A 72,089-nucleotide genomic window follows, 5' to 3' on the forward strand; every position below is an offset into this window, starting at 1 on the left:
AAATCAGCAACATCACGAGAGCTACTTTGTATGCTTGTGCTAGTCACCACAATGATCACAAAAATACATGGCATACACCCCTGTAAAGATGGCATGGCAAAGCCCAAAATGGGCCGGCGCGCGGGCAGATGCGGCGATGTGGGCGCGCGGCTCGGCGAACCAGTGGGCGACACGTGGTGGCGGTGGAGGATCGGAAACGTCCGGCTGGTGAATTTCGTCCGGCGGCGGAGAGGGGAAAAGGAGCTAGGGTTTGGACCCGAAAAAGCAGGAGGGGGAGGCCTATTTGTACATAAAAGGAGCTAGGAGACTCCAAATGGAGTGCGGTTTTTGGCCATGCAATCATGATCGAATGACCGAGAGGATGGAGGGGGTTTAGGTGGGTTTTGGGCCACTTTGAAAAGGGTGTTGGGCTGCAACACACACGAGGCCTTTATGGTTCCTCGGTTAACCGTTGGAGTATCAAACGAAGTCCAAATGGCACGAAACTTGACAGGCGGTCTACCGGTGGTATACCAAGGCCGCTTGGCAAGTCTCGGTCCAATCCGAGAATGTTTAACACCCGCACACGAAAAGAGGTAAAAGGGGACACCGGAGGACATAGGAGTGCCGGAATGCAAAATAGACAACGGGGAAAATGCTCGGATGCATGAGATGAACACGTATGCAAATGCGATGCACATAATGACATGATATGAGATGCATGACATGGACAAAAGCAAAAAGAAGACAAAACCCAACAACGAGGAATATCATAACTTAGTGCCGAAAATGGCAAGAGTTGGAATACAAATATGACAAGGTACATACGGGGCATTACAACACTCCACCACTACAAAATGATCTCGTCCCGAGATCTTGGGCTAGAAAAACTCCGGATATTCAGAACGGAGGTGGTCCTCGCGTTCCCAGGTGGCTTCACGGTCGGAATGATGTGACCACTTCACTTTCAGGAATTTGATAGACTTGTTGCGAGTCTTGCGCTCAGTTTCTTCAAGAATAGCAACATGATGCTCATGATAAGACAAGTCTTCTTGGAGATCAATCTCTTCAAAGTTGATGGTGCGGTCAGGAGTCTTGAAACACTTGCGAAGCTGAGACACGTGAAACACGTCGTGCACGTTTGCAAAGTTGGACGGATGCTCAAGTTGATAGGCGAGATCGCCTCTTTTGCCAATGATCTTGAAAGGACCCACGTATCTAGGGGCAAGTTTCCCTTTGATACCGAAGCAACGAGGACCTTTCATTGGAGAGACGCGGAGGTAGACATGGTCTCCGATCTCGAAAGCCAAGTCACGATGTTTGCTATCATAGTAACTCTTCCGGCGCGATTGTGCGGCTTTGAGATTTTGACGAATGACTTTGCACATTTCTTTAGCCTCTGTGATCAAGTCATTGCCAAGAAGTTGGCGTTCACCAGTCTTTGACCAGTTAAGAGGAGTACGACACTTTCTGCCATAGAGAATCTCGAATGGGGCCTTGCCCGAACTCGCTTGGAAGCTGTTGTTGTAGGAGAACTCGGCATATGGAAGACAATCTTCCCACTTTATACCGAAGGAAATGACACATGCCCTGAGCATATCTTCAAGAATTTGATTGACTCGCTTGACTTGGCCACTAGTTTGAGGATGAAAGGCTGTGCTGAAGCGAATGTTAGTGCCCATGGCCTTCTGAAAAGAATCCCAGAACTTAGAGGTAAAGATGCTTCCATGATCTAAAGATATCAATTGCGGAATGCCGTGCAAAGAGACAATCCTGGAGGTATATAGCTCTGCCAACTGAGCTGCTGTGATAGATTCTTTGATAGGAAGAAAATGAGCCACTTTAGTGAGCTTGTCGATGACAATGAAGATAACATCATTGCCACGCTTGGACTTGGGAAATCCAGTCACGAAGTCCATCTCAATATGGTCAAACTTCCATTCTGGAATGGCAAGAGGTTGGGGGAGACTAGCTGGTCGTTGGTGTTCTGCTTTCACTCTTCTGCAGACATCACATTCATTCACGAACTGAGCAATCTCGCGCTTCATTCGAGTCCACCAATACGACTGCTTGAGGTCATGGTACATCTTTGTACTTCCAGGATGAATAGACAGGAGTGAATTGTGAGCCTCGTTCATAATGACTTTATGAAGGCCACCCTTAGGAACAACAATGCGATCCTCGAAGAATAGAGTATCCTTGTCATCAATACGATAGCACTTGTACTTGGGTTGGTTCTTGGCAATCCCAATCTTCACCTTCTTCACCATAGCATCAAGAAGTTGAGCCTCACGAATCTGATCTTCCAAAGTAGGAGAGACTTGGAGGTTGGCAAGGAATCCTTGAGGAACAAATTGGAGATTAAGTTTGCAGAAAGCTTCACAAAGCTCTGGTTGGTAGGGCTTGAGAATCAAACTATTGCAGTAAGCCTTCCTGCTCAAAGCGTCAGCAATGACATTGGCCTTGCCTGGGGTATATTCAATACTCGGATTATACTCTTGAATCATTTCGACCCAACGAGTCTGCCTGAGGTTGAGGTTGGGCTGAGTGAAGATGTACTTGAGGCTCTTATGATCAGTGAAGATGTCCACTTTCCTTCCCAACAAGAGATGTCTCCATGTTAAAAGAGCATGGACAACTGCCGCCAACTCGAGGTCATGAGTGGGGTAGTTCTTTTCGTTGGGCTTCAAATGGCGAGAGGTATAGGCGACAACTTTCTTCTCTTGCATTAACATAGCACGGAGACCTTGAAGGGAAGCATCACAGAAAACTTCGAATGGTTTGGATTCATCAGGAGGAGTCAGAACTGGAGTTGTGACTAACTTCTCTTTGAGGGTGTTGAAAGCGATGTCACATTGAGGCATCCAGACATACTTCACATGCTTCTAGAGGAGGTTGGAAAGAGGCTTCACGATCTTAGAGAAATTCTCAACGAACCTTCGACAATAGCTTGCGAGCCCAAGGAAGCTGCGGAGTTGCTTCACATTCTGAGGCGGTTCCCAATTCACAATTGCAGACACCTTCTCAGGATCAACAGCTATGCCCTTGGCTGAGATGATATGCCCAAGGTAGAGAACCTCATCAAGCCAAAACCCGCACTTTGAAAACTTCGCGTAGAACTGATGTTCTCTGAGTTTGTCCAGCACCAATCTCAAGTGCTTGGCATGATCCTCAAAGACCAAAATGTCATCGAGATAGACCAAGACGAAGTCATTTGTGTAGGGGTTGAAGATGAAGTTCATCATGCGAGAGAAAATTGGAGGAGCGTTGACAAGGCCGAAAGACATGACAATGTATTCATATGAACCATAGCTTGTCCCGAATGTTGTCTTGGGGATGTCTTGTTCACGAATGCGAATCTGATGATAGCCCATACGGAGGTCAAGCTTGGATAATACTTGAGCACCTTTGAGTTGTTCGAAAAGCTCGTTGATGTTGGGAAGTGGGTACTTGTTCTTTATGGTCTTCTTGTTCAATGGACGGTAGTCGACACAAAGTCGGTCTGTTCCATCCTTCTTCTTGACAAAAAGAACACCACAACCCCATGGAGAAGAACTTGGTCGGATGAGACCCATACGCTCTTGAATATCGAGTTGTTTCTTCAGCTCCTTCAACTCTTCTGGTCCAAGCTTGTAAGGACGTTTGCAAAAAGGTTCCGTGCCAGGCTCAAGATCAATGACGAATTCAACTGGCCGGTGAGGAGGCATTCCTGGAAGCTCTTCTGGAAAGATGTCTTGATATTCACAAATGACTGGAATCTGAGAGATGGCATCCAACTCGCCCTTCTCATTGAGAGAAAACAGTCGAATGGTATCATCACGAGTGGCAAAAATGATCACATCCTCAGACGAGTGTGTAAATTGAATCTGCCTGGGAGAACAATCAAGCTGAGCCTTGTGCTTAGAAAGCCAGCCCATTCCGAGAATAAGATCAATATCCGAGTCACCAAGAACATTAGGAGAAGACAGAAACTTATAATCGCCCATCGTGATAGTAACATCTGCAACCATGGAGTTAGCGTTCATGCATTTACCCGGAGATACAACTGCTAACGGACTAGGCAAAACTTGGAAAGCCAACTCATGCTTTGAAGCAAATGGTCTTGGGATGAAACAATGCGATGCACCAGTGTCAAAAAGAACTTTTGCAGGAATATCATTAACAGGAAGGTTACCCATGATCACTTCTGACGAGTCCTTTGCCTGAGCTGCGTTCATCATGTTGACCTTTGCAAACTTGGGATTATGCTTGACCCCTGCATTGCTAGAAGATCTCACTGGAGGAGGAGGAGGAAGACGCCTCTGGTTGAAGCATTTGTTTGAATAGTGACCCTTCTGCTAACACTTGTTGCACGTGACCTCTTAGAGCGGATGGTGATACGGAGCACTTGACCTTGGAGCATGAGACGAAGTCTTTTTCTAAAGGCCTGGGTGGGGGGGGGGGGAAGATCCATTGCCACCTTTGCTCTTCTGCTGATAAGGCTGACGGAATGGAGGAGGAGGAGGCAACCAATACTTTTGCTGCTTAGCTGCCACTTGAGTTGAGGAAGAAGAAGGAGTTGCATCCTTGACTCTCTTCTTGGAAGCATCGCACTTGAGCTGAGCAGCCTCTTGCTTTAGTGCCATATTGTAGAACTCATCATACTTTTTCGGCTCAAAAGGCACAAGAGCTAGTTGCAGAACTTCTCTGAGGCCACCTCTAAACTGATAAATCATGCTCTTCTCGTTTGCGAAACTCCTCACGCTTGCTCTCAACAACACTCCGAGGGATGTGGTGAGCTCTGAAGTCTTGGCGGAAATCATCCCAGGTAATCACACGACCTCCTCTAGAATCTTTGTGTTGCTGATACCACTCAGCAGCTTGGTCTTTGAGTTGGAACGAGGCAAACTTGACAAAGTCCTCAGGCCTGACGTTGCTGCACTCGAAGTGTTTGTAGATATCCACGAGCCAATCATCAGCATCTGTGGCCTCAACACAGTTACTGAAGGTCTTTGGCTGGTTTGCGAGGAATTGGTTGAGGGTAGCAAACTGGGTTTGATTGTTGGTTGCGCTCTTGCAAGAGTTGCATAATCAGCTGCGTGTTGGCGTTGGTAGCGGCCATCATAGCTTGCCATGCCTCTGGAGGTGGAGTTGGTGGCGGTGGTTCCGGATTCTGACGTGTTGGAGGAGCCATCCTGAAGAGGGTGACATCCGTTAGCATCTTGAAAGACATATATTCAAGCTGAATCAAATGGATCGAAATTGCAACATATAGCCTTAACATTCGAACAAGAATAAGCGAATGAATTCCAAATTAAATGGTCACACTTCCATAAATTGAGAAGCCACTTAGATAGAGGTAGATGAATAAAACAACAAGGTACGGACATGAACAAATACTTGGTGAGGATTGCCCAATCACAAACCAAATATCCGCGGAAGAAATACTAGAGCTACAAGAATTCCCACCTATGAAACTCCTGAAATTTTCCGGTTATGCAATCAGGTGTTGGGGATACAGGGGAAGCATAATATCTCACCCAAAACTAGCAAATCCTACATCCAGCTATATCCATCCTTCAACACATAACCAAGAAACCTTCGGAAATCATTTACCTCAACCTTCGAAAAACATTTGTTATACGAGTTATGGCAATACTCCTGAACTCCCGCCCCAGTACTGGGTGGCGTCGAGGTTATCTCACCAACAACTGCATAAAGGAGATTTTCGATGTTGGCGAAACTCAAGTATTCCAGAACTGCAATGATAAAATTGTGACGGCAACACCTCGGAGCTCAACTCCCCGGGACACTGCCACAACCCCTAAATGTCAGGAGGCACCAAGAACAATGTTCTCGTCACAAAACCATCGAAACGATTCCAAGATACCCGCGTGATCCTAATTTTTTTAGTGAAATTTGAGAAGAGAAGAGTCAAAACTCTACGTCAGGATGCCTCACCACAGCGGCGAAGGGACTGAGGAGTAAAAAGAATCCTACTCTCCGATATATATAATCCTAAAAGACTCAAAACATTTTTCTAGACTCAACAATGCCAGCGATTCGATTAAGCAGGGGGCTCCTAAGTCGGGGAAGGCTCTGATTACCAACTTGTAACACCCACGATGCGGCTGTATCTCCCACGTGTCAGAGCACGACTTAGAGGCAAAATCGCATTGTAGGCAATGTCGCAAGAGGGGTAATCTTTACACATCCCATGTACTGAATAAGAAAGAGGTACCTAGTTGGCTTACAATCGCCACTTCACACAATACATTAATATAGCATTACAATCATCCAGATACAATCAAGGTCCGACTACGGAACCAAAATAAAGACAACCCCAAATGCATAAGATCCCCGATCGCCCGAACTAGGCTCCACTACTGATCGTCTCAAAAGGAAATGTAGTAACGTCTTGAGTCCTCATCGAACTCCCACTTGAGTTCAGTCGCATCCCCTGGAACGGTATCATCGGCACCTGCATCTGATTTTGGAAGTAATCTGTGAGTCACGGGGACTCAGCAATCTCACACCCTCACGATCAAGACTATTTAGGCTGATGGGTAGGTAAAAGGTATGAGGTGGAGCTGCAGCAAGCACTAGCATATATGGTGGCTACTGTGGGAGTCCTGGATTAGGGGGTCTCCGGACAGCCGGACTATCTCCATTGGCCGGACTGTTAGACTATGAAGATACAAGATTGAAGACTTCGTCTCGTGTCCGGATGGGACTCTACTTGGCGTGGAAGGCAAGCTAGGCAATACGTATATAGATATCTCTTCCTTTGTAACCGACCTTGTGTAACCCTAACCCTCTCCGGTGTCTATATAAACCGAAGAGTTTTAGTCCGTAGGACACAACAACTACAACATACAATCATACCATAGGCTAGCTTCTAGGGTTTAGCCTCTCTGATCTCGTGGTAGATCTACTCTTGCAACACCCATATCATCAATATTAATCAAGTAGGACGTAGGGTTTTACCTCCATCAAGAGGGCCCAAACCTGGGTAAAACTTCGTGTCCCCTGCCTCCTGTTACCATCCGGCCTAGACACATAGTTCGGGACCCCCTACCCGAGATCTGCCGGTTTTGACATCGAAATTGGTGCTTTCATTGAGAGTTCCTCTGTGTCGTCACCTTTAGGCTTGATGGCTCCTACTATCATCGATAGTGATGCAGTCCAGGGTGAGACTTTTCTCCCCGGATAGATCTTCGTATTCGGCGGCTTTGCACTGCGGGCTAATTTGCTTGGCCATCTGGAGCAGATTGAAAGCTACGCCCCTGGCCATCAGGTCAGATTTGGAAGTTTGAATTACATGGCCAACACCCGTGAGGACTTGATCTTCGATGGATTCGAGCTACAGCCGGGCACGCTGCACTGTCACGATGGGTATGACCTAGCTCTGCCGCCGGACGGTACCCCAGAGGCCGTGCCCGCATCAGCTCCGACCCTTAGCTCGGAGCCAACTGCGCCAATCGAGGACGGGTGGCTAGACACCGCCTCAGGGGTTGCAGTCTCGATGGCGATTGAGCCAAACACCAGCATAATCCTCTGCACAGCCCATGACCCCAAGGTGCCGGACTCTCTTCCAAACCCCGAACCATCCGCGCCCCTACCAATCGAATCCAATTGGGCGCCGATCATGGAATTCACCGCTGCAGATATCTTTCAGCACTCGCCCTTCGGCGAGATTCTGAATTCACTAAAGTCTCTCTCTTTGTCAGGAGAGCCCTGGCCAGATTATGGCCAACAGGATTGGGATGCGGACGATGAAGAAATTCGACGCCCACCCACCACCCACTTAAGAGCCACTGTCGATGACTCAACCGACATGCTTGACTTCGACTCCGCCGACATTGACGGTATGGACAACGATGCGGGAGGCGAAGAGGAACCACCGCCCATAGGGCGCTGGACGTCCACTTCATCATATGACGTATACATGGTGGACACACCAAAAGAAGACGACGACGAGGAACGGAAGGACGCACCGAAGGCTTGTTCCCTCGAGAAGCAGTCAAAGCGGCGGCGCAAGCGCCCCCCCCCCCCCAAATCCCGCCTCGCCAGAAATAACGATCACACAGACCCAGCGTTGGAGCAGGGCTAACCATTGCCGGACCACGGCAATACGGAGAATCAAACCGAACAAACCAACTCTGTCAAAGATAATAGTCCAGATGAGACAACGCCGGACAGGCACCCGGAGCAGCAGAATGCCCGTCAAAGGCTTGTTGCCACTGCGAGGAGTCTGAAAAAGCAGAAGCAAAGGCTCAAGGCTGCGCAGGACACACTCCAAATCAGAAGGAGTAAAGTACTCAACATAGCAGCGAAGGACGGCGACAATCGCCCCACCAAGAGCTACCCAAAGCGGAAGTTGCTACCTGAATCCGACGAGGAGGCCTCAGACCCCTCACAACCAAAAATCAAAACAGCCACCTGGCCGGATAGACGACCCCACGGCCAACATAGAGCGGAAACAATGCCACTCACAAGACAATACGCGATTCACGCGAGGGCTTGCCCCAAAAGGACAGTGCAACCAGATCCATCTATGGACCACGCAAGTGCGCCCCAGCGTACGATATAACACAACAAACATCCGAACAACGTGGTACACCCAGATACAGGGGTGCCGCACACCCCCTATGTTTCACCGATGAGGTGCTGGATCATGAATTTCTAGAGGGATTCAAACCTGTAAACATAGAGGCATACGACGGAACAACATACCCTGGGGTCTGGATCGAGGACTATATCCTCCACATCCATATGGCTCGAGGACATGATCTCCACGCCATCAAGTACTTACCACTCAAACTCAAAGGGCCAGCTCGTCACTGGCTTAAAGGCCTCCCCGAAAACTCCATTGGAAGCTGGGCAGAGCTCGAAGACGCTTTTCGGGCAAACTTTCAAGGGACTTATGTCCGACCTCCGGACACGGATGATTTGAGTCATATAACTCAACAGCCCGGAGAGTCAGCCCGGAAGCTTTGGAACAGGTTTCTTACTAAAAAGAACCAAATTGTCGACTGTCCGGACGCCGAAGCCTTCGCAGCTTTTAAGCACCGAGTCCGTGACGAATGGCTTGCCCGACACCTCGGCCAAGAAAAACCGAGAACAATGGCAGCATTAACAAGCCTCATGACCCGCTTTTGCACGGGTGAGGACAGCTGGCTAGCCCGATGCAGCACCAGCGACCCCAGTACATCTAAAGTTAGAGATGAAAACGGGAAATCACGGCGCAACAGCAATAACAAACGCCGGAATAATGGAGACAACACGAAGAGCCTGGCAGTAAACGCCGGATTCAAAAGCTCTCGACCAGGTCAGCAAAAGCCGCCCTCTAAAGGCGCCAGAGACGAACTATCCCGCCTAAATAAAATTCTGGACCAAATATGTCAGGTCCATAGCACCCCTGGCAAACTGGCCAATCATACCCACATAGAATGTTGGGTCTTCAAGCAGTCCGGCAAGCTCAACACCGTATACAAGGGGGAGGATACACCAATCTTCACCTGCAACTAGCAACGCTATAAGAGGGGCTGAGCAAAGCGGTAACATAGCCAAACAACAGTTTGCTAGGACAAGGTGGGTTAGAGGTTTGAGATGGCAATATGGGAGGCATGATAAAGCATGTGGTAGGTGTCGCGGCATAGGCATAGCAAAAGAGCGAGCAACTAGCAAGCAAAGATAGAAGTGATTTCGAGGGCATGGTCATCTTGCCTGCAAAGTTCTCCGAGTTGATGTAAACTTGATCCTCGTAAGCGTACTCAACAGGTTCATCGATCACGTACTCGTCTCCCGGCTCTAACCCAAAGCAAGAACACAAGCAAAGGGAACCACTATCAACCACGGTGCAATGCGCAAGCAACATGATGCAAAACATGGCATGATATGCGGGATGTGATATGCAATGCCTATGCATGCTCCGGAAGGAAAAGATTGAACCAGGCCTCAACTTGGCAAACCAAGAGTGCCGCTGGAAAGATGAGTTGATTTCGGTCGAAATCAATATAAAGATCACCGGAAACGGATGCACGGTTTACAAATGGCAAGCAAAACAATAATGGCACTAATCTGCGATTAACAGCACGATGCCATCTAAAATGCATCAATAAAATAAGCTACTGCACTCTAACATAGCAACAAAACACATGGCAATGATCCACTCAAGATGCTTGACAAAAGATGAACACTGAGCTATCGATAAATCACACAATAGCAGGCTCAAACAGGCATGGAAAAAGTGCAAAAGATATCAGGTTCACAGACTTAGTGAAAATAACATGTCAGGATTTAACATAAAGGAGCAATGTTTAGAGCAAGATAACAACATGCTACAGGAACATATCATGGCAACGCAAGGCATGGCATGAAACTACTCAAAGCATATAACAAAAGTCCCTTACTGACCATAAGCCAAAAAGGATCAGAAGATACAATGGCACCCATATAAACATAGCAAGTTTCGTTAACAGATTCAGACTTAGCAGAAAACTGGACATGGCATAAACAGAGTTACATAGGCATGTTTGCGAGCTTGATGCACTCACCACAAGGCATTGCATGAAAAACTAAGCATACACCCAGCAAGAAGACATGATCAATAAGCTAACCATGGCAAGAACACTCTCATAGCATGCATGGATCAACTACAACAACCTCAGCAAAATTGGTTAACACGTAAACAATCTCCCAGGAACATCTTATAGCAAAAGTAGAGCAAGATTGAGTCATGCTAGGGTACTCCATAATTGCAAACAAAGACATGGATGGATATAACATAACAATATCTCAAAATTATCCTTACTGAACATGCTGAAAACAGGCATGGATCACTCTGTAGAAACATGAATACATGGCATAAAAATAACATCACGTAAATGACTTGGAAGAATTCTAAGTCCCTAAAATCAGCAACATCACGAGAGCTACTTTGTATGCTTGTGCTAGTCACCACAATGATCAAAAAAATACATGGCATACACCCCTGTAAAGATGGCATGGCATAGCCCAAAACACATGTAGGGCTCAAGTTCATAGGAGGCACACATTAAACATGGCAAGAATGACAAATGTCCATAATCCGTTAAGAATCAGAAACTAACATTACATAGCACTCTTGCAACAACATTTAGGGCATCAAGATGAACTCAAATGAACATGGTACAATGGAATGAAATGAAGAGGACCTTGGGACGAATAATTTGATATGCTACACGCCCAAAACAGAGCTACGGATGATGAGATATGACATGATGAAGATGCCTAGAAATTATGCACAGGAAAAGACTTAGTGAGGGAGAAAGGTCAACCCTCTCTCTGGATCCAGATCTGAGGCACATGAACCAAGGTTCACCGGGTAAGCTCGCCGGAGTCGTAGGGGAAGAAGAAGCTCGCCAGCGCGCTCGTCGGCGCGGAGGGAGCCGCTGTGGCCGGCGAGGAGGCGACGTCCGGCGGTGGTCTTCGGGCGGCATGGCGCGACGGCGAACTCTGCCGCGCACGGGCGGCGAGGGCGGCTTCCGGCGACGAGGTCTGGTCGGCGGCGGGACGGCGCGCGGCGGCCGGAGAGGAGGAAGAATGGCGGCGCGGCGAAGTGGAAGCAGGCGCGAGGCGGCGCCGGAGACCGGGCGGGCGGGGCGGCTCTGGGCCCGCGGGGGCCGGCGTTGGGCCTGGCGGGCCGGCGCGCGGGCATATGCGGCGATGTGGGAGCGCGGCTCGGCGAACCAGCGGGCGACACGTGGCAGCGGTGGAGGATCGGACACGTCCGGCCGGTGGATTTCGTCCGACGGCGGTGAGGGGAAAAGGAGCTAGGGTTTGGACCCGAAAAAGGAGGGGGAGGCCTATATATACATAGAAGGAGCTAGGAGACTCCAAATGGAGTGCGGTTTTCGGCCACACGATCGTGATCGAACGACCGAGAGGATGGAGGGGGTTTTGGTGGGTTTTGGGCCACTTTGAAAAGGGTGTTGGGCTGCAACACACACGAGGCCTTTACGGTTCCTCGATTAACCGTTGGAGTATCAAATGAAGTCCAAATGGCACGTAACTTGGCAGGCGGTCTACCAGTGGTATACCAAGTCCACTTGGCAAGTCTCGGTCCAATCCGAGAACGTTTAACACCCGCACACGAAAAGAGGTAAAAGGGGACACCGGAGGACATAGGAGTGCCGGAATGCAAAACGGACAACGGGAAACTGCTCGGATGCATGAGACGAACACGTATGAAAATGCGATGCACATGATGACATGATATGAGATGCATGACATGGACAAAAGCAAAATGAAGACAAAACCCAACAACGAGGAATATCATAACTTAGTGCCGAAAATGGCAAGAGTTGGAATACAAATATGACAAGGTACATACGGGGCGTTACACGTTGACTTGGTCTCCCCTTGTCTTCTTACTCATGGCGATCCTTTTTGCATTCTAAGGCATCGGCGGTTCCAGGTGGCAATCCTTTATGCAATGACATTAACAAGGCATAGTAGAGGTCTAATCGGTCGGACACATTGTTGACAATATCGTCACCGAGAGCGGGGGATAAAGAGAACCGTCTTCCTGCTCACTATAGTGAGGCGGACCAAATGGCGAGGTTCCCATCCACTGGTGGTTGCCGACACAACAATGATAAGAGCAGGGTTCCCCTACTAGCAATGTATATCATGATCTTGCATTTCCTATGCCCTGATCATCATAGGCTAAGGTCGCATCATCTTGGGGCAGTGTCAAGGGTGGCACCATCTTCTGGGTATTCATGTACTCATTCCTTGAGGATGTATCTTTTGTTTGTATCGTCTTGTCCAAGTGTCGCCAGTGTTTAGAAGATGTGGGTGAATGTCTGACAAGGCATCTTCCTTCTAGATTATCCACGAGGATTACAAGGAATCCACTAGTCAGGGGCATGAGGGTTCTAGCGACCAAAAGTTTTGAAGGGGAAGAGATCAATAAGGAAAGTATACCTTAGTTTTCGAAAAACTGAGAAGGGAAGAGAAGTATAGAAAGTTTTGAAAACTGGTAATAGTTTTGGAGATAGTCTTAACCCTAACTAACGACCATGCTATCTAAGGCTTCCTATAATCAGGATGGCTCTGGTACCAGCTCTGTGGGAACCCTGACTCATAAGTCATGATCACCGAATGCACATGTACAGTGATCCCAGGGATCAATGCTCACTGAACACACAGAAGTTGAATAACAAGAGTCTTACATACATACATATCGTCTTACACAAATTATGACCATTATGGTCAAGTCTTACATAGATAATGCCGCAAGGGCTGAATACCAAATGAACTTCAACAGCGGAATTCTTCGTCGATAAGTAGAACCCATGCCATCTGCCTTAACCCTACAGGCATTCTGACCGGGAAATGTCCTAGTTCGCATGTTCGTTTCCAAAGAACTCTTCTTCGAACTCCTGTTCTTCCATGCCTAGCCAATTAAATAACCAGTGGCAAGCCAATGAGTACTTTGAATGTACTCTCAAGCAACCCATGTTTTGGCTCAAGATACAACAATGCATGACATAGGTACATTTTTGCAGATAGCTAATTTTGTTGTGTTATGACATGTTCAACAACTGGTAAAACATGCATCATATGAATGCAAGTAACCTTAGGAACTGGTTACAGATATCAACATAAAGGGAGTGGGCTCCAACCCAACTCATCCATGTCAAGTCCTTTCACTTGACCCAAGTAGTTCTTCCCACACACTGGTTTCTAAACAAGTGGACGTAGCCTAAGAGCGGTTACCCAACTGTCCTTGACCATGGACACGGCTATTCGAATAGTTTTACACTCTACAGAGGTTGCACACTTTACCCACAAGATCCGGGGAACTTCCGTGTCATCCACGACCCGCGGTACCTCAAGTACCCGGGGTAAGCACCCGATCATTACCTTTTCCTAGACGACACTAACATAGAGTCCACTCGATTGGTAGCAACCCTCGTGCCCAACATTTCTCATCTTAAGAATTTGGAGCCACGCCCCCATATTCATCTCATACCACAAGCACAGGGTACCAACGGTGTGTCTGGTGCCTTGTAAAAACAGTCATGGACGCCCTACCTGGCATGACCCCGTCCCGAGAGAGCGCAACAACAACTCTCTCGTCACTAGTAATGCAGGCTCCAAGCTAGTATCGGCCTAGGTAATCAATAATGCCCTTTCCCATATAAGGGTAGAGTGGTTGCGCATTTAAGGTTGGAATAACGGTCGCAACTTAAACCAATCCGTTTGAAAACAACACACACACTTGCCTCGATACACCACTTCGTCATCAAGTGGTTACCCAACTCATTATCTCCCTCGGGCATAAGTGGCACCTGACGGGGTTTTCGAAAAGTTTTTGAAAACAATCTTGCTTCCATCATCATGCATATACCCAACCCATTTGCGTAGCAGCTACTTAGCTTGCATAACCCTCATAGAAAGGTAGGTTCATGCATCATGCAAGTGTCAACGAGAAAAGCAGTGGAGGCAAACCACCTCAAGTGGTCACCACATTATGATGACTTTGATGCAAGCAATAAAAGTGCCATATGACATGCATAAAAAGGGTTTCTTAGACATGGTCCAAGGGCTGCTTGCCTGGCTCAGTAAAGTCTTCTTGGGTCTTCAAAGTTTTCTAGTCCAACTCCTTCATCGGCAACACAATCTATCGTCGCAAAATAATAACGAGAAAAATAAGGCAATAATAAAACAGAAAAACCAAAGTGCTCAGACAAAAGTCAACTCATTTTTGTTAAATACTAGGGTGAAAACTAAGAAGGGGAAAATTCCTAGTTTTGGTCTTGGAGTGGCAGAATAGGAGAAATGGATTTTTACAGGGGTTTAAACATATTCAAATTTGAATTTGAATATGAACAGTACATAAAAGTTGTTTGGGAATGAGTAAAAGTTATACCATTAAATAGGTGGGATTTTTACAAGATATTAGGAATTGGAATTATTGCATTTGGATTAATATTTAATCCTATGGAATTCTTACAAGTTTGACAGAAAAGAAAAAGGAGAAGGGGCACTGTGCCTGCTGGGCCAGAACAGCCGCAGCGCAGCAGGCCCAGCCAGAGAGGCGGCCCAGCTCACTGGTGCACGTGCGCGTGCTAGGATTAAACCTGACGGGCAGGGTCCAGGCGTCATCGAGCGAGAGAGGGGCGATGGAGAGGAGAGGCTGACAGGCGGGGCCCGCCTGTCATCCCTAACCCCGCGACAGAGGGCCAGCAAGCTCACCGACGATGTTTCCGGGAACGGCCGGGTGAACTGATGGCACAACTGGACTCAGCGTCGAGTCGCTGTTCGGGTGGGGGTGGTCGACGTCGCTGGAGCTGCCTAGTTCGCCAGCGACGAGGAGGCAGGGCGGCGACGCGTCGGGAGGTGGTCGCACCAGCCATCTCCGGGTGAAAACAGTGCGGAAAGGAGAGGGAAAGGGGTCAGCGAGGTGAGGCGGCTCCAAATCAGGAAAGAATGGGGGCAAATGAGGTATGTACCGCGAGATCGATGATGACCCGAGGCGGCGGAGGTCGAGCTCGATCTCAAGCTCGGGCGCTCCTGGAGATGAACTGGGGGTGCAGGGGGTTGATTTGGAGCTGCAGGGGGTGAGTAGTGAGGATAGGAGGGTTTGGGGAGGCCTTATATAGGCGGGCGACGGTCCACCGTGGACCAGTGTGCCGGCGAGGTCGTTGCCGTCCCTACACGACACGGGGGCTCGCAGCGAGGTGTCGGGGGTGCTCGTGGGGTTGGTCTAGGGCGAGGGGAGTGAAGAGAGAGAGAGAGAGCAGGGGGAGGGCAGAGGCGCCGCGCGTGTGAGGCCGCTCACTGGAGCTCTCGGGCGACCGGTGCGTGTGCGAGCAGGGGCATGAGAGAGAGAGGAAGGAGGGGGCCGACCAGCTGCCGTGTCTTGGATGCCGAGGCACATCGTCGGGCGTGCTGGGGAGGCCCGAGGTGGCCGGAGGTGGTTTGCAGGGGGTGGCTACAGTACCTGGCCGCACTGTAGCACGCTCTGGAGCATGCAAACACTACTAGGGAAAAGGCTAGCAGCAGCGCGGGTTTTAGGTGTATCAGTAGCACTAATAAGGCGCTACAACTAACATGTAGCAATAGCGCGTGCTCACCAGTGCTACTGCTACACAAGTGTAGCAGCAGCACGCTTAGTGGAAGCTCGCTACTGCTATTATGCCACCCGCGCTACTGCTATTACGGACCCACGCTACTACTAACATAATAGTAGTAGCGTTTTTTGAGTACCAACGCTACTAGTATACTAAATACTAGTAGGGCACAATTTTTTCCCACACTACTACTAACTTATTAGAAATTAAAAAAATAAAATCAACAAATTCCATTCGATCACACAGTTGTCGTATCTACTATCACACAGTTCCTCATTATAGCCATAACTCATGCATAATTCCTATCCTTTATAGGCGTAAGAGTATAAAATGTACACAGTTCCTCATTGTAGCCATAACTCATGAATAATTCCTATCCTTTATAGGCGTAAGAGTATAAACTGTGCGTGGAAGCTACCTACTTAAGTGGTGCTTGCCATGCAAATTCAGAATTTTACCACTACTTCTAGATGCCAGAGAATGAGACACGTTAGTTGTTATGGTCCAATCAAAATATTGGATCACTCGTCAATGTGCGGCACCTGCCCGAACTGATCTCGCGACCTGCAGCTGTGACGAAACAGACTGGGCAGCCTCGACGAGCCACACCTAACCTACGACAGCCGCCGTTGTGACGACGTCACGCCCCTCACCCTGGCCCTCAGCTCCAGCGTGCATCGGTCCATGTTGTCCTCGTGCCTCCCCAACAGCGGACAGAGGAAGCCATCGTACACGTGCCTCGCACCCTGAAACCCGAACGCCATTAAGATTCCGATTCAGAATTGGCCACATACCGAATCAAGTGTATCTAAATGTTGATCATCTCTCGGGCTCGGGGTGTCTGGTCGACTACTTACCCGTGTGCTGGGGTGCTGGAGATAGAGGACGAGCATCAGCTTCGCCTCTCCATACATCAGCAGCCACGACACCATCCGGTCCACGAACCTCTCGACGACTGTCAACATCGCCACCAGAACCCTGCAACATTACCAACAGAGGTTCAAAAACTTTAGATTCTATAGAAGAACACACAGAAAAACAACGCGGTACATGTCGGTGCCAATGTGCTACAAATTTTTCCCGAAATTCTTATTTAAGCCGTAATGCACAACTGAACTACACACTGAAGCAGCACATAGCTACTTCCATGACAAAAGATAACACAAAAGATTAGAAGCAATTCTGTTGTGTTGGAAGCCCTAAAAAGAAACAACACATACGAACCACATAAGGAGTTAAGAGGCATAATTCTTCCGGTAATTTTCTATCTATCCATTTTTTTAAGTAGTCACTTCAATACCTTGATATCTTCCACATTTTCAAAGATAACAAAGTCCATGAATCTACTGTTTGAAGAGCATAGTGACTATACAAACTTGCAAATTGGTCTGGCCAAAAACTAAACATAGAGTGCATCTTCTCTAAACAGAGAGTGGTACTTGTTGAAGACAAACTGGACTGAAGTGATAAAAAAAGGACACAGTGTCATACATACAGTCTACCGATGCACACAAAAGCTTACCCTCAAACAGCCAACCATGTGATAAGAAGACTAAAGCATTGTGGGGGGAGGGATGCTGCTGCCAGACAGTGTCATACAGTCTACAAAATGACAACCAGTGGACTCTTTTAATCTGATAGTGTTTCTTGTAGAAGAAATATGCAATATAAATCAAGTCATGATTGAATATTGATTGAGGACTACCAATCCATATATATATATAAATGTATTGTTTCTGTTACTCAAAGAACATGTAGGTAGCAACCTGATATGATGCTTGATTTGGACAAAAAAACCACAAACCCTTTTTTCCTCTAGAATAAAAGTACCTCCCAAGTGTTCAAAACCACCACAAATTCATCTTGTTGCATATATCAACCGGAATGGATCCTAGTGTGGTTAATGATAATTACAAACTTAGCCTATTCACAATTGATTATCAGCTAAATATAAGAGAACATTGCATGTTTCATCATAGTAATTGCCAGAAAAAACTAAAAAACAAATGTTTCTACTATGTGGCATATCTGAACTTAAATATGCTATATCCCCATGTACCTTTTGTTTGCAGGTATCCTCTGGTAGCATTGCAAAAGTGAGAATACATTATGGTCTTGAATATACATATACGAATAGTAATCTGCCAAGTAAGAAATGTATCATGTTATATAACATATACAATCAAGTGATATAACTGGACGGATCTCCATACCCATGGAGAAGACCGGACATTGGTGCTGCTGTTGGTGGCATGCGTTGTCCTGGTCCTAGTCCTGGTCATGGAGACAGGCGGGGGTTAGAGAGGGAGGGAGAGATGAGGGAAGATGAGGGATTTGTACCCATGGATGCGCCTCCTCTTGCTTGCAGATCCATGGCGAGCTCGCTCCTCGGGCTAGGGTTTCGGGTCCATGGTTCTGCCGCTGCCACTGCCACTGCGTGGTTGTGGAGGAGGATGGCTCCGCGGATCTGGGCGCCGGCTGAGCAGCTCGAGCCGAGGACGAATCTGGCCGGAGGGGAGGAAGGGTCTCCATGGATGGACGACGAGGGCGTCCCACGGAGATGGCTGCAACCAACCGGAGCTTGTCGGCTCGATCTGCAGCCTTTGGAGCGAAGGAGAGGTCGGGGGTCGCCGGCGGCGGATTTAAGGGAGAGAGTGGAGGTGGGCGGGAGCGAGGAGATCTGGGGGAGGAGATCGACCGAGAGGGGTGGGGGGAGGAGATCGACCAAGGGGGTGGGGGCCACGAGAGAGAGACTTTTTTTTCAGGGATTCATGAGAGAGAGTTTGGCAGGGGTGGGGGTCGATCCGCGTGCGGTGGTGGACACGCTTAGTAGTAGCGTGGGTATATCAAGTCGCTACAGCTATTTGCTTAGTAGTAGCGCAGGTTTTAGCATCCGTGTTATTACTATACCTAGTCTGGAGCCAATGCCCTGGCAACTTTAGTAGTAGCGCTTTTCTCAACTAGCGCGCTACTGCTAAACGGATATTAGTAGCGCAGTTTTGTAAAGAGCGCTACTGCTAATTAGCAGTAGCGTCTGTTTTTAAACCGTGCGGCTGGTAAGTTTCTGTGTATAAGGTTTTCCCTAGTAGTGAAATGGCATGCCATGGCATTTTATATGCCTTGTGGGCACGACCACTGATGTCTGGCTGCCCTAGGGGGCAATAAAGAGGAGGGGAGGGGCATTGGGTGCCCTGGAGAGCTAGTAGGAGAGGAGTGGGGTTGAGAGAGAGAGAGGGAAATGGGCTGTCCAGAGAGAGAAAGTGGGGTTTTACCCCTCCAATAAATGAGCTGTGGATTTGACATTGTTATCGGAGGTGCAAGGGGACTAGGAGGGGTTGTGGTAAAACTTTGAGCCCATGGAGATTAGTGGAAGAGGTCAAAGTAGTTGTTTTGGTAAAGTGGCAGAAGGTGTTTGTTGTTGGTTTGGGCAGGTAAATGAACTCCATTCGGCATAAGACTCCACAGGGTGAAATGGAACATATAATTAGGGACTTCCACCAATTTTGAGCTCATTTGGGAAAAGTTGCCAATGCATCTTTTGTAAACCATAGAAATTAGCATAAATGAACTTGTGTAGATCTAGTTGCGAAAATCACTTCCCCTTGATGCACCACTTGGTTTAGTGGCCTCATTTGGTCATGTGAACATGCTCACAAAAGTTGGGGTCAATGAGAGAAAGTTGGTAGTACAAAGTTGTTCAAATTTGATCTCGGTCAGAGAGGGTTTTGGGGCATTTTGGTGAGCCAAAATGACCTTGATTGATATGAGGCTTTGCAAGGTGATCACAATATGCATTTGTGACTTGCTGGATTTTTCCTGGATTTTTATGAAAATATTTCCTGTAGAAATATTTCAAATCCTTGAAATGGGCATAAATGGTTTTGGGAGGTTTTTTCCAATATTTTGAACATGACCATGTGTTGAAACTCTTATATATGGAAAAATATATGTCCACTGAGTTTCCCTGATTTTTGTCAAATATTTTTGAAACAATAAAATAATTTTTCCCTATTAAAGACCATTTCTGGCCTTAAGAAAAAGCTTTTAAATAAAATAGGAAAATAACTTTTAAAATTATATTTTTGTGGTTTATGGGAGTCCTATATCTAATAGGATTCAAATATACCATTTGAAAGATTTTTCACACCCCAAATAAAGTATTTGTAGTGCAAACCTCAATTTAGGGGGTTTTGGAAAACTAATTTTAGAAAATACTTTTTGGCCAAATTATTTTTGTAAGAAAATACTATATTTCTCTATACACATGGCATGATCATTGGGCAGAAGCTTGGGGTAAGGAGATGAGGTATAGAAGGTGGAGATGTGTTGACTTTAAAGAGCACTTGAAAAACACAAAGAGAAAACCAACTCAAAAATAAAAGCCAAATAATGCAAAAGTTTTTTTCAAACCACACTTTATCATGATTTATTAGCTTAAGTGTTGTGGCATGAAAATCAGGGTGTGACAGGAAGCCCATCGTCGGAATATACAAGCCAAGTTCTATACTAAAAATTCCCACTAGTATATGAAAGTGATAACTCAAGAGACTCTCTATATGAAGAACATGGTGCTACTTTGAAGCACAAGTGTGGTAAAAGGATAGTAACATTGCCCCCTTTTTCTCTTTTTTGTGGGCTTCTTTGGCCCCCTTTTTCTATTTAGGGTTCTTTGGCCTCTCTTTTTTTGGCGGGCAATGCTCTAATAATGATGATCATCACACTTTTATTTACTTACAACTCAATATTATAACTCGATACTAGAACAAAGATATGACTCTATATGAATGCCTCCGGCGGTGTACCGGGATGTGCAATGATCTAGCGTAGCAATGACATCAAAAAATGGTCAAGCCATGAAAACATCATGCTAGCTATCTTACGTTCATGCAAAGCAATATGACAATGAATGCTCAAGTCATGTATATGATGATGATGGAAGTTGCATGGCAATATATCTCGGAATGGCTATGGAAATGCCATGATAGGTAGGTATGCTGGCTGTTTTTAGGAAGGTATATGGTGGGTTTATGGTACCGGCGAAAGTTGCGCGGTACTAGAGAGGCTAGCAATGGTGGAAGGGTGAGAGTGCGTATAATCCATGGACTCAACATTAGTCATAAAGAACTCACATACTTATTGCAAAAGTTTATCAGCCCTCGAAGCAAAGTACTACTACGCATGCCCCTAGGGGGATAGATTGGTAGGAAAAGACCATCGCTCGTCCCCGACCGCCACTCATAAGGAAGACAATCAATAAATACCTCATGCTCCGACTTCGTTACATAACGGTTCACCATACGTGCATGCTACGAGAATCACAAACCTCAACACAAGTATTTCTACTAATCCACAACTACCCACTAGCATAACTCTAATATCACCATCTTTTTATCGCAAAACTATTGCAAGGAATCAAACATATCATATTCAGTGATCTACAAGTTTTATGTAGGATTTTTTGACTAACCATGTGAATGACCAGTTCCTGTCATCTCTCTAAATAGATATAAGTGAAGCAAGAGAGTTTAATTCTTTCTACAAAAGATATGCCCACGCTCTAACAAATATAAGTGAAGCAAAAGAGCATTCTACAAATGGCGGTTTTCTATGTAAAGAGAAACAGGCAATCCAAACTTCAAATGATATAAGTGAAGCACATGAAGCATTCTATAAAGCCATACTCAAAAGATATAAGTGAAGTGCAATGATAATTCTATAAATCAACCAAGGACTACCTCATACCAGCATGGTGCATAAAAGAGAAGTGAAAACTACATGCAAAAGATGCTCCAAGATTTGCACATATCACATGGACGAAACGAATCCGAAAACATACAGATACTTGTTGAAGAAAGAGGGGGTGCCTTCCGGGGCATCCCCAAGCTTAGACGCTTGAGTCTCCTTGAATATTTACTTGGGGTGCCTCGGGCATCCCCAAGCTTGAGCTCTTTCCTCTCTTCCTTCTTCTCACATCGAGACCTTCTCGATCATCGAACACTTCATCCACACAAAACTTCAACAGAAAACTCGGTAAGATCCGTTAGTATAATAAAGCAAATCACTACTCTAAGAACTGTTGCAAACCAATTCATATTATGTTTTTTCATTGTGTCTACTGTAATATAGCTTTTCCATGGCTTAATCCACTAATAGGAATGGATAGTTTCATCAAAACAAGCAAACTATGCATCAAAAACAGAATCTGTCTAAAACAGAACAGTCTGTAATAATCTGAACATGCACCATACTTTTGATACTTGAAAAATTCTGCCAAAATTACGAAAAATAAAAGCTTTGTATAGAAAGACATTGCAAAAAGTTTCAGAACCATTTGATGTTCCAGAAAAAAATGTAAAATCGCGCACTACAGGCAAAGTTTCTGTCCTGCACCATACAAACCATCAAGCAAATGTAAACATCCTAAAGGCAAACCTTGGCACATTATTTTTATAATACAATGGAATTGTACAAGGGGATAATTATTTTTGTTGAAAGGTTTCTGTAATTAAGATTCACAAAGTTCCCATGGGCATGAACAAAGTTCAAGGACGTCCCCCACTTTCACAATGCTCGTCTCTCTCACTTTCACTTTTCTTTTAGAAATTTTTTTGGGTGCCCCTCTTTATTTTTGTTGTTTTTAAACTATATGAAAGCACTCAACAGAAATAAATGACTCTCTAAAACTTCCGGGTTGTCTCCCTGTCAGCGCTTTCTTTAAAGCCATTAAGCTAGGCATATAGTGCTCAAATAGTGAATCCACCCGGATCCCAAGGTATATCAAAGCCAATTTGAATCAACAATAATTTGTAATTTAGTAGTGAGCACAAAGTAACATATATCATGTAACAACAAAGTCTAAATCTCTTCCTATGCATCGGCATGTCATAAAAGAACAATTCGTGCACACATAGTAAAGGCCAATGCATAGTATAAACAGTTTCTTGCAATTTTATCGTATTGGAAAGATAGAGAGGTGGAGATATAGTTCCTCTCTCATAATAATTGCAAGTAGGAGTAGCAAGCGCATGCATATTATATCTATCAAAATCATCATGTGTAGTAGTAAAAGGCAACCCATCAATATAATCCTTAATAAGCACAAACTTCTCCGATATAGTGTAGTTTGGAGAATTCAAAAAGATAATAGGACTATCATATGTGGGTGCAATAGCAAGACTTTCATGTTTAACATAAGGAACTATAGCAAGTTCATCTCCATAAGCATAATTCATATTGGCATCTTGGCCACAAGCATAGCAAGCATCATCAAAAAGGGATATTTCAAAAGAATCAACGGGATCATAGCATTCATCCTTCGGTAAGCATGAAGGGAAATTAAACAATGTATGAGTTGAAGAGTTACTCTCATTAGAAGGTGGGAACGGGTGATCAATCTGCTCTTCATCCTTTTGTTCTTCGCTCTCCTCCTTATCTTTTTCATCCAATGAGCTCACAGTTTCATCAATTTCTTCTTCCATAGATTCCTGCAAAATATTATTCTCTTCTGGGACAGCGGAGACTTTCTCAATAAACACATCAATATCAGAATTGTATTCATAATTCTCATAAAAATATTTAAGGATAGCTAAATTTTCAGGTCTGTAGACAACATCATAAAGATTTTCATATTCTTTGAACATAGATTCAATTTCATAAGCACCCATAAAACAACAAATTCTTCTATTTGTTCCACATCATAGTAGCCCTGTTCAAGAATTCATCCGATTAACCAGTTAACTTGTCGATTAATCCCTACTCATAGGGTCCCCGAGTAGCCGATTACCCGATAAATCATCCGATTAATTGATTAAATGGCCGATTAACTTGCCGATTAGCCTATTAATCCCCTACTCACTAGCCGACCGAGCAGCTACCAGTTAACGATTTCCTCAACAATGCATAGTAGTCATATATACCTCTAGCATAAGAAGCCAAAGTTTCATTATCATTAAATTGACATGAAAAGGGAAGCTATGGAGCCTTCATCCTATAGCAACAAGTATAATCATATCTCAAGCATAGTTACCTAGCATACCAATACAACATATAAATTTGATCCCATAATAGTTTCCCTTTTTGAGTCAAGTGATAATCCCTAAAGTATTCACGTTGATCCAACGTGTCTCCCATTACCAAATTGAATGGGGTTTTCTCTGGATTATCAAAGTAGTACATAATATCTATCACATAACGAGCATCGAGGGTTTTAGGAGGTTCCTCATCTCCATGAGCAGCAAGTACACCTAATTGTTTTGGTATTGCGTGTTCCATATCCATAACTAAAGATAAAGAACAACTAAGAACAACAAATAAAAATTACTTAGTGATAAAGCAAACAAGCACACACGAGAATATTCACCCCACGCTATTGCTCCCCGGCAATGGCGCCAGAAAAAGGTCTTGATAACCCACAAGTATAGGGGATCGCAACAGTTTTCGATAAGTAAGAGTGTCGAACCCAATGAGGAGCTAAAGGCAGAACAAATATTCCCTCAAGTTCTATCGACCACCGATACAACTCTACGCACGCTTGACGTTCGCTTTACCTAGAACAAGTATGAAACTAGAAGTACTTTTTAGGTGATGTTGGATAGGTTTGCAAGATAATAAAGACTATGTAAATAAAAAGTAGGGGCTGTTTAGATAAAGGAATAACAAAGTTGGTTTTAGTAAAGAGCTTTTTGTTACGAGAAAGTTATTTGTCCCTAGGCAATCGATAACTAGACCGGTAATCATTATTGCAATTTTATATGAGGGAGAGGCATAAGCTAACATACTTTCTCTACTCGGATCATATGCATTTATGATTGGAACTCTAGCAAGCATCCGCAACTACTAAAGATCATTAAGGTAAAACCCAACCATAGCATTAAAGTATCAAATCCTCTTTATCCCATACGCAAACAACCTACTTACTCGGGTCCGTGCTTCTGTCACTCATGCCACCCACCATAAGCAAATCATGAACATATTGAAAACCCTGCAGCAGGGATCCCTTACACTTGCGCGACATGGAGAGCACCATGGGACATCACCAATAATAAAACATGCAACTCAAACCAATCACGATCATCAAATAACCCATAGGACAAAATGGATCTACTCAAACATCATAGGATAGCCATACATCATTGGGAAATAATATATAGCGTTGAGCACCATGTTTAAGTAGATATTACAGCAGGTAAGAGAGGGGTTACACTGCTGCATAGAGGGGGGAAGAGTTGGTGATGATGGCGGTGAAGTTGTTGGTGAAGATTGCAGTGATGATGATGGCCCCCGGTGGCACTCCGGTGCCACCGGAAGCGAGGGGGAGAGAGCCCACCTCCTTCTTCTTCCTTGACCTCCTCCCTAGATGGGAGAAGGGTTTCCCCTCTGGTCCTTGGTCTCCATGGCGTGTGAGGGGCGAGAGCCCCTTCGAGATTGGATCTGTCTCTCTGTCTCTCTCTGTTTCTGCGTTCTCAGATTCTACCCTTTCACCGTTTCTTATATTCTTGGAGATCCGTAACTCCGATTGGGCTGAAATTTTAACACGATCTCTATCTGGATATTAGCTTTCTGGCGGCGAAAGAAGGGCATCAACCGCCTCACGGGGTGGCCACGAGGGCCCAGGGCGCGCCTGCCCCCCGGGGCGCCCCCCCTGCCTCGTGGCCCCCTCAGGCATCATCTTGCGTGGATTTTCTTCCCAAAATCCCATATATTCCAAAATAAATCTCCGTCAGTTTTTATCCCATTTGGACTCCGTTTGATATGGATTTACTGCAAAAAAATATGCAACAAACAGGAACTGGCACTGGGCACTGGATCAATATGTTAGTCCCAAAAATAGTATAAAATGTTGCCAAAAGTATATGAAAGTTGTAGAATATTGGCATGGAACAATCAAAAATTATAGATACGACGGAGACGTATCAGTCGCGTCTCGGAGCCACGCATTTTGGTCCCAGGGTGCCGTCCTAGGGCTGAAGTGGTGGATGCGCTCCGTGAGCTACGTCACCCGTAGCTGGCGGAGGGCGAGGCTGAGAGAGGGACGGCACATGAGAGCCCCCGGTGGCGCGGACAAGCTCGGCGATGCGGTCGAGCCAGTCCTCGTAGAGGTCGTTTACCGGGCGATAGCGTAGGAGCTCGTGCGCCATGAGGAGGATGGCCCATGCGTCCATGGGATGGCGACGTGCATGGGAAGAAGAATCGGCCGAGGTTAGCGATGGAGTGGCGGTGCGGCCGTCCCGCCGCACCGAGGGGTGCAGCGAGGATGCTTGCTGCTCGTTCCCTGTCGGGCCGGTGCCGGCGTTGGCGGCGGGCAACGGGGAGCGGCGAGGTGGCCCACCGACGGGAGCCGTCTGAGCGATGTGGGCGGCGAGGGCAGCCCGACACTCAGCACGAGCGCGACACACATCTGCCATGGAGACGATGAAGCAACGGAGTGCGGAGCGATGGACACATGCTTCGGCGCACCCCTACCTGGCGCGCCAAATGTCGGATCTGGGGTTCCGGCAGACCCTTAAGGTTCGAACACTAGGGTGCGCGTGAAGGTTTTCTCCCTATCGATCCACGCCCTAGCTCTCTAAGATCTCGCAGACGAACTCGACGAACTCTCAACACAGAAACACACAAGATTTATATTGGTTCAGGCCACCGTTGTGGTGTAATACCCTACTCCAGTGTGGTGGTGATGGATTGCCTCTTGGGCTAATGATGAGCAGTACAAGGGGAAGAATAGCCTCCTGAGGTTGAGGTGTTCTTGTGCTTGGCGAACTTGTGTGTGGCCTTGGTGGGGTGGATCCGGTCCAAGATGAGATCCTCCTCTACGGTGGTGGCTAGTCCTATTTATAGAGTACCTGGTCCTCTCCCCAAATATTGAGAGGGAAGGGAGCCAACAATGGCCAATTCGAAAGGGGACAGCTAGTACAAGCAATCCTGACAAAAGGTGGTCTTCGCCTGCAAAAGGGTCTGGTGATGACGCCGTCTTGGGCTCCATGGTGACCTCCGCCTTGCCGTCCTTCTGGTCCTGGTCCTGTTGCACTAATATGGAAACCTTTGCTTGATTCCTCGGTACTCCGCTCCTGCGCTAGCCCCCTTAGCACTAAAGAGGAAACAAGGACGCTGCGCGCGTTGGCACCCGCCTGGTCTCGATCGTCATGGCTCACGTCACAAGGGACTTGCGAGGTTTGCCTTGCCTTGATCTCTCCGCCCCTCATGAGCCTGCCTAGCGAGGCCGCTCTTGAGAGGGTCTTGCGTCGTCCGCCTTGCGAGGCTTGGCCCCTCGCGAGGGTCTTGAATGTCTTGTCGATGAAGATGGGTCGTACAAACCTGCCAGCCCAGCCACGCTGTGGGCTGCAAGCAGGCAAGTCTGGGGACCCCCGTGCCCAAAACGCTGACAGTTTGTATAATTCAAACCATGTGCGTTCTGTTAACCATTCATGTGATGCCACGTTTGTTGGTTTTAATGGCTATAGGAGGTGCCGTGCAGACAGCTGCTTGACCTTGACTGAACGGGAGGCGTGCGAGCGCAGTCGGTGTGCAGGCTAACCGAGAGGTGTGCAAGCTGTCTTCAAATGCGCAAGCTCACCGGGGAGCATGCGAGCTGTAGGCTGTGTAGGCTCCCTCGGAAGCAAGCCCTTTGACATCCATGGCCGCCCGCCTTCCTCTCCGTGCGTGCGCCCCCCTCAGCGGCATGGGACGCCGCTGTCGAATGCTACCTCTCAGTGCTTCATTGAAGACTTCAACAACGACACCCCGGAGGACGACAACGACGGCGCGGCACGCCGCCTCCGCCGCCACTGGAAATAGTTCTTTTCTTAGGTTTAATACTGTATCTCAATCATAGGAATATAAATTTGCAGTATGACTGAATGGAAGATATGGTTTGAGCGAACTTGCGTTTTTCTCTCTTAATGTATAGACTTATCAAATGATTTTCTTTTGAAAAAAACGTCAATGGTTTTAAAATATAAAACACTCATCGCAAATGGTTTAGTTAGAACACCCGTGTGCAAACCAATAGCTTCCCTAGGAAGCCAAGGGAAAATGTGCCGAGCAGGATTTGTGTAGCACTTGATCGCAACCATTTTAGATAGAACACCCGTATGCAAAGTGAGAGCAGGATTTGTGCAGCTCTTCAAAGAAAACGGTTCTTTTGGATGATCCATGTGCAAACACTTACAAACAATTTGGTAAGATTTGCATCTATCATATTGGGTATGTTGCCATTTGTCAAACTGGAAAGATTGACATTTGTTGATCTAGTAACATCGCCATTTGTCAACCTTGTAACACTGCGATTTGTCAAAATATGAAGCTAAAAATCACTAGCAGTATATAATTTTTGGAACTAAAATTTAGTAATTAAGCATAGATTTCATTCATAGATTAAGCAGTCGTTCTTAATTTATACAAACAGTTCAACTCGACAGCTGAACCATCCAAACTTTTCCCCAATTGTTGCCAACCACGTACTGAAATAGCTAGTTCAACCATATATACTAGCTAATTTTAAGTACGTTGCACAGTTCCACCACATCTATAGTCAGATGAACTGAACAAAATAGCCCCTAAATACTACTACTACTTCTATAGAGGGGCTTTGTACTACTTCCGGCTGCCTCTCCTCTGCCGAGCATGCTCAATAAGAGGTAGAGGAGGAGGAGCCTACCGACGAGCTGGACAACTGCAATACGGTGCCTGCCGTTGCTGTAGCTTCAGCGATGCTCACCTCGAACACCCTCTGCCGCTCCAGACGACCCCTCTCGAAGTGGTGGTTCTCCTCCTAGATCTCCCGATTCCTTGCCTCTGAGACGGCATGTGCCGCGACCACGGCGGCAGTAAGGCTCTTTGCATGCTTGACGAGGCGCTCCTCCTCCTCCTCCTCCCGCAGGAACTCGGTGTAGCGCGCAAGGTCACTGACGCACATGCAGGCATCCACCTCCGCCTCCCGCCTTCGGGCGGCGGTGGCGGAGCGGGTGATGACCCCGGCGGTCGTTGGTGGGCTGGCGGCCACGCGGCCAACGATGGGGTGACGGTCACGACCACCACCTCCCGCCTTCGGGCCGCGATGGAGGAGCGGGTGATGGCCATGGTGGCCTGCAGTAGGGTGGCGGCCACGGTGGCCACCTCCCGCCTTCGGGCTGCAGTGGCCGAGCAGGAGATGGCCCTGGCTTTCGACGATGGTGTGGCGGCAACGGCGGCCGGCAACAGCTGTCGACGGGAAGCGGCGGCGAAGCGTGTGGTGGGTGTTCCGCGCACACCCAACAGGGACGCCACACGCACTACACTACGCAGGGGACTACGCCGCCGCCGCGGTGTAGCCTCCCGGCTGGAGCTGTCCTCTGATGACGGCGGAGTGGCTGAGCGACGACGATGGATCGGTGGCATTAGCGATTGTGGGAGAAGCAAACGAGATAAGCTACATGGAGGGAGGGGAAAATGCGATGTAGGACTCGCCGGCCGTGAGGGTTTCTATAGCAGGCCGGCAAGCATTGGGATTTTGGGGGATTTCACCGAGTTGGGAGGGAAGCTTGCACAGGAACCTGCGAGGTTGCACGGGAACGGGCTCACCGACGATTCATTGGTGCCACGGTTTGGCCAAAAGAACGCTCCCGCGGGCTGCGCAAGCTTGCACTGTAAGCCTTCTGTGGCAGCGGGGTGACAAGACGTGCGAGAAGAGGACGAAAGGCCACGTACACATACGGTTAATAAAAAAATGTTTGCGATTTAATTACCTACCATACCCCCGTTCTAGTTTATAAGTATGATTTAACTAATAAAATACGAATGCATGTCTCCAAAGATTATATAGCTGGATTCGTATTTGAGCATAGTTTCCAATTATATAATTTTTATAACATGCATTAACATTTTGTTGTCTTAATTTGAGGGCAAAGTATGACACAAAATATAAAGGGGACTATAGACTAGATGGAGGTATTACCACACGGCCACTCTCTATGCAAAGGCGCAACTGTCAGCCGGCTTGTAGGCGAGCATTTCCTGCGTGTGGTTGCTTGCGGTTTAGGCGGCCGCAGCGCTCTCTGCTCGCGTCTTGCCGCACGCGCTCTGCTCTCGCGTCCCTCCAGGTGCTCTGCCCTCGTCCCTCCACGCGTGCTGCCAGTGTTTGGGGCTGGCGCACTATCACGCACGTTCGTGTGCATGCGGTTGCGCTGGGCGCAGCGCGATGATGCAGTTACCCATTGCAAAAACTGCCATGCAGACACGCCGAGAATCCACGCCGCCCGGCCCCCTTTTATTCCTGTGGCCATTTACCTTCATCTCTTGTCTCACATGACATAATAAGAACACCCACGAGGATACATACATAGAGGACATCCAGCGGTTCCAATGGATCTCCCAGCGGCCAACGACGACAACGGCGGGCAGTTCACCACGCAACACGTTGTGGACACCCACGTGAGGGGGATGGCTCTCTCGGTGGTGTACACGAACGATCCGGTCTCGGTGGAGAGCTCCATCCAAACTATGGAGCAGTTCCTTGCTGAGGACAAGTAACAAGTGGTCGGCTTCGACCTCAAGTACACCATGGGTCGTGCCAGGCATGATCAGAAGGTTGTGGTCGCCCAGTTGTGTGTGCGAAACTACGTCCTCATCTACCACTAACACCTGGCCACAAGGCCTTGCGAGTGTTTCTCTAGGTTTATCAACAGCTCCGACTACAGTTTCGGTACGGTGGACACCACCAACGATCTAAAAGCGCTCAAGATTTCGGGCTTGAAATGCCTGAATCTTGTCAACATCCAGCGCCACTACAAGGTCTGGGGCAGCGACAAAAACAAACGGAACTCCCTGGTTGACCTCTCCTCAGCCATCATCGACCCCTACTACATGAAGATGAAGAATGAGAGCAATAAGGACAAGAATGCCTTGCATAGTGTGTGGCATGAGAGATTGGATGAACAACATGTCAAGTACACGGGCATGGACGCGTACACAATCTACGAGATGTACAGGCGGATCGTTGACATGAGGAACTATCTTCTTCCTACCCCAAACGACGGATCGAGCCACAGAGCAGTGGTGGGAGTGTCACAAGAAGTTAATGACTAGACGATCGTTTCTCCTACTTTAGAATGCATGCAATTGTTTATTGAGGTGTGTGCGAATGATTTGTATAGTCACTTATGTAAGTGGATGTTTATTTCAGTTATATATATACATGTTATTATTCTATAGATAGAGCAAATCACACGGCTTATTAGCAGCAATCGTCTGTGTTATTACTGGTCTTCGCACACATTTATGATTACGGACCCGTTTGCTGCGTATAACACACTTCTTGTTCAGTAGAACCGTTTCCATTGAGTTTCCTAATCACACACAATTCATCCTAGTGAACCATATGTTGTATATCGCATACACCTTCATCTGGCTACTCGTTTCTTTTGTTCCTCCACATCGCAAATAGTTAATTGAACTTAACCGTATGCACTGCATCACACACGCAACTAAAATCTGAACCGTTTTTGATGCATCTGTCATCGCAAAGGTTTTGCACCTTTTTTGACGGGGTTTACACCACCGTTTGCGATTATGGCATCGCACACAGTTTCGTCGAAGGGTCTCCGATCGTAGTGTCGTGTTTGGACCATCTTGCTGTAGTGTATTCATATTTTTTGAATCTTCTCCGAATTCTTATATGCATGATTTGATATATTTGTATTTCTATTCGAATTATCGGTTTGGTTTGGCCAACTAGATTGGTTTTTCTTTCAATGGGAGAGGTGCTTAGCTTTGGGTTCAATCTTGCGGTGTCCTCACCCAGTGACAAAGTAGGGGTAGCGAGGCACGTATTTTATTGTTGCCATCGAGGATAAAAAAGATGGGGTTTACATCATATTGCTTGAGTTTATTCCCCTACATCATGTCATCTTACTTAAAGCGTTACTCTGTTCTTCATGAACTTAATACTCTAGATGCAGGCAGGAGTCGGTCGATATGTGGAGTAATAGTAGTAGATGCAGGCCGGAGTCCGTCTACTTGACACAGACGTGATGCCTATATTACATAGTCATTGCCTTGGATATCGTCATAACTTTGCGCTTTTCTATCAATTGCTCGACAGTAATTTGTTCACCCACCGTATTATTTGCCTTCATGAGAGAAGCCTATAGTGAAACCTATGGCCCCCGGGTCTATTTTCCATCATATTAGTTTCTGATATACTATTTTGCAATCTTTTATTTTTAGATCTATACACCAAAAAACCCAAAAATATTTTATCTTTTGTTTAGTTTTACTTATCTATCTCTATCAGATCTCACCTTTGCAAGTGACTGTGAAGGGATTGACAACCCCTTTATCACGTTGGGTGCAAGTGTTTGACTGTTTGTGCATGTATTCGTAATTTGCGCGTTCTTCTCCTACTGGATTGATACCTTGGTTCTTAACTGAGGGAAATACTTATCTCTACTTTGCTGCATCACCCTTTCCTCTTCAAGGGAAAAACCAACGCAAGCTCAAGAAGTAGCAGGGTCTTTCCCTAGCCGCGCCCCTTTCCTTCTCTCCCCCCTTTCCTTCTCTCCCCAAGGGTTGTGGCCTAGGAGGGGCGCGCCAGCCCCTTGTGGGCTGGTGTGTCCCCCTTTGGCCCATATTGCCCATTAACCTCCCGGGGTGTCTGGAATCCCTTCCGGTGACCCGTTTTCTACCCGGTACATCCCGAAACTCTTCTGGTGTACAAATATCATCTGGTGTACATCCCGACCATTCAAGAGCTCCTCGTCATGTCCATAATCTCATCCGGGACTATGCACAAGATTCGGTCACCAAATAATATAACTCATATAACACTATATTGTCAATGAATGTTAAGTGTGCGGACCCTTTGAGTTCGAGAACTAGGTAGACATGACCGAGACACCTCTCTGGTCAATAACCAATAGCGGAACCTGGATGCCCATATTGGCTCCAACATATTCTATGAAGATCTTTATCGGTCGAACCTTATGACAACATACGTAATTCCCTTTGTCCATCGGTATGTTACTTGCCCGAGATTTGGTAGTCGGTATCTTCATACCTAGTTCAATCTCGTTACTAGCAAGTCTCTTTACTCGTTATATAATACATCATCTTGCAACTAACTCATTAGTCACTTTGCTTGCAAGGCCTCTTATGATGTGTATTACCGAGAGGGCCCAGAGATACCTCTCTGATATTCAGAGTGAAAAATCCTAATCTCGATCTATGCCAACTCGACAAACACCTTCAGAGATACCTGTAGAGCATCTTTATGATCACCCAATTACGTTGTGATTTTTGATAGCACACAAGGTATTCCTCAGGTACCTGGGAGTTGCATAATCTCATAGTCGAAGGAATATGTATTTGACATTAAGAAAGCAATATCAATAAATTGAACGATCAATATGCTAAGCTAACGGATGGGTCTTGTCCATCACATCATTCTCCTAATGATGTGATCCCGTTATCAAATGACAACACATGTCTATGGTTAGGATACTTTAACCATCTTTGATCAACGAGCTAGTCTAGTAGAGGCTTACTAGGGACATGGTATTTGCTTATGTATTCACACATGTATTTAAGTTTTCGGTCAATACAATTCTAGCATGAATAATAAACCTTTATCATGAATAAGGAAATATAAAATAACAACTTTATTATTGCCTCTAGGGCATATTTCCTTCACTTGCTGCCCTTTCGATGATGCCTGAGTAGTTCACCACATACCTAAAGGTCCATAGCTAGTAGCTAGATGGCTTCTTCCCTCTCTTTGATCTTAAATACAATATTCTCCTCGATGTTCTTGGAGTTTTATCCGGTGTAATATTATTTTGTAGAGTGTTTGAATATTAATGGAGTCTTTTCTAAACTTTACTATGCGTGGTTATTATATCTTTGTATTTCTCTTTCATCTATATGTTTGGTTTGGCCAACTAGATTGATTTATCTTTAGTGGGAGAGGCGCTTTGTAATGGGTTCAATCTTGCGGTGTTCTATCCCAGTGACAGAAAGGGACAAGACACATATTTTTATTGTTGCCATTCAGGGTAAAACAATGGGGTTTATTCATATTGGTTAGGTTTACTTTGTCTACATCATGTCATCGTGCTTAAGGCATTACTCTGTTTTATACTTAATACCCTAGATGCATGCTAGATAGCAGTCGATGGGTGATACGTCTCCAACGTATCTATAATTTTTGATTGCTCCATGCTATTATATTATCTATTTTGGATGTTAATGGGCTTTATTTTACCCTTTTATATCATTTTTGGGACTAACCTAAGAGGCCTTGGTCCTCTTGCGGGAAGGGATCCAACAACGGCCAAATTTGAAGGGAGACAACTAGTACAAGTTATCCTAATAAAAGATGCTCTTCGCCTGCCAAAGGCTCTGGTGGTGACACCGTCCTGGGCTCCATGGTAACCTTTGTCCTTCCGTCCTACTGGTCTTGGTCTTGTTGCGCCGATATGGAAACATTTGCCTGATGCCTTGGGACTCCTCGCCTGTGCTTGCCTCTTTAGCACCAAAGAGGAAATGAGTACACTACTTGCGCTGGCGCCCGCCTGGCCTTGGTCGTCATGGCTTGCGTCACAGGGACGCCGCGAGGTGCCCCTTGCCTTGATCTCTCCACCCCTCGCGAGCCAGCCTGGTGAGGCCACTCCCGAGGAGGTCTTGCATCATCCGCCTCGCGTGGCTTGGCCCCTTGTGAGGGTCTTGAGTGTTTGCTGATGAAGATGGGCCGTACAGGGCCGCTGGTGGAGCCACGCCGTGGGCCGCAGGCAGGCAAGTGTAGGGACCCCCGTTCCCAGGACGCCGACAGGTTCTTTCAGCAACTCCTTCTGAACATGTGTAGGTTGGATTATTATTCCATGTGAAATATTATTTTTGGTTGCGCCCATGGCCACATCATCCCCTCCCCTTTGAATCGAAACCGTTCTCGGTTTTAATGTAGTTTTTCCAAATTTCTTATGTAGTGAAACATTGCCATCCACCTTGACTACACTATCAAACATTGGTTGTAGAACACATCACTTCCCAGCATCCAAAAATGAATAAGTGTTTGTCTGACCTTCATGTGTAGCACTATGATCATACTGCCATGGTCTCCCCAGTAACAAGTGGCATGCATCCATTGGTATGACACCACATATCACCATATCAGTATAGTCGCCAACTGAGAATCTGACGCGTACCTTATGAGTGACCTTGAGCTTTACGGTATGGTACAACCACTCAACACGGTAGGGCTGTGGGTGCTTCCATGCCGGCAACCCCAAAGCATCAACTAACCCTTTGCTGACTGCATTGGTGTAGCTTCCACCATCTATTATTAGCTTGCAATTGGTGTTGTTGATCTTACACTCGGACAAAAAAAATTCCATCGCTGCCCCTTATCCTCAATACGGTCTTCTTTCACTCGTTGCAGCATTAATGATGGGTATGCTTCTGCAGCTTCAAAACTCGCAGTCACTTTTTCATCATCTTCAGATTTCTCACTAGATGTGTTAGTATTTTTTTCTCCATTACTGGCGGACATGTATCCTTCTTCTGTGAGGGGTTCTCTCCTCTCATTAGGGCACTCAAACTTCTTATGCCCCCTGCCACCACACTTAAAGCACACAATATCACTAGTACAAGAGTTAGAAACACGAGACGATTCAACCTTGGATGGAGATAGTTCCTTGGTAGCCGACTTAGAATCAGATTGAAACCACTCTTACCACCACACTCTCTCTGAAAATTATGTCGCATCGAGTTTGATGAATTATCATGACCGGCACAATGCTTTACTTGCTGCTCCGCTCGAATGGCATGGTGTAATAATCCTTGTAATCCATTATATTCTACCGTATCAACACGATCTAGTACCTTTGATTTTAGACCATGCATGAATTGTGCCATTGTAGCCTCTTCTTGCTCCTCTACCCCGGTACGGATCAATAATATTTCCATCTCCTTATAATGCTCCTCAACACTAGAGTTACCTTTTCGAAGCTGCTACACGCATGTGTACAAGGTCCTAGTGAAGTGCTCCGAAACAAAGCATCTCTTCATGGTACTCTTCATCTGATTACAAGACTCCGGACGTCCTCCCGTGCGACATAGTTGGTTCCACCATATTAAAGCAGAGCTCGTGAAATCAATAGATGCAACACGAACCTTTTTCTCCTCGGTGTACCACTATCCATCAAAAATCTGATCCACGCGCATCTCCCACTCCAAATAATCACCCGGTTTGTCTTTGCCGCCAAATGACGGTATGGAAATTTTTATTCCTCCAAAACCATCATCTTCGTTGGTGCGCTGCGGACGTTGACATCCTCCCCCATGGTGTAGGCCACCTACATGATGATTATAAGCACACCACACAGGCTCATAAAAGCTACCATCCCCCTCAGACTAATGGTCTTGATGCTCACCATTGTTGCAAACTTGTTCGCCTACCCGCTATCCAGATAATTGCCGATGACGACGCAGTGCAACAGACCCATCACAAGGTGGTGAACGTGGTCTCAATTTATGAACGACCTCAGTCAAATCAACAATCTTTTTTCCTAGACTTTCCTCAACCCTGTCGATGTGCCTCCCCACTAGATTGAACACATAGTCACGAGTTGCCTCCAATCCTAGCACGATAGCCGACGCAACACTCAGATCATAGGTGGGCAAGGGCAGCTCGTCTTCCACATCTCCTTCATGTGCACCATGCACACTTGAATTTGATTTCTGTGAATTCACCATTGTAGCAACTCAAGTAGATCAAGTGAAGAACCAGAGAGAACAAAATTATACCATGATCAACCTTGCTCTGATACCACTAGATGTGACCGAGGGAGTCCTGGACTAAGGGGTCCTCGGGCGTGCGGCCTGTTAGCCATGGGCCGGACTGATGGGCTGTGAAGATATGAAGACCGAAGACTGCACCCGTGTCCGGATGGGACTCTCCTTGGCGTGGAAGTCAAGCTTGGCGACCAAATATGTAGATTCCTTTCGTTGTAACCGACCTTGTGTAACCCTAGATCCTCACAGCGTCTATATAAACCGAAGGACTTAGTCCGGAGGACATACATTATCATAACCATACAAGCTAGGCCTCTAGGGTTTAGCCATTACGATCTCGTGGTAGATCAACTCTTGTAATACTCATATTCATCAAGATCAATCAAGCAGGACATAGGGTATTACCTCCATAGAGAGGTCCTGAACCTGGGTAAAACATTGTGTCCCCTGTCTCTTGTTAGCATCGACCTTAGACGCACAGTTCGGGACCCCCTACCTGAGATCCGCCGGTTTTGACACCGACATTGGTGCTTTCCTTGAGAGTTCCACTATGCTATCGCCAAAAGGTTGGATGGCCCCTTCAACCGTCAATAATGACGCTGTCCAAGGAGAAACTTTCCTCCCGGGACAAATCTTTGTGTTCGGCAGCTTCGCACTGCGGGCCAATTCGTTTGGCCATCTGGAGCAGATCGAAAGCTATGCCACTGGCCATCAGGCCAGATTTGGGAGCTTGAACTACGTCGCGGACATCCGTGGAGACTTGATCCTCGCCGCATTGGAGACCGTGGCTACCACTCCTGGTCACCCCGAGAGACATGACCTAAATCTGTCATCGGCACAGGAGAAGATAACACTCCAGAAGGTTCCGAAGACAACGAAGACCCCGTTGATGCAGCTAATGAACAAGATGAACGAGAAGATGGGCAGGTTAGCCCTGGTAAACAGGCCACACACGAAGATTCGGAGGACGATAATTATCTTCCGCTCTTCGAGGATGAGGTGAGCCTCGGCACCAAGGATTTCATCATGCTTGAGGAACCTCTTGAGCAGGAGTGCTTCAAGCGCCAGCTAATAGCCACTGCAAGGAGCCTGAAAAAGAAGCAGCAACAGCTTCAAGCTGACCAAGATCTGCTCAATGATAAATGGACTGATGTCCTAGCAGCCAAAGAATACGGCCTCAAGCGCCCATCCAAAAGCTACCCAAAGCGCAAATTGCTACCTCAGTTTGACGAGGAGGCGCCGAAATACATACCACCATCGTACAGTGAGGCTGACTGACCACCACGTGGTCGGGACAAAATGACAACTCATGTCAAACACCGGCCCGCCCCGCCTCATCGCCCAAGTTGAGGTAAATTAACCCACGACCATACATATGACCTCCGGCAAAACCTGAACAATAAAGCAGGACATACAAGATCAATCTACGGATCACGAGGACGTGCCACGACACGTGACGACGACCACCTATTCGGACATGACAAACCTAGTCATGCGCGGGCTGAAAACCGCGGACGGACTCCATCAGAGCTATGTTGCGATATGTCCCGATATAGAGGCGCCGCGCACGCTCATTGCTTCACTGATGAGGTCATGGATCATGAATTCCCAGAAGGGTTCAAACCCGTGAATATAGAATCATATGATGGAACCACGGACCCCGCAGTGTGGATCGAAGACTTCATTCTCCACATTCATATGGCCCGCGGCGATGACCTCCACGCCATCAAATACCTCCCTTTAAAACTCAAGGGGCCAGCTTGGCATTGGCTAAACAGTCTGCCTAAAAATTCTATTGGCAGCTGGGAGGACTTGGAAGAGGCCTTCCTCGATAACTTCCAAGGTACATATGTTCAACCTCTGGACGCTGATGACTTAAGACATATAGTCCAACAGCCCGGAGAGTCTGCCAGGAAATTCTAGACTAGGTTCTTAACTAAAAAGAATCAAATCTTCGACTGTCTGGATGTCAAAGCCCTAGCAGCTTTCAAACATATCATCCGCGATGAATGGCTCGCTCGCCACCTCGGCCAAGAAAAGCCAAAATCCATGGCGGCCCTCACGGCACTCATGACCCGCTTTTGTGCAGGCGAGGATAGTTGGTTGGCCCGTAGCAAAAACAACATAAGCGATGCCGGCACCCCTGAGGTTAAAAATAACAAAGACAAGTCTTGACGCAACAGATAGAAGCATCGAAACAACAACGACAACTCCGAGGATATGGCGGTCAATGCCGGATTCAGTGGCTCTAAGTCTGGTCAGTGGAAGAAGCCATTCCAAAAGAACAATTTAGGCCCATCCAGCTTGGACCGCATACTTGATCGTCCATGCCAGATTCATGGCACCCCGGACAAATCACCCAATCATACAAATAGAGATTGCTGGGTTTTTAAACAGGCCGACACATTAAACACCAAGAATAGGGAAAAGGGATCGCAAAGCAAGGACGATGACGAAGATCCCCGGCAACCGAACACAGGGGATAGAAGAAGTTTCCCCCTCAGGTCAAAACGGTGAACATGATATACGCTACCCACATCCCCAAGAGGGAGCGCAAGCGTGCGCTCAGGGGAGTCTACGCGATAGAGCCAGTCGCCCCAAAATTTAATCGATGGTCATCATGCCCAATCACTTTTGATCGCCGGGATCATCCGACCAGTATCCATCATGGTGTTTTAGCCGCACTGGTCCTAGACCAAATAATCGATGGGTTCCACCTGACTCGTGTCCTTATGGATGGAGGTAGCAGCCTCAATCTGCTCTATCAGGATACAGTGCGAAAAATGGGCATTAACCCATCACGGATCAATCCCACCAGGACTACATTCGAAGGAGTCATACCAGGTGTAGAGGCCCGCTATATGGGCTCAATCACACTAGAGGTTGTCTTCGGATCTCCAAACAACTTCCGAAGCAAGGAGTTAATCTTCGATATCGTCCCCTTCTGTAGAGGCTATCACACACTGCTCGGACGAACTGCATTTGCTCGATTCAACGCAGTACCACACTATGCTTATCTCAAGCTCAAGATGCCCGGTCCACGCGGCGTCATAATGGTTAATGGAAATACAAAACACTCCCTCCGTACAGAAGAGCACACAACTGCCTTAGTAGCAGAAGTACAAAGCGGCCTTCTCAAGCAGAACCTTAATTCGGCCGCCGAGCCCACGGACACCGTTAAGAGGGTCCAAACTACTCTGCAGCAGGAGAGCTAGGCTCATCAAGAGGTCGACTAGCAATCCATCCTCTGTCTTAGTCCCAATCAAGTGCTGGCATTCGTGCCGCGCGTACATAACTACGCACTCAAAATGCATGGGCATCGACGGAGGCATAGCTAGCTTTAGGTCCATAATACGGCTCAACCGACATGAGATACACACATACTTTCACTTTTACTTGTTTCCTTTTCAGGTCTCAATCCCACAGGCCCCATCTGGTGGTCTGGTCATCGGTCCTCTTGAAGGATAAACACACCAAGATGGCGAGAAACGCAGACATATGGGGGACTTTTCAGGTGATTCCTTAACGATAACTCTACCTATTTTTCAGGACCCACATGCAGCTCTGCCTTGGTTTCGGCATGTCAAATAGCTTGTTGCTTATCGCACTATCTGTATCGATGCGCCTTGACGTACTAATTAAATTACAATGAGAACAGTTTGCGGCTGGAGCTTTAGGACCCTAGCTTTTTTAGCTTTGCACCTTTTCTGTTTTCTTTCTCATTTTTCTCTCAGCTCCCCTGTGGATAACCCTATCAGGTAGCACCCGTACACTTCGGTACGTTTGATGTTTGCTAGGGGCTTCATAGCACCCCACATTACGGCAACAAAAGTCCGAACACTTTTTATAAGTATAGTTCGGCACCCCAAATTTAGCATTATATGCGTTGGCTCTGAATCATGTCTTTGGTCAATAGTTGGGTTGCCCGGCTCCTGTGCTTGCTACCTTACGTTCCTCTATATCGGCTAAGGTAGTAAAGGGAGAACTACTGCGATTGTGCCTTGGTTTATCCAAAGGAGCACCTCAGTAGAGAAAGCCAAAAACTGACTGTCATGATGCGGCGAGAGCCAGTTAGCTGTTCAGAGGTTACAAATCGTTGGAGGTTTCTTCTGCATTACGCGTAGGATTGGTACTTCCCGATCAGACGCTTATAGCACTCTAGCTCGGATGCTAGGGGATGCGCCCATGTTTTTATTGTCGAACTCCTATGGTTAAGTGAGGGCGTTACAGCCGCATAGTCTGGTTGCCTGGTTCGTTGCGCTAAACAACTCCTTCAAGGACCATCTAATTGGATCAAGATTGTTTAGATTCCATCCCAAACACCCCCATACTACCTACGTGGGGGCAAAAGCCGACGACTGATTAACCCTCAGATTTCATACAACACGGCCGCATAGGAAGTAAAAATTTAAAAACATAACAAGCATTATATTGCACAATCACTTTGTTTTATCATACAAGGTAGAGGGAGCTCAAATACATTCATTCAAAGATAGTGTCTTTCGCACAATGATCCACAACAATGCAGGACCCCTCTAAGATATCGCCGAAGTATCTCTCGGGTGTGCGGTGCTCCTTTCCCTCCGGCGGCCCCTCGGTCGCTAATTTGACAGCGTCCAGCTTCGCCCACAAGACCTTGCAATAGGAGAAGGCCAGACGTGCGCCCTCGATGCAGACGGACCACTTGACAACGTCCAGCCAAGGACAGGCACCGACCAGTTGCTTCACGAGGCCGAAGTAATTGCCGGGTATAGCTTCGGCTGGCCACAACCGGATTAGTAAATCCTTCATGGCTAGTTCAGCCACCCTATGCAGCTCGACTAGCTATTTTAGCTGATCGTTGAAGGGCACCGGATGTTCTGGCGCAAGATATTGCGACCAGAACAACTTCTCTGGGGAGCTCCCTTCTTCGGCTCGGAAGAACTCTGCGGCGTCAGCCACACTGCATCGCAGATCAGTAAAAGCCCTTGGAGAAATCCGAATCCGGGTTAGTAAACGGTATTTCATCTTCACATTCTTGCTTTTCATATTGAATGCCTAATCCGCCGCGATCTTCCTGGCCTCCTGGATCTCCTGGAGGGCACCTTGGGCCTCATTCCGGGCTGCCTCTGACGAGCCTTGGCGAGTTCGGTCTCTTGAACCGGCGCATCGCGCTCCAACACCTCACACTTCTTCATGGCGTCCTCGAGCTCCCGTTGGACCTCGTTGACCCGGGCCTTGAGCTTCTTCCGAGCGGCCTGCTCCTTGACAGCCTTCCCTTCGGCTTTGGTCAGGGCCTTTTTTAGGGCCTCAACCTCGGTCTTCGCCTTTGTACACATCATGGCATTTCGGTCACTTCATATCATTTTACCCTTTTTCGAATACATAACAGGTTATTACTTACCTTGTTTTTCCTGGAGCTGCCTCTTCACCTGGCCCAGCTCTTCCTTGGCCTCCGCCAGTTTCTGCTTCAGTCTGGAGACTTCGGCAGTATGCGAGGCTGCAGCCAACAGCGACACCTGTGTTCACATTTCAGAAAAATTTAGTTAGTTTCCTGCAACAGGAGATTGATCCTATGTCCAGCTTTTTCTTTCCGAACACTGGACAATGTCTCAAAGGCTACTGTCTACATTGGGATTTTCTCTTTTTTGTGTCCCTTACCTCAAAACCTGTCAGCAGGCTACTGCAGGCTTCGGTTAGTCCGCTCTTGGCGGACTGAACCCTTTCAATTACCATGCCCATAAGGACACGATGCTCATCCACAATGGAAGCGCCTCGCAGCGCTTCCAGCAGATTGTCCGGTGCTCCTGGTTGGACAGGGGTCACCGGTGGAATAGGCATCCCCCTTCTTTCGAAGAAGGTTGCGTGCCAGATTCTGGAGCCGCATCGGTCTCTGTAATTGAGTACGGCCGAGGGCCGAACTGAATACGGCCCTCCCCACCAGCCTCCATGGGGATTGATTCCCCCTGGTGTCTGGCGACAGGGGTTTCGCCTTCTGGCGCCTCCTGAGCCTCTCCCCGCCTTGAACAGTCCTTCGGGATAGCACCTCCGCATTGTCCTTGGCCTTGGGGGAGTGAGCAGCCTACGGTGAATCGCTGGCCACCCCCGTTGAGTCTAGCGAACCTTATGATGAGGATCGCTGGGAGCTGTCGTCGGCTGGACTATAATAGCATAACTAATTATATCAATACAACGAAGAGGAAAGACTTGGTTTATGGGCGGATATGAGTTTTAGCACTTACGATGCGGCTCGAGGCTTAGTGCGGGGGCGTCTCTCCAGACTGCTGTCGACGTCCCACGCGGAGTTATCCGCAAGGGAGCTCTTCCCTTTCTTGGACATCTCCACCTCCAGATTTGTGGAAGCCGCCCTCTTCTTCCTCCCCTCATCAGGGGGAGGGTTGTTCTCCTCCTCCTCCTCATTGTCGTCGTCTTCGGCGGCGGAGGAGCGGGTCTTGTCTTCGGACGTCATGTCCGAAGTGCCCTTGCGGCGGGGGCCAGTCTGGACCCCCTTGGCCTTCCCCGTGGCCTTCTTCTCCAGCGCCTTATGGGGCACCAGCACCAGCATCTTTGCTAAACGCGGGATGACCGGTTCTTCAGGCAGCGGAGCCGGACATTGCATCCGCTTCGCCTTCTCCATCCACTCCTGAAGAAGCCATGATAATAGAAGCTTAGATATCATCCTTGAAACAAGCAAGTAAAGGATGCCGTAAAGATTTACCTTGTTGGCAGAGCGATTAATGCTGTACCCGCGGTCCGAGGTTGTGGCCGGTGGTGTCTTGTTGCCCTTGAAGAGCAAGTTCCAGGCGTCTTCATGGGTTGTTTCGAAGAGCCTCTCTAGGGTTTGGTGCTTCTTCGGATTAAACCCCCATAGAGAGTGACTTCGGTTTTGGCAAGGGAGAATTCGGCGAACTAGCATCACCTAGATTACATCAACAAGTCTGACATCGTTGTCCACCATGCTTTGAATGCGTGTTTCTAGCGATGTCAGCTCGTCTGAAGAACACCAGTTCAGGCTCTTCTCAACCCAGGAGCGGAGTCACATGGGAGCTCCGGAGTTGAATTCGACAACCGCGACCCAGGTGGCATCGCGGGGTTTTGTAATGTAGAACCATTGTTTCTGCCATTCCTTGACAGACTCCACGAAAGTGCCTTTTGGCCAGGAGACGTTGGCCAGCTTTCTCACCATGGCGCCTCCGTACTCTGCGTGCTAGCCATCCACCACCTTCGGCTTCATATTGAAGATTTTGAGCCACAGCCTGAAGTGGGGTTGGATGCGGAGGAAGGCTTCACACACGATGATGAACGCCGAGATATTGAGAAACGAGTTCGGGAATAGGTCGTGGAAGTCTATCCCGTAGTAGAACATCAGCCCGTGGACAAAGGGTGGAGTGGAAACCCTAACCCGCGGAGGAAATGAGGGATGAATACTACCCTCTTGTTGGGCTTCGGCGTGGGAGCAATTTGTCCCTGGGTTGGAAGGCGGTGGGAGATTCCCTTCGCTAGATACCCGGCCTCCCGAAGCTCGGCGACGTCCTCCTCCTTGACGGAGGAGGCCATCCACTTGCCTTGACCTCTGTAGGATCGAAAGTATGTCTATAGGGGGGGTGATTAGACTACTTGACCAAATAAAAATCTAGCCTTTTCCCAATTCTAAGTCTTGGCAGATTTTAGCAACTTAGCACAAACAAGTAATCAACCTACACATGCAATTCTAAGAGTATAGCAGCGGAATGTAAAACAATTGCATATGAAGGTAAAGGGAGGAGTTTGGAGGGAGAAAATGCAATGTAGACACGGAGATTTTGGGCGTGGTTCCGATAGGTGGTGCCATCGTACATCCACGTTGATGGAGACTTCAACCCATGAAGGGTAACAGTTGCGCGAGTCCACAGAGGGCTCCACCCACGAAGGGTCCACGAAGAAGCAACCTTGTCTATCCCACCATGGCCATCGCCCATGAAGGGCTTGCCTCACTAGGGTAGATCTTCATGAAGTAGGTGATCTCCTTGCCCGTACAAACTCCTTGCTTCAACTCCACAATCTTGACGGAGGATCCCAAGTTACACCTAACCAATCTAGGAGACACCACTCTCCAAAAGGTAATAGATGGTGTGTTGATGATGAACTCCTTGCTCTTGTGCTTCAAATGATAGTCTCCTCAACACTCAACTCTCTCTCATAGGATTTGATTTGGTAGGAAGATGATTTGAGTGGAAAGCAACTTGAGGAGGCTAGAGATCAAGATTTATGTGGTTGGATTGGAATGTCTTGACCTCAACACAAGTGTAGGTGGTTCTCTCTTAGAAAATGTATGTTGGAAGTGTAGGCATATTCTGATGGCTCTCTACACGAATGAAGAGTGGGTGGAGGGGTATATATAGCCTCCACACAAAATCTAACCGTTACACACAAATCACCAAACTTGGTAGGACCGAATCATATAACTCGGACAGACCGATTTAGATCAAAATGCAAATGTTAGGATTTTTGGTGGGACAGATATGTCAACTCGGTGGGACCGATTCCATTAGGGTTAGGGCATAACGTAATCTCGGTCAGACCGATTACACAAACTTGGTGGGACCGATTTTGGTAATAGGCAAACAGAGAGTTGGTCAGGCAAACTCGGTGGGACCGATTCGCTCATCTCGGTTAGAACAAAATGTTATGAAGGGGAAACAAAGAGTTTGTATTGCAATCTCGGTGGGACCGATCACTCATCTCAGTTGGACCGAAACATTACGAACGGAAACAGAGAGTTTGCAATGCCATCTCGGTGAGACCGAGATCCCTATCTATGATACCGAAGTGACTAGGATTTTTGGCAGTAGCTATGTCAAGTGAACTCGGTGGCGCCGGATAGAAGATTTCGGTGGGGCCGAGTTTGACTTTTGGTTTGGGACATATGTGGATATGGGAAAGTAGTTGAGGGTTTTTGGAGCATATAACTAAGCATTTTGAGAAAGCAACTCATTAAGTGACACCTCATCCCCTTTTAATAGTATTGGCTTTTCCTATGGACTTAATGTGATCTTGGATCACTAAAAGTAAAATGTAGAGTCTTGTGCTTTGAGCTTGAGACAATCTTTTGTCCTTAGCATTTTGAGGGGTCCACTTTCTAATCCATGCCATGCCAATCATTAAGTTTTTCCTGAAATATTTATCTTCAAGTAGCATTAGCTCAATGAGCTATATGTTGTAAGGAATTACCAAAACCACTCAGGGATAGTTGCACTTTCAATCTCCCCCTTTTTGGTAATTGATGACAACATATAGATCAAAGCTTAGACAAATGATTATAAGATTGAAAAACATCGTCGCTTTGAGAAGTATGTGATAAGCAAGAGCTCCCCCCTAAATTTGTGCATTATTTAAAATTTTCTTTTGAATGCAAATGCATAGTTGATTAGGATCATGGGTTACTCTTCCATATCACATACATCTTTGTGGAGCGCTCAAAATGATAGAAATTAAAAGCACGCACTCATCACCAAGCAAGTGAATGATCATATATGGAATATAAAGGATAGCATTATTCAACCAAACATTAATGTAGCATATGATCAACCACATGATTACATAAGTATCTCACAAGGACATAAGGACATAAAGTATCTCACACAAGCACAAAAAAAGTTCAACCAAAAGCAAGAGAGATAAAAAGCAGACACTCTCTCTCGAAGCTTATGATCTATACATATTTCTCCCCCTTTGGCAACAAGTTACCAAAAAGTTTGAAAATGCATAGTGCTATACGTCTCTCAGGATCATAACTTTGAACTTCTGGGGAACATCAAAAATTTGCAGCATGTTGATGGAGTGTCCTTTGATCATCTTGTGATCTCCTGATTTGGGTAGTAATGTGTGCCTTAAGATCCAGTTAATGGTAGGCAGACCAGACAACAGATAGTGTACAGATCCAAGCTTATGTGTTTCCAAAGCTTTATCAGGGATCTCTTTGTACATGTTTGCCATTGAGTTGTGGTCTTTCTTCTTGGTGGCATACACATCCAAGTCATCTTCATGTTCCTATGGGGCATTGATTAGCTTGGCCCATTCATCAACAGAGGACTGGTACCTAGTACCCTCAGACATCCAAACTATCCTTCCATCTGGATAGAAGTTGGCAGTGGAGTAAAACTGCATGATCAACTCATCATTCCACTCGGTGAGCTTTTGTCCAATGAATTCATCTACTCCACAAGCCTTAAAGCTGTCATACACTCTTGGGAAGTGATCTTCATTTTCCGAGATGAACTTCTAGTCCACCCATTTCATGTCACACACTGCTTGTCTCATAGAAATCTTGTTGTTCCTTTGTATGGAACCTGTAGTCAACTGCAGTCCTCCTCCTAACAGCATAGGGATCAGACTGTCTCCACAACCTCAGTCCTGCATCTTTCCTGATGTGCATGTCCTCAGCGACTGGATGAGCATCATTGTGCAAGAATTTTGGGCTTCAACTTCCTCAAAACAAGAGAATCATCTTCTTCTTCTTCAGTTTCAGGCACTGGGGCCTGGTTCTTCTCCTCAGCAGGTATACTCCTGGTGTTCCTCTTGGGTTTTGGGGGTTTCTGAGAAGCAGCCTTGGGAGCAGATTTCGGCTTAGATGGAGCAGCCCCAGATTTGATTGCATCTCCCATAAGCTTCTAAGCCTTAGGAGCTGGTGCAACATCCTCTTCCTCGTTCTCATCTTTTGAATCTCTCATAATGGAGGATCTACCAAGCACTCTGGCAATGGTCTTCTTGACCCTTTCCTTCCTTTTCTTTCCTTATCCAACAACCTCTTCAGTTGGCTTGGAGGTTTCAGCAGTTGAGGCTCTGGCCTTAGACATGGGAATCCTCTTCGCTGGAGTCTTCTTGTGCATCCCTGGCTTTGTTGTAGCAGCTGAGCCATATTCTTTCTTCAGCACCTTCTTCTTGGAGCTGACTTCCTCCTCAACAGCCACATAATCCTCATCTTCAGAATCTGAGGTCTTCTTCTTCCTTGTTCTGGTGGCTGCCTTGGGCAAGTTGCTTGGTGTGCTCCTGCTGCCATCATCAGAAGTGCTAGAGGGACTAGTGCCCTCACTTAATTGTACCTGTTCCTCTGACTTGTTTTGGCTGTCGCTCTGGTCAGACATTTCTGCAAACTTACTGACAGCAAACCTTGTGAATAGATATGGATGAGGTAGAGTGGATGAGCATCACAAAGTGCAGAGTTTTTGCAAAAAGAATGACTTAAAAACTTAGTTTTAGTTCTTCACAGAAAGTATTCCGGAGCTACCGATTTGTAAACTCGGTGATACCAAAGCAGCTTTTGGAACCTAAACTAGTGAACTCAGTCAGACCGAGTCATAGTTCGGTGGCACCGAGACTGCTAGGGTTTCACAAAGAATCGAACTTGGTCACACCGATTTGCATTTTTCAGTCAGACCGAAAGTGCATCTGCAATGGCCTAAGCCAAATCGGTGAGACCGATTTCTACAATTCGGTCGGTCCAAGATGAGTCCGGCGGAGACCTAACCCTAAATTTTTAAATCAAATCTAACCTAAGGGATGTTTTCAGTGGATAGATCGATTGCATACATGGTCATGATCATGGCAAAGTCATGTGCTATGAGTCGGAGTTAAAGGAATAGCACAAAAGATCGAACTCATACCCTAATTTGGCAGAGTTCGCTACGGCGGCAACGAAGGGGCAAAAATCCGTTGACGGTGATGGAAACCAGCGGCGGGAGGTCACTGGCGGCAAGAGGACGATCCGGAGACCCGAGGCGGCAGAGCAGGACACGGGCGGGCTAAGAGGTTTTGAAGGAATTTCCAAAATCTCATCCGTGGGTATATATATCCTGACTCTGTCGGTGTGACCGAGTGGAACAACTCGGTGGCACCGAGATGCAGAATCACAAGTGGTTGCTGCAACTCGGTGTGGTCAAAAAGTTCTAATCAGTTGCACCAAGATTGAAAACCTAGATCAACTTAGTGATCTCGGTGTGACCGAAATGGATGACTCGGTCATACCGAAATGCACAAAGAGATTTTGGAAGTTTAAGTCTATGAAGAATTGGGGACTCCAAGTGCTCCTCACACAGAGTGGTTCAAATCTGACTTGATCAAACTTTGTGATGTAGCATGAATAGAGTTTGAGACGAGAAAAGCATAGATAGCTAGAGGGAGTCCTTAGGCATTCTTGTCCATCCATTTGGCAAAAGAGAAAACACCAAACAATCAAAGCAAAAAATGGATGTCCTCGAATGAGTAAAATATGCATCCAACATGCTCACACAATAAGATGGCAAATAAATATGTGAAAAATCATGCACAATCACTCTATCATCTATCAAGCAATTTGGCGATGACTAGGTCATCTATATATGAGTATATTGACTTAGGATTCAAATGAGAACATTTGATCGTAGGTCATACTCATTGTTTAAGCACAAGTGGGGTTGCCACTTTTACATAAAGCATTGTTGTGTTCACACCATTAGAGTTGCTTTAGCTCAACTGATTAGTGTAAAGCTTGCCCTAGATGTGATATCCCCCTAAGAGGGATGAACTAACCTTGGGTTTTGTCGATGATGACTTCATGTAGGTGTTGAAGATGTAGATGATCAATGTTGATGTAGATCCTTTGGAGAAATCCTTTGGAGTGAGTTGCACTTTCAATACCTACACGGGTTAGTCCAACAAGGAACAAACAAGCATATCCATAGACATAGAGTGATGTTCACATAGGATGATGTCCATGAAAGCATTAGGTTACCTTGTCCCTTGTCTTACCAACGAGAGAGTTTGTGACTCCTTTAACTAGTGCAAGATATGGAAGTTGTTTGCACTTGTCCTCGCCAAAATGATATGAGTGAAGTATGTTGGCGGAGTCACCCTCAAGAACTCTCTAGTTCTTCTTCTTAGGGATCTATACCATCTTGATTGGAATCCTTGGAGTTTTAGTCATACTTGATGAAGTGGAACTTGATGTAGTCTTGGGAACCCACTTGACCAAGACTTTGGGAGCTTCCTCAAATGCATCAATCTCCTCTTGAAGCTTGTCGTTGCCTTTTTGCTTGTGGTCTTGTGGTGCAAGATCATCTTGAGCTTGTGTTCCTTGGAAAGAAGTAGGATTATACTTCTCTTGTTGAAGAACAAATTTCGTCTTGGGGTATTGATCTTCTTCCCACTCAACTCCATTGGCATTGAACTTTCGTTCAAAACCAACACCTTGATTCTTCCGGTGTCTTCCTTGCTTGCGTACAATTTCCTCAAATTGCTTACTTTCGGCAAGGCTCTTGTAAACACCTTTCTCTATAATTCCCTTCAATAATCTATTTTCTTGCTCAAGTGTAACTTGGCTAAGAGAATCATTAGTGGAATCAAGAGAACTACTAGAAGCAACATCATTGGGTTTAGCATGATTATTGTTACTACTAGAAGAAGAATCTTTCTTACTCTTGTTGCTAGATTTAACTTATGGCATGTAAGTAGACAAGAGTAAATGCTTGGCAATGTAAGAAGAACTTTTCTTGCGAAGATCATCATTGATCGCTTTTAAGAACCCATGCTCTTGCTCAAGGTTGAGCTTTTCGAAGCGTAACTTCTCATGAGTCTTTAGAAGCTCTCTATGATTTTCCAATGTAGTTTCATGAGCTAAATTAAGAGTGTTTAGCTCTTTAGTTAGACGCTCAATCTCCTTCTTATCATCGTCATTCGTTTTGTCTTGATTAGCATGATTAATAGCAAGTTCATCATAGTTTTCATCACTAGAATTGTCAATAAGTAAATAATCATCACCTAGCAAGTCATTTTCATCACTATTGAAATCAACATACTCGGGGTGTGATACCTTTGGGCCTTTAGCCATGAAGCATCTTCCAATTGCTTCATTTGGTGATTCAAATATGTCATAGGAGTTGGTTGACCCAAGTGCTAGACCGGCAACACCTTCATCTTGAGTATATTCGGAGTCGGAGTGATAACTTTGTAACACCCATAATGCGGCTATATCTCCCATGTGTCGGGGCACGACTTAGAGGCATAGCCGCATGGTAGGCATGTCGCAAGAGGGGTAATCTTTACACAACCCATGTACTGAATAAGAAAGGGATAAAGAGTCGGCTTACAATCGCCACTTCACACAATACATAAATAATCCGTACACCATCCAAAGTACAATCAAAGGTGAAAGTGCGTTATATCGACTAGAGGGGGGGGGGTGAATAGGCGATTTTTATGGAAGTCTTCAAAACCTGGAAGTTTCGAAGACAAATGATAGAAATAAACCTATAACCATGCAGCGGAAAGTAGACTACACTAGGTAAACCACAGTCATGTATTCACTGAAGTGAAAGCACAATGACTAATAGCAGCTAGGTAGTAAGGATCAGGTAGGAAGATATTAAGAAGCCAAACAGAACACGCAGTCACTCAGTGAAGACAAAAGATAGTGCAATCATACAAAGACTTCACAAGGACCAACAGTAAGTAAAGGGAAGGGAAGGATGAAACCAGTGACTCGTTGAAGACAATGATTTGTTGGACCAGTTCCAGTTGCTATGACAACTGTACGTCTGGTTAGGGCGGCTAGGTATTTAAACCTGAGGACACACAGTCCCGGACACCCAGTCCTCACCGTATTCCCCTAGAGCTAAGGTCACACAGGCCTCGCCCAATCACTCTAGTAAGTCTTCAAGGTAGACTCCCAAACCTTCACAGACTTCGTTCACCGGCGATCCACAATGTCTCTTGGACGCTCAAAACGCGACGCCTAACTGGCTGGAGGATTCACAGTCCTCAAGTGTAATAAGTCTTCAGATCACACAGACAAGAAGACTTAAGTGATGCCTAATTCTCTTTGGCTCTGGGTGGTTAGGGCTTTATCCTCGCAAGGAATTCTCTCTCAAAGGCTTCGAGGTGGGTTGCTCTCAAACGACAAAAGCCGTACTCTAACTCTGAGCAGCCAACCATTTATGGTTGTAGGGGGTGAGCTATTTATAGCCACTAGGCAACCCGATCTGATTTGTCCGAAATGACGCTGGGTCACTAAGGAACTGACACGTGTTCCAATGGTCAAATTTCAAACTCACACGGCAACTTTACTTGGGCTACAAGCAAAGCTGACTTGTCCGACTCTGGACAAGATTCGCTCTCATAGTCTTCACTCGAAGACATAGGTTTTGGTTAAGCATCATTTCAGTCATTCTGACTGGTTCTCTTGGACCCCACTTATCAGTACGGTGGTTCCTATGACTCAATAAAGAAGAAACAGAACTACGAAAGATCTAAGTCTTCGAGCTCCATATGGTTCATGTCACGTCTTCTCTTGTCATAGTCTTCAATGTGAATATCTTCATATACCACCTTTGCCATCGATGTCTTCATACATTTTTAGGGGCCATCTCTGGTAGGAAAACCGAATCAATGAGGGACTTCTACCTGTGTTATCCTGCAATTCTCACAAACACATTAGTCCCTCAACTAGGTTTGTCGTCAATACTCCAAAACCAACTAGGGGTGGCACTAGATGCATTTACAATCTCCCCCTTTTTGGTGATTGATGACAAACTAGTTGAAGTTTTCAACGGGGAATATAATATGTGAAATTGGAAAGGATAAGGAATTGTCTTCATAAGTTGCAAGGGCTCCCCCTGAAGATGTGCATATAAGTAATTTGCTTTTGGAATGCAAATGCACATGGCAGGTTGTGCTTGTGGAGATCCTCTTCAACTTATGATGACAATCCACTATGCATGTGAAGGTATGTGAAGATAATGACATGCACAATGGAAAATGGATGTCTGCAAAATGATCTAAGTGCGGAATTTATCGTCGCACATGCGCAATTTATCATCGCATCACAAGGTGGCAAATAAGTAGCAGACGACCATCGAGTTTAAGTGTTACAACTCAAAGAACCAAATGTATCAAAGTGAGAGTTGTAAACACGAAGCAAAATATAAAGCACCCGCCCATATGGACCCGCTTGAAGACTATCAAACTCATATGCTTCTCCCCCTTTTGTTAGTAAGGACCAAAAAGGTTCGAAGACATAGAGCATCTACTCGTTCCCATGAAGAGTAGGTGAAGCAGCAGGGTCGTCAGTGGTGTTCGGCGGTGCAGAAGAACTTGGAGCAGTGTCGAAGCGTGCTGAAGGAGGTGGCGGTGAAGTACCATCGTCTTCATCCTCAATCACTCTGGCATTCACAGTTGCAGCAGAGGAAGAGAACTCAGAGTCTTCAAGAGATGGAGTTCGTCGCAGCACTGCCCTTCGAGGAGGTGTGGAGTCAAACTTGAATCGTTCAGAGAAGCCATCCTCTTGAAGATCATCTTCAGAGCACATTAGCGTCAGCCCTTTCCAGGTGCGTCGAGAGGTTTCGTGTGCAACAAAGGCATTCTTGGTGGCAAGATTGCGAATGCGATTAACATGCACCAAGAGGCTTTGCATTTGACGCTTCAGCCAGTCATGATGCCTATCCTATTTCTGATGAAGAGCCATAAGAAGCTCTCGGTCATTGAGAACACGAGTGCGCTTCTTGGGTCGTTGGGCAATTGTGCTATCAGTGGCTTCAGTGAGAGCAGGATGCGGTGCACGTGTAGTTCCAGCCAAAGGATACACACGAGTGACTGCTTCAACTCCTTCAATGTTCTGAGAAAAACTTTGATGCTCCGCATTCTAAAGACTTAGAGGTTCCTTGGCAGGCTCAGGATAAATTGCTTCAACAGACATATCCACATCAGGCAGAAAGATCCGATGATTGCGAGCAGATGGCTGATATGAGATGGCGGAGTGGAGTTTGATCAGCCGCATTATCCATGGAGCGTAGAACTTCAAGCCAAAAAGATCAAAGCTTGATGCAGCAAGTTAGCGGATGAAGAAGTCCTGTGCATTGAAGCATTTTCCATGAAGAATATAGAAGACCAAAGTCTTCATTGCACCTTCCAGCTTGGCATGTGGAGAATGTCCTTTGATGGGCCAGAGAGTTCGCCTTATGATGTGATAGATAGTCCTTGGCAGATACTCAAGGTCTTCAACAAAGAACTCCGTGGGATATGTAGCATCTTGGGGCAATGGCTTCATCATACTGAGCATCTGACTCATGTTAGGTTCAGGCTTCTGAAAGATGCTCTCCACAGCTTCACTGTGAAGCTGACAGCCATGTTCGTAGAGATCGCCAGGAGTGGGCAGACCAGTGATCTCAATGATGTCAAAGGCTTTGGCTTCGTGATGAACATTTCCTGTCATCCACTCCAGGACCCAAGTCTTCGGATCTCTGTTGTACCCACGGATGTGAAGTGTGGCATAGAATTGGAGCAGCAACTCTTCATTCCAATGCTCTTGGTCGGTGACGAACGGCAGCAATCCAACCTCTTTGAAGCAATCCAGAGCTTCTTCCAGATAGGGCAGACCAACTATTGCTTCAATGTCAAGACGCTTATGTGGGAAGATGCGACCTTGATTGTATAGAATGCAGGAGTAATAGCTTCGCTACGGATAGCTCCAGAACCGATCAGATGATATTCTTTCCCTTGAGTAGGGGTTCCTGGAGCTATTGAAGAAAGTGTTGTCTGCTTTGAAGCCATTGATATTGAAGGATCCAGGTGCTGATGCAGGACCTGGAAACCTGGGCATTCTTGGGATTGGCTTCTGGACCCGAGGGCTGTGCTCAACATGATAGTCGAACTGAGGACCAGCAGCAGGCACAGGAACAGAAGCAGTGGGATCAGTGGCTTCGCTGACTTCTGGTGCTTGGGTTGGTTAAGGCTGCACATTAGCTTCAGCCATGACAGCGTCATTGGCTTCATTGGTGTTAGTGGTGACAGCCTCGAGATTCTCAACCTCCACTTGACGAGCTGGAGGGTCGGTCACAGTCATGTTCTCCTCGAGAACAGCTTCTTGGTGAGACAGGGGTGTAACAGCGCTTGGTGTTTCTTCTTCATTGGTTGATGCAGCCGGAATGTCTTCAGCAGCTTTAGCTTCAGACTCAGAGACTGGAGGCCTTGGTCCTTTGCAAAGCCTACGTAACGCTGGCGACGCCTGCGGAGTTGGAGTTGGCTGGGCCTCAAAGTCTTCTTCCTCTTGTGCTTGTGGGCGATCAGCCCATGATGCATCCTGAGCAATTGGCGTCAGAGGACGACCAATGCTGATGAGTTCGCTGTGCGTTAGCACAGGCGATGATATCTGTTGGTGCTCAAGCTGAGGAAGAACTGCATCATCTTCAACATGGTCATGATGACCAATGTCTTCAGTAGTGATGGGATCAGCTGCTGGAATGTCTTTAGCTTCATGAGCCCCTGTGAAAGCAGGCTCATGGACAGTCAGTTGGCGCTCTTGAGGTTCAGCGTTAGGGTGAACCATGGAGATGGGTTCAACAATCAATGGCTCTGTGGGAGCAGCCCGTTCCTTCTTGGTCTTTCGCTTCTTCTTGGAGGGGGCAGTAGCAGAGGCTTCAGGATGTTTCCTCTTCCTTGCTTCAGCCTCAGCAGTCCTCGTCTTCTTTAGTTGTGAAGCAGTAGACCTGGCTTTTGGCTTCGAGCCAATCATGCTAGTTGGGAAGACAATGGGAACTGCTTCCTGCCTTGGTGCGTCGGGTTCAGCCATAGCGGGCTTCTTCTTCTTCTTCTTTGCAGCCATCCTGGGGTCGATGCCAGGACGCCCAAGGGCCTTGCGCTTCTCAGCCTCATTGTGGGCTTGCACACACCTGTCAGCCAGGACCTTCATGCACTCACGAGAACCCTGAGCTTCTGCATGTTTCTTGAGAAAGGCTTCCTTGAGCTCGTGCAACATAATCTTGAAGTTCTTCACCTCTTGCATGCTGAGCTTGGCCATATGCTTCTTGAACTAAGATTTCTCAAAGTCAATCTTCTGCTTCAGTGCAACAATGCGCTGGGCGATAGCTAACTCTGAAGCAATGGCACCATGGAAGGCGACACTGAGGCCAATGGGAAGTTGCAGATCTTCGAAGCTGATGTTGGGCGTGTCAAACCATTCATCAATGAAGTTGTGGATGATTGCCACATCAAAGAGAGGCAAATTATTGAAGATTTCTGCTTCTTCTTTGCTCTTGATCAGTTGCTCAAGAGCGTCATCTGCAAGATCTTCATCACTGGACAGATCAATGGCATCATTACGCAGAACAACAGCAGCTGTCAGTACTTGGCCGGTGTGTGGCAAAGGCATCTTGACCTTCTGGGGCTTGGAGATGCGTGAAAAATCTTCAGACTGCACACTGTCTTCAGGAGGTGCAGTTGCCAGTGGCTTCACCCGTGAGATTTTTGGAGCAGAGGCAGGCTTTGAAGCTTTAGGCTGCTTCTTTAGCTTCGGCGCTGCAGGCGCTTCATCTGATTCAGCGTCATCTGCAGGCTCATTCACGGCTGTCCCTTGAACCAAGATATGGGTGATGAGACCTTCAAGGTTGTAGAAAGGACCGACGACATTGGGTTCTGCATCTCGTGTGCCGTCAGCCCTTGGAGCAGAAGGACCAAGGTTGAAGTCTAGTCCCAATGACTTCTTGTTCTGCTTTGCTGAGTTCTGGGCAAACTGGAAGTTGCGCTTGAACAGAATGTCGTCACGACACCATAGTAGTGACGATGAGTGTGCATCTGCAGGCTGTGGCCCACGGACCATGCAGGGATAGAAGCCTTGTTCAATGGCTTCATCTCTGGTCCTGGGTTGAAGATTTTTGTAGAGGATGTCTCCCCATGGTCGCTTGATGGCATTCTTTTCAGCATATTCCTTTGTCACAAATCTGTACTTGAACCACTGTTCTGCCCAATAGCGTCGAATCCATTGGATTCGTGTCTTGCGCTAATTGTAATCCTCTTCAGGATCTGTCTTGTACAGCTCTAAGAGGTCATCGGGAAGATCTCTTGATGTTTCTCCACGACACTTTCTGCGACCCTTCCTTGCTGATTTCTCTGAAGCCATGAACTTTAAACTGAAAGGCTTCAATAGGTTCAAAGGCTTCAAAGGCTTTCGCTTGCTGGACAGACAGGAACTGGCTTCGGTATAATTTATGTGATACTGTAAGAATTCTACAAATGAATGCATACTATGAGAACCAAGGGATTCTCCCACGGACATGTACCTGTGACAGCATTAAGGTGCGAGGGAAGGGGAAGAGGTCATATGCATTCTCAGAAGATTTTGAAGATAAATCAGTTTAGAAGACATTGACCTCATCGTGCGAAGACATTCACTCATAGACAAGGAGTTGGTTCCAGATTTGTACGAATCCACGGATCAGTACAAGTGAGGAATCTAACTACTTTGTGAAGCATAAGTGAATATACTAGGCATGTTATGAGATGCAGTATGAAAGAGATCCAACTTGTGTGAATAGAAACTGCCTGTGGTAGAAAGTGATAAAGCTATAGGATCAAAGGGGCCGTAAAAAGGAAGTTTTATTTACCACACAAAGAACTGCTAGACGGAGTGGAAGAGGAGGCCGAGCAGTTCAATCTTCCGTGCCCTAACTTGGCGACGGAGGACACCTACGGCGACGGCGGAGAGGACGATGTCCGCGGTCGGCGTGAAGACGGCGTCGGAGAGGTTGCAGCAGCGAAGCGCTTCGTCGCCGACGTCGTCGAGGGCTAGCGGTGGCGCTAGGGTTCGTGCGAGAGTGGACGAAGAGATAATGACTGTGGTGAGGCGTGTATTTATAGGGATAGGAGCGGCTCAGTGTTATTACACAGGTGCCCCTGGCGATTCATATTTGAGGAACACATGGCCATCATGCAGCATATCGGGGGTTGTTCCACGTCCCACGCAGGCCTGGATTGTTGGGTGGTCGTTCCCACTTCTCCGGGTTTCAGGTGAAGGAATGAGCATTGAAAATGGACTTAATGTTTGTCTCTGTATCTTATGCTGACAAGAACGCAGAGAAGACATTCGACAGTTTCAATAGAATCCATATGATTTGGAGAGATAGAGTTTGAGATAGAAAGCATAGAGAGGTTAGGGTCCGATCACATTCACTTAGTTCAAAAGATTCAACAAGAAGACATAGCTATAAGTGAATGCTGTAGAGGACAGAACACTAGTATATATATATAATCAACATAGTGAAGATAATCATGAAGACATGTTGAGATTTAAGCCAAACCAAATGTGAAGACATAGCAAATGTAACGCCATGAGTGAAACACTTCAAACAGAAAATTTGGTGGTGGCGTTACCTACCGTATAGGAAGTATTAGACCCAGACACGGCGCACAATTATCGTGGCGCTCCGAAGTCAAATTCCACATTAATGTATTCGCACTTAGAATGTATGTCTTCATTGATTGAAGATATACTTTACTTCGTGTGTTGCACATCTAAGTCATCAATATGCATAAGTGTTAGGATGTGTGCCTGATCACAGGACATTTGAGGATTCCAAGATATTTTTCTCACACCGTAACTTGCAAAATCTCTTCTCATCCAAGGGCTTGGTGAAGATATCTGCCAATTGCTCTTTAGTGTTGACGTGTATGATATCGATATCTTCCTTCACAACATGATCTCTGAGAAAGTGATGACGAATTTCAATGTGCTTTGTCTTCGAGTGCTGAACTGGGTTGTTGGCAATCTTGATGGCGCTTTCGTTGTCGCAGTAGAGTGGCACTTGCTTCAGATGAATGCCATAGTCCTTGAGTGTTTGCTTCATCCACAGAAGCTGAGCGCAGCAAGATCCAGCAGCAATGTATTCAGATTCAGCAGTGGAGAGAGATACACAATTTTGCTTCTTTGAAGACCAACATACAAGTGATCGTCCCAGAAAATGACATGTGCCTAATGTAGACTTGCGATCCAATTTTTCACCAACATAATGAGCATCCAAGAATCCAACCAGATTAAACTCTGAGCCCTTTGGATACCATAATCCTAAAGTTGGGGTGTGAGCCAAATATCGAAGAATTCGCTTCACAGCTAAGTGATGCGACTCCTTTGGTGCCGCTTGAAATCGAGCACACATGCAAACACTAAGCATAATATCTGTCCTAGATGCACATAGATAAAGCAAAGAACCAATCATGGAGCGGTATACCTTTTGATCGAACTCTTTACCATTGTCGTCAGGACCCAGATGATGCTTGGCTGGCATTGGCATCGTGAAGCCTTTGCAGTCTTGCATACCGAACTTCTTCAGGCAATCTTTGAGATACTTCTCTTGAGATATGAAGATGCCATTGCGTTGCTGTCGTATTTGAAGACCGAGGAAGAACTTCAGCTCTCCCATCATGGACATCTGATATTGCTCTTGCATCATATATCCAAACTCTTCACTGTACTTCTGATTGGTGCAGCCGAAGATAATGTCATCCACATATATTTGGCACACAAATAGTTCACCATCATATGTCTTCGTGAAGAGAGTGGGGTCGAGGGAACCAGGTACGAAGCCTTTGCTCTTCAGGAAGTATTTGAGTGTGTCATACCAGGCCCAAGGGGCTTGTTTGAGGCCATACAGTGCCTTGTTGAGCTTGTATACCATGTGAGGATGTTTTGGATCTTCAAAGCCAGGCGGTTGTGCAACATACACTTCTTCAATCTTGCCATTGAGAAAGGCGCTCTTCACATCCATTTGATATAGAAGTATGTTATGATGATTTGCATAGGCCAGCAGTATGCGTATGGCTTCAAGTCTAGCCACAGGAGCAAACGTTTCATCGAAGTCAATGCCTTCCACTTGAGTATATCCTTGAGCAACGAGATGAGCTTTGTTTCTGACAACTTGACCATGCTCATCTTGCTTGTTGCGGTATATCCATTTGGTGCCTATTATGTTGTGCTTCCGAGGGTCAGGACGCTTAACCAGTTCCCATACATTATTCAGCTCAAACTGTTGAAGCTCTTCTTGCATAGCTTGAATCCATTCAGGTTCCATGAAGGCTTCTTCAACTTTCTTGGGTTCTATTACTGAGACGAATGCGAAGTGCCCACAGAAATTTGCTAGCTGAGTTGCCCTTGAACGAGTGAGAAGACCGGGTGCATTGATGCTATCAATTATTCTCTCAATCTGCACTTCATTGGCAACACGAGGATGTACAGGGCGAAGATTTTGCTCTTGCTGATCATTGTCGTTGTTAGAGGGATTGTCTTCAGGCTGAGCATTGTCTTCAGGTTGATCAGGTGCGGAGATGATAAGTTCCTCTTCAGGTTGAGCTTCAGAAGGTATGATTTCTCCAGTTCCCATTAGCTTGATTGATTCGCTGGATGGAACTTCATCTAGAACATTTGGCAGGTGTTCTCTTTGTGAACCGTTAGTCTCATCAAATCGCACACCCACTGTTTCAACCACTTTATAATGAAAGGGATTGAAGACTCTGTAGGAGTGCAAATCCTTTCCATATCCAAGCATAAAACCCTCATGTGCTTTTGGTGCAAATTTTGAAGTGTGATGTGGATCCTTGATCCAGCACCTGGCGCCAAATACTCTGAAGTAACTGACATTTGGCTTCTTGCCAGTAAGGAGCTCATAAGATGTCTTATTCAGAAGCTTGTGAAGATAAACACGATTGATTGTATGGCATGCAGTATCAATGGCTTCAGGCCAGAATTTTCTTGGAGTCTTGTATTCATCAAGCATCGTTCGGGCCATCTCAATGAGTGTTCTGTTCTTGCGTTCGATGACGCCATTCTGCTGTGGCGTGTACGGGGCTGAGAATTCATGTGCGATGCCCAAGGTATCAAGATATGTATCAAGGCCAGTGTTCTTGAATTCAGTGCCATTGTCACTTCTGATGTGCTTTATCTTGGCGCCATAGTTGTTCATTGCTCGATTGGCGAAGCGTCTGAAGACATCCTGCACTTCAGTCTTGTAGAGGATTATGTGCACCCAAGTATATCTAGAATAATCATCAATAATGACAAAGCCATAGAGACAAGCAGTAGTAGTAAGAGTTGAGTAATGAGTGGGACCGAAAAGATCCATGTGGAGCAGTTCGAAGGGTCGAGTAGTAGTCATGATTGTCTTCGAGGGATGTTTGGCCCTCGTCATCTTTCCTTCTTCACAGGCACTGCACAAGTGATCTTTCTTGAACTTGATGCCCTCGATGCCTATGACATGCTTCTTCTTTGCAAGGGTGTGGAGGTTCCTCATGCCAGCATGCCCAAGCCTCCGATGCCAGAGCCAGCATTCTGAAGCTTTTGCTAGAAGACATACGGAAAGCTGTGGTCCTGCTGAGAAATCTACCACATACAAATCATCTTTTTGATACCCTTCAAACACTAGAGACTTGTCAGATTCCATTAGAACAAGGCAACGATATTTTCCAAATATTACGATCATGTTCAAATCGCAAAGCATTGAGACAGACATTAAGTTGAAGCCAAGGGATTCAACAAGCATGACTTTATCCATGTGTTAATCCTTTGAGATTGCAACTCTACCTAGACCCAATACCTTACTTTTACCAGTGTCAGCAAATGTGATGTGACTCTTGTCGGATGGACGTAAGGTTGAGTCCATAAGAAGGCTTATTTTGCCAGTCATGTGGTTGGTACACCCACTATCAATAATCCATTCTGAAGACGCTGGTGTTGTACCCTACAGTGCAGTTAGGGGGATAGGCTTCACGAAGAGAATTGTGAAGCAAAAACATTTGACGACCCAGTGGGTTATGAAAGCTTAGGTCTAGATTAGGACTGATAGGGAGAGTAGCAAGCGATTCAGGAATGAAGTACATAGTAAGACCATTCAGGCATTTGATCTTGTGCCCTACAAGATGTTTAAGGTCCCCAGCAATAGCGTCAGACGATTTTGGTTTTCTGCTGGAGACCTTTCCCTGCAAAAGAGAGTTAAGATTTCTTAGCCACCCACATCATCAAGGGTGGCTTAGAAGTGATAAGTCTAAGTGCAGCGTCTGAGAACTTTGGCTTTGGAGCCCTAGCAAAAAGTCTTGCAGGCGGACAATAGTACTCATAAGAATAAGCAGAATAGTTCTTGGTCTTATGAACATGGCGGTTCGATGAACCACGCTCATATTCATAGGCCTGAGTATGATTTCCCTGCAAAACATTTGCGTTAGTGCGACTCAGGTGAGTCCTCTGTCTGTATGAAGCCTTTGGACCGTATGAAGCCTGTGGTCTGGGGTTTGTCTTCTTCACCTGTGGTGTCATGATGACATTCACAGGAAGATTTTCCAAACACTTTTTCGGCACCCAGATCTTCTTCATAGGCGGCCCATTCCTGCAGTTAGTACCAATATACCTCGCAAACACTTCACCATTCTGATTCTTAAACAGTTTATAGTTTGCATCAAAGGATTCATCAATGACAATGGGGTTAGCACAAGTGAAGCCAGATAGATTGGATGGATCTGCTGAAGGTTCCTTTGCAGCAACCCAGGTGGTTTTGGGGTACTGCTCAGGTTTCCAGTAAGAGCCATCAGCATTCATTTTCCTTACAAACCAAACACCCTCTTTCCTCGGGTTTCGGTTCAGAATATGCCTTTTGAGGACATCACATAGTGTCTGATGCCCTTTAAGACTTTTGTACATCCCTGTTTCAAGCAATGTCTTTAACCTAGCATTCTCATCAGCAATAGCAGTGGTATCCTCAATAGAGGGGTTAGTTACCACATCAACAGTTGAAGATATTGCAACAGTAGCAGCAGTAGAGCATTCAGCAACAGAAGTAGCATTATCGCGATCAATGCATTTAAGACATGGTGGTTCAAATCCTTCCTGAGCGGAACTGATCTATTCGGCGCGAAGTGACTCGTTTTCCTTTTGAAGATCTTCATGAGCCGCTCTCAATTTCTCAAGATCTTGCTTCCTTTGAAGATAATCATAGGAAAGCTTTTCATGAGTTGTTGAGAGCATTTCATGACGACTTTCAAGTTCCTCATACTTAATGTGAAGATTTTTTATGTCTTCAATTAAGGACTCAGATCGAGTCATTTCAGCGCCTAACAGATCATCGCTTTTGTCTAACAGTTTTTGAATATGTTCCATAGCTTTCTGTTGTTCAGTTGCAATTTTAGCAAGTGTTTTGTAGCTGGTTCTTGAACCACAATAAGAGTCATCTTCACTAGATGTTTGATAGTGAGTAGTGCGTGTGTTTACCTTGGCACCACGTGCCATGAAGCAGTAGGTAGGAGCAGAGTAGTCCTTGTCATTTGCATTGGTGTCGGTGATGAAGTCATTGTCTTCAGTGTTGAAGATGGACTTGGCAACGTATGTTGTAGCCAGACTTGCAACGCCAGAATCGGACTCCTCCTTAGACTCCACCTCCGCCTCCTCAGAAACGGACTCCTCCTCTGAATCCATTTCCTTGCCAACAAACGCACGTGCCTTGCCAGATGAGCTCTTCTTGTGTGATGAAGATTTGAGGAAGACTTGGAAGAAGACTTTGAGTATTTCTTCTTCTTCTTGTCGTCAGAGTCATATTCCTTGCTCTTCTTCTTCTTTCTGTTCTCATTGTCCCACTGCGGACACTCAGAGATGAAGTGGCCAGTTTTCTTGCACTTGTGGCATGTTTTCTTCTTGTAGTCATGAGCAGAAGCTTCATCATTCCTTGAGCTTGATCGTGAAGACTTCCTGAAGCCTTTCTTCTTGGTGAATTTTTGGAAATTCTTCACAAGCATAGCAAGTTCCTTTCCAATGTCTTCAGGGTCATCTGGACTGCTGTCAGATTCTTCTTCAGATGAGGAGACAGCTTTTGCCTTCAAGGCACGAGTTTGCCCATAGTTTGGACCATAGATATCTCTTTTCTCAGAAAACTGAAAATCATGTGTGTTGAGCCTCTCAAGTATGTCAGACGGATCGAGTGTCTTGAAATTAGGACGTTCTTGAATCATCAGGGCTAGGGTGTCAAACGAGCTGTCAAGTGATCTCAGTAGTGTCTTGACGACTTCATGCTTGGTGATCTCAGTAGCACCGAGGGCTTGAAGCTCATTTGTGATGTCAGTGAGTCGATCAAACGTGAGCTGGATATTCTCATTGTCATTTCGCTTGAAGCGGTTGAAGAGGTTGCGAAGGACACTGATTCTCTGATCTCTCTGGGTTGAGACGCCTTCATTGACCTTGGAGAGCCAGTCCCAGACTAGCTTAGATGTTTCCAAAGCACTTACACGGCCATACTGTCCTTTGGTCAGATGACCACAGATGATATTCTTGGCAGTAGAGTCCAGTTGAATGAACTTCTTGACATCAGCAGCAGTGACACCTTCTCCAGCCTTGGGAACGCCGTTCTTGACGACATACCATAGGTCGACGTCAATGGCTTCAAGATGCATGCGCATCTTATTCTTCCAGTAGGGATATTCAGTTCCATCAAAGACGGGGCACGCAGCGGAGACTTTAATTATCCCTGCAGTCGACATAGCTAAAACTCCAGGTGGTTAAACCGAATCACACAGAACAAGGGAGTACCTAGCTCTGATACCAATTGAAAGTGCGTTATGTCGACTAGAGGGGGGTGAATAGGCGATTTTTATGGAAGTCTTCAAAACGTGGAAGTTTCGAAGAAAAACGATAGAAATAAACCTATAACCATGCAGTGGAAGGTAGACTACACTAGGTAAACCACAATCATGTATTCAATGAAGTGAAAGCACAATGACTAATAGCAGCTATGTAGTAAGGATCAGGTAGGAAGATATTAAGAAGCCAAACAGAACACGCAGTCACTCAGTGAAGACAAAAGATAGTGCAATCATACAAAGACTTCACAAGGACCAACAGTAAGTAAAGGGAAGGGAAGGATGAAACCAGTGACTCGTTAAAGACAATGATTTGTTGGACCAGTCCAGTTGCTGTGACAACTGTACGTCTGGTTAGGGCGGCTAGGTATTTAAACCTGAGGACACACAGTCCCGGACACCCAGTCCTGAACACGCAGCTCAGGACACCCAGTCCTCACCATATTCCCCTTGAGCTAAGGTCACACATACCTCGCCCAATCACTCTGGTAAGTCTTCAAGGTAGACTCCCAAACCTTCACAGACTTCGTTCACTAGCGATCCACAATGTCTCTTGGACGCTCAGAACGCGACGCCTAACCGGCTGGAGGATTCACAGTCCTCAAGTGTAATAAGTCTTCAGATCACACAGACAAGAAGACTTAAGTGATGCCTAATTCTCTTTGGCTCTGGGTGGTTAGGGCTTTATCCTCGCAAGGAATTCTCTCTCAAAGGCTTCGAGGTGGGTTTCTCTCAAACGACAAAAGCCGTACTCTAACTTTGAGCAGCCAACCATTTATGGTTGTAGGGGGTGAGCTATTTATAGCCACTAGGCAACCCAACCTGATTTGTCCGAAATGACCCTGTGTCACTAAGGAACTGACACGTGTTCCAATGGTCAGATTTCAAACTCACACGGCAACTTTACTTGGGCTACAAGCAAAGCTGACTTGTCCGACTCTGGACAAGATCCGCTCTCATAGTCTTCACTCGAAAACATAGGTTTTGGTTAAGCATCACTTCAGTCATTCTGACTGGTTCTCTTGGACCCCACTTATCAGTACGGTGGTTCCTATGACTCAATAAAGAAGAAACAGAACTACGAAAGATCTAAGTCTTCGAGCTCCATATGCTTCATGTCACGTCTTCTCTTGTCATAGTCTTCAATGTGAACATCTTCATATACCACCTTTGCCATCGATGTCTTCATACATTTTTAGGGGCCATCTCTGGTAGGAAAACCGAATCAATGAGGGACTTCTACCTGTGTTATCCTGCAATTCTCACAAACACATTAGTCCCTCAACTAGGTTTGTCGTCAATACTCCAAAACCAACTAGGGGTGGCACTAGATGCACTTACAAAAGGTCCGACTATGGAACCAAAATAAAGAAAGACAACCCCAAATGCTAGATCCCCGATTGTCCCAACTGGGCTCCTCTACTGATCATTCGGAAAAGAAACATAGTAACGGCCCGAATCCTCGTCGAACTCCCCCACTTGAGTTCGGTAGCATCCCCTGCACTGGCATCATCGGCACCTGCATCTGTTTGGAATTAACCACGAGTCACGAGGACTCAGCAATCTCACACCGGCGAGATCAAGACTATTTAAGCTTATGGGTTAGGAAAGGGTAGTGAGGTGGAGATGCAACAAGCACTAGCTTATACGGTGGCTAACTTACGCAAAAGAGAGTGAGAAGAGGAGCAACGCAGTGGTCGAGAAGCTAGAAGTGATCAAGAAGTGATCCTGAAGCTACTTACGTTCAAGCATAACACGAGACCGTGTTCTGTTCCCAGACTCCGCTGAAAAGAGACCATCATGGATACACACACGGTTGATTCATTTTAATTAAGTTATGTGTCAAGTTCTCTATAACTGGATATTAAAAAATTCCCATCTGCCACATAACCACGAGCACGGCTTTCGAAAGTTCATACCCTGCAGGGGTGTCCCAACTTATCCCTTCACAAGCTCTCACGGTCAACTTCGACAATGGTAAAACAAGACATTTCGACAATGGTAAAACAAGACCAGCAAAGCCACCTGATGTGCCGACAAATCCTGATAGGAGTCGCACGTATCTCATTTTCAGGGAAACACCAGATGAGACTAGCTACGAGTAAAACCAACCCTCAAGTTTCCCCGAGGTGGCCCCGCAGGCAGCTCTGTTCGGACCAACACTCAAAGGAGCACTGGCCCCAGGGGGGTTTAAAACAAAGATGACCCTTGAGTCTGCAGAACACAAGGGAAAAGTATATGGTGGTAGGTAGGCAAATGGTAAAACCAAGGTTGGGCCTTGCTAGAGGAGTTTTATTCAAAGCCAACTGTCAAGGGGTTCCCATAACACCCAACCGCGTAAGGACCACAAAATCAAGGAACATAACACCGGTATGACGGAAACTAGGGCGGCAAGAGTGGAACAAAACATCAGGCATAAGGCCAAGCCTTCCACCCTTTACCAAGTATATAGATGCATTAAAGTAAATAAGATATAGTAATGATATCCCAACAATATCCATGTTCCAACATGGAACAAGCTTCAACTTCACCTGCAACTAGCAACGCTATAAGAGAGGCTGAGCAAAAGCGGTAGCATAGCCAAACAACGGTTTGCTAGGAAAGGTGGGTTAGAGGCTTGACATGGCAATATGGAAGGCATGATATAGCAAGTGGTAGGTAGTGCGGCATAGCAATAGAGCGAACAACTAGCAAGCAAAAATAGAAGTGATTACGAGGGTATGGTCATCTTGCCTGCAAAGTTCTCAGAGTTGTCGAAAGCTTGATCCTCGTTAGCGTACTCAACAGGTTCCTCGATCACGTACTCGTCTATCAGCTCTACCCAAAGAAATAACACAAGCAAAGGAACACCAATCAACCACGGTGCAATGCACAATCAACATGATGCAATATATGGCATGATATGCGACATGTGAATGCAATGCATATGCATGCTCCGGAAGGAGAAGGATTAACAAGACATCAAATTGGCAAACCAAGTGTGCCGCTAGAAAGATGAGATGATTTTGGGTGAAATCGATATAAAGATCACCGGAAACGGATGCATGGTTTGCAAATGGCAAGCAAAACAAGAATGGCACAATTCTACGATTAACAGCACAATGCCATCTAGAATGCAATAAGAAACTAAGCTACTGCACTCCAACATAATAACAAAGCATATGGAAGTGATGTAAAATAGATGCTTGACAAAACATGAACACTGAGCTATGGCTAAATCACACAAGAGCAGGTTCAAACAAGCATGGCAAAAGTGCAAAAGATATCAGCTTCGCAGACTTGGTGAAATATACTAACATGCCAGAAATAACATCAGGAAACCATGTTTAGAGCAAGCAAACAACATGCTACAAGACAATAACATAGCAAATAAAGGAATGACATTAATCTAATAAATTCATAGAACAAAAGACTCTTACTAACCATGAGCCAAAAAGGCACAGAAAATATCATGGCACCCATGTAAACATAGCAAGATTTATTAACAGTTTCAGACTTAGCAGAAAAATAGAGCATGGCATAAACATAATTATGAAGGCATCTTTGCGAGCTCAAACCACTCATCACAAAGCCTTGAATGACAATCTAAGCATGCCCACAGCAATATTACATGTTCAAGAAGCTAACCATGGCAAGAGCAAGTTCATAGCATGCATGGATCAATAGCAACAACCATGGAAAAATTGATTAACATGTAATCAATCTGCCAGGAACATTTTATAGCAAAAGTAGAGCAAGATCAAGACACGCTAGTGCACTCCATAATTGCAAACGGGGGCATGGATGGATAGAGCATAATCATATGTACAAAAGACCTTTCCGAATCATATCAAAGTAAGCATGGACCTCACTGTAGCATCATGTTTACATGGCATCAAAATAACAGCAGGGAAAAGACTTTGCAAAATCCCATGTCCCTGAAAACAACAATATCATGAAGCCTAGTTTGCATGCTTGTGCTAGTCACCGCAATGATCACAAAAATTCAAGGCAAGCACCTCTGTAAATATGGCATGTCATAGTTCAAAACACATGTAGAGCTCATGCCCATATGAAGCACACGTCAAATGTGACAAAAATGACAAATCACCATAAACTAATAAGTAGCAGCAGTAAACATTTTATAGCACTCTTGCATCAATGATTAGGTCATCCAGATGAACTCCAACAAGCATGCCACAATGGAATGAAATGAAGAGCATCTCACAGTGAACATTTTGATATATCATATGCATGAAACGGAGATATGGTCACCGAGATACGAGGCGATGAACAGGGTCATACAATATTGGGGGAAAAAGACTGAGTTGGAAATCACCTCCGAAATCCCAGATCTAGGGTTCGGGCATGGATATCGAGGTTCACCGGGATCTCGCCAGAGGAGAGGGAGACGGCCGGAGCTGTGCGGGGTTCTCCGGATCCGGGTCGGGGAGGAGCTCGCTGGAGTTGGAGGAGGTGAAGGCGGCGCCGGTCAGCGTGTGGGGCGGCGGCGAAGGAGCGGCGTGGGGCGGCGGCGCGCGCCGGCGAGGAGGCGGAGGAGCACGCCGGCGCGGGGCGACGCGGAGTCGGGCGACGAAGGGAGCTGGTCGCGTGGGGCGACGGCGCCGAACCGGGCCAGGCGGGCCTCCCGTGGTCCCAGCGGGAAGTGGCGGCGGGGAAGACTCGGTCGCCACGTGTCGATGCCTCACTGGCTCAGGGCGGCGGCACGAAGTGTCCGGCGGGCGGCGGACATGTCCGGCGGCGCGGAGGGAGTTGGATCTAGGGTTTCAGGACCCGAATTTTGGAGGAGGAGGCCTTTTATAGGTAGGAGGAGGTAGGAGTGTCCAAAGGGAGGTAGGAGTGTCCAAAAGGAGTGGGCTATTGGGCCGTTTTGGAGGGGTGTTGGGCTGCAACACGCAAGAGGCCTTTGCGGTTGCCCGGTTAACCGTTGGAGCATCAAATGAACTCCAAATGGGACGAAATTTGACAGGCGTCCTACTGGTGGTGTACCAAGGCAACTTGGCAAATCTCGGTCCATTCCGAGAATGTTTAACACCCGCTCACGAAAAGAGACAAGAGGGGTGCGCCGGTGCACGTGGGAGTGTCGGATTGCGAAACAGAGAACGGGGAAAATGCTCGAATGCATGAGATGAACACGTATGCAAATGCGATGCACATGATGACATGATATGAAATGCATGACATGAACAAAATGCAAAACAAAGACAAAACCCAACCACAAAGGGATTCTCATAACTTAAAGCCGAAAATGGCAATAGTCGGATTTACAAATATGGCAAGTTACATCCGGGGTGTTACAAACTTCTCTCGGAGTGATCGTCGGAATCGGAGCCTGATACCCATTCACTAACGTGAGCTTGATGTCTTCGTTTTGTGTAGCTCCTTGATGATTTGTCCTTTCTTTCCGAATCCTTGCTTCTTCGTGATGTTCTTCGTTCATAACGGTCATCTCTACTCCTTCTCTCTCTTGGTGGTGATTCTTCTCTCCTACTCCTTCTTTTGGGAGAATCTAATCTTCTTTTGTAGGGAGCCTTACACTCATTGGAGTAGTTTCCGGGTCTTCCACAATTGTAGCAATTACGTTCACGACTTGAAGATCTTTTGTCATTGTAGGACCTTGACTTGTAACTTCTTTTCTTGCTTCTACTCTTGTAGAACTTGTTGAAGTTCTTCACCATTAGGCTCAATTCTTCATTGAAGTTTTGTTTCTCACTTGATGATATGGGAGCATCACACGAGGCTTTGTAAGCACCACTTGACTTGTTGTGAAGCTCTTCCTTATCCTTGAGTGACATCTCATGAGCAACAATCCTTCCAATGACTTCCGTTGGCTTGAGATCTTTGTAATTGGGCATCATTTGGATCAATGTGCACACAGTATCATATTTTCCATCCAAGGCTCTTAGGATCTTCTTGATGATGAATCTATCGGTTATCTCTTCACTTCCTAAGCCGGCAATCTCATTTGTGATGAGAGCAAGCCTAGAGTACATTTCAGCGACACCTTCACCATCCTTCATTTTGGACTTGTCAAGTTGACTTTGAAGCACATCCAATTTGGATTCCTTGACGGAGTCGGTACCTTCGTGCATATCAATCAAAGTATCTCAAATTTCCTTTGCATTCTCAAGATGGCTGATTTTGTTGAATTCTTCGGGGCACAATCCGTTGAAGAGAATATCACAAGCTTGAGCATTGTATTGCATCATCTTCAACTCTTCTGCGCTAGCCTCACGGTTCGGTTCTCTCCCATCAAAGAATTCACCTTGCAAGCCAATACACACAATAGCCCAAACAACGGGGTTATGTCCAAGACTATGCATTTTCATCTTATGCTTCCAACTAGCAAAATTAGTACCATCAAAGTAAGGACCTCTACGGTGGTAATTTCCCTCACTTGACGCCATACTCTCCTAGGTTGTGAAACCAAGGCTATGATCACCAAAGCTATGTAAATCAAGGCAAATGGAGACCAAAGCTCTGATACCACTTGTAGGATCGAAAGTATGTCTAGATGGGGGTTATTAGACTACTTGACCAAATAAAAATCTAGCCTTTTAAGCCTTGGTAGATTTTAGAAACTTAGCACAAACAAGTAATAAACCTACACATGAAATTCTAAGAGTATAGCAGGGGAATGTAAAACAATTGCATATGAAGGTAAAGGGAGGAGTTTGGAGGGAGCAAACGCAATGTGGACACGGAGATTTTTGGCGTGGTTCCGATAGGTGGTGCTATTGTACATCCATGTTGATGGAGACTTCAACCCACGAAGGGTAACGATTGCGCAAGTCCACGGAGGGCTCCACCCACGAAGGGTCCACGAAGAAGCAACCTTGTCTATCCCACCATGGCCTTGGCCCACGAAGGACTTGCCTCACTAGGGTAGATCTTCATGAAGTAGGCAATCTCCTTGCCTGTACAAACTCCTTGGTTCAACTCCACAATCTTGACTGAGGCTCCCAATTGATACCTAACCAATCTAGGAGACACCACTCTCCGAAAGGTAATAGATGGTGTGTTTATGATGAACTCCTTGCTCTTGTGCTTCAAATGATGGTCTCCTGAACACTCAATTCTCTCTCATAGGATTTGATTTGGTAGAAAGATGATTTGAGTGGAAAGCAACTTGAGGAAGGCTAGAGATCAAGATTTATGTGGTTGGATTGGAATGTCTTAACCTCAACACAAGTGTAGGTGGTTCTCTCACAGAAAATGTATGTTGGAAGTGTAGGCATATTCTGATGGCTCTCTCGACGAGTGAAGAGTGGGTGAGGGGGTATATATAGCCTCAACACAAAATCTAACCGTTACACACAAATCACCAAACTCGGTGGGACCGAATCATATAACTCGGTCAGACCGATTTAGTTCAAAATGTGAACATTAGGATTTTCGGCGGGACCGATTCCATTAGGGTTAGGGCATAACGTAATCTCGGTGAGACCGATTACACAAATTCAGTGGGACCGATTTTGGTAATAGGCAAACAGAGAGTTGGTCAGGCAAACTCGGTGGGACCGATTCGCTCATCTCGGTTAGACAGAAATGTTACGAAGGGGAAATGGAGAGTTTGCATTGCAATCTCGGTGGGACCGACCGCTCACCTTGGTTGGACCGAAATATTACGAAGGGAAATAGAGAGTTTGCAATCCCATCTCGGTGAGACCGAGATCCCTACCGGTGAGGCCAAAGTGACTAGGGTTTCTAGCAGTAGCTATGTCAAGTGAACTCGGTGGCGCCAGATAGAAGATTTCGGTGGGGCCGAGTTTGACTTTTGGTTTGGGAAATATGTGGATATGGGAAAGTAGTTGAGGGTTTTTGGAGCATATCACTAAGCATTTTGAGCAAGCAACTCATTAAGCAACACCTCACCCCCTT

The sequence above is a fragment of the Triticum urartu genome, chromosome 3, assembly GCF_003073215.2.
Source record: "Triticum urartu cultivar G1812 chromosome 3, Tu2.1, whole genome shotgun sequence".
Lineage (NCBI taxonomy): Eukaryota > Viridiplantae > Streptophyta > Magnoliopsida > Poales > Poaceae > Triticum > Triticum urartu.